The 60,948-nt window shown below is 42.6% G+C and overlaps 3 protein-coding genes across 3 annotated transcripts; 2 read left to right on the forward strand and 1 right to left on the reverse strand.

Moving 5' to 3' along the window:
- The first annotated feature begins 6,487 nt into the window (after positions 1-6,487).
- Positions 6,488-22,873, forward strand: LOC138852577 (uncharacterized). The gene is made up of 3 exons (XM_070084182.1): positions 6,488-7,059; positions 20,326-20,469; positions 21,037-22,873. The coding sequence occupies exons 1-3, from the start codon at positions 7,003-7,005 to the stop codon at positions 21,205-21,207; spliced, it is 372 nt and encodes a 123-aa protein (XP_069940283.1). The 5' UTR covers positions 6,488-7,002; the 3' UTR covers positions 21,208-22,873.
- A 7,971-nt stretch (positions 22,874-30,844) lies between these two features.
- Positions 30,845-39,747, reverse strand: LOC128689983 (uncharacterized). Its single transcript, XM_053778450.2, has 4 exons — positions 39,684-39,747; positions 38,078-38,152; positions 32,613-32,807; positions 30,845-32,226 (listed from the first exon to the last, which is right to left on the reverse strand). The coding sequence occupies exons 2-4, from the start codon at positions 38,138-38,140 to the stop codon at positions 31,990-31,992; spliced, it is 495 nt and encodes a 164-aa protein (XP_053634425.1). The 5' UTR covers positions 38,141-38,152; positions 39,684-39,747; the 3' UTR covers positions 30,845-31,989.
- Positions 39,748-47,356: 7,609 nt separating this feature from the next.
- On the forward strand, positions 47,357-60,630 carry LOC128689949 (pneumococcal serine-rich repeat protein). The gene is made up of 5 exons (XM_070086014.1): positions 47,357-47,410; positions 47,643-47,801; positions 51,319-52,606; positions 52,773-53,341; positions 57,266-60,630. The coding sequence occupies exons 1-5, from the start codon at positions 47,357-47,359 to the stop codon at positions 60,323-60,325; spliced, it is 5,130 nt and encodes a 1,709-aa protein (XP_069942115.1). The 3' UTR covers positions 60,326-60,630.
- Positions 60,631-60,948: the final 318 nt, after the last annotated feature.

Below are 60,948 nucleotides of genomic sequence, written 5' to 3' on the forward strand. Positions count from 1 at the left end.
ACCGTAGAGGGAGAGGCCGGAAGCATAGTCAGAGGAGAGCGAAGGTCTGATAAATCGAAGGAGTCAGTCGAGGCCTCAGTACCTGAAGCGGGTGAGGAAACAGCACCGGCAATAGGTACAGAGGCATGAGGAATGTCTGAAGAGTGGTCCAAAGACGAGGCGGGGTCAGAACGGGGTGCGGTATCAAGAAGGGGCCCGGGGGTACCAGGTTCATGGACTAGGGCTGCCATGGTTAGGTTACTTCTTTCTTTTTGTTTTTAAGAAAAAAAAAGAAAGAAGAAAAGAAAATAAAAATAAAAAAAGAAAAAAAAAGGGGGGACCGGGGAGGGATAGTTCCTAGGAGGAATGAAAGGGCCAGAAATCTCCCTCCGCGCCCAAGAGGACTCGACACCGCTAGTAGCGCAGATGCAGCATGGAACCCGTGCCATACCCTACCCTTCATGCCAGTAAACCAGCAATCTGGGATAGCAACCTCACATCTGCCGAGCTACCTCGGTGGACAAAAGAGAGGGCGGCCGGATATCCGCCACAAAGCATACCTCCTTCAGCCACCACCCCCGGAATCCGAAAGGTGGCTTCCAGAGATACACCCGTCGCCCAAAAGACACCCAAAGCTACTCCGGGATACCGGAGAGGGATCGGGACATCCCTAGGCAATCCAGATTCCACGGCAAACTACGCCACCGCCAAGAAACCTCAACGGAATGGGATGGACCCCGGTGTCCTTTCCCCTACCTAGGAACTAGCGCGCCTGTGGGAGCAATCCCAAAGGACAAAAAGAGGAAGGGCAAAAGGGAGGAGTGGGGAGGAGGAGGAGGAAAGGAAAAAGGGGAGGATGGGGAGGATGGGATAGGGGAGGGGAGATTGGGGGGTAATTAGGTTCGGTCTGAGGAAGAAGACCGATAGGTCTAATTCCTCAGACCAAGAGCCTCTTCACCACGCCAAGGAGCCCCCCTTGAAGAGGTGCTTAATATATAATGCCATTACCCTAGGCCCTAAGGCCAACAATCCTAGTCCCCCCCGTTTCACCTCCGTCATGACCACATCCTTGGACAACCAGGCCCTCCCAAACCCCCACACAAACCTCAACACCCTCCTCTGTATTTCCTGTATATCCTGCACCCTCAAAGGGAACACCTCCGCCACACCCCAGACCTTACTATACACCACCGAGTTAATTACCAACGCCCTCTGCTGTAACGCCACTTCACTGACCCTCAAACCTTTTAACTTGCCTATAACCCTACTCGTGACTGTTTCTGAGTTAATCCTCCTACATTCCTGCAACTGCTTCATATACCATATCCCACACACCCTAATTCTGTCACAAACCATCCATCCCATCTCCTCCCCCAATCTCCCCCCAACCCATGTTCCTACTTCCAATAACCTAGACTTTGCTAAATTAACTACCATTCCTGAAAGCTTCCCAAAACTCCTTATCACCTCTCCCACCCTTCTTAAAGCCTCCCCACTCGTAACTAACACAGTTGTGTCATCTACATAACCTACTATTCCCCCCATTCTTCCCCCCCCTACCCCCTGCAATTCCTCCTCCACAGCCTCAAAGAAAGGATGTTGCACACATGCAAAGAGCAACTGCGACAACGGACAACCCTGCCTTAATCCCTGTTCCATCATCACCGCCCCCCCCAGCTTTCCATTAACCTGCACCCTCATGACAGCCCCCTCATATAGAGTGCGCACCCACCTCACTACCCCCCCTCCAAAACCCAATTTCTCCAAACAGCCCCACAAAAAGTCCCTCTTCACACAGTCATAGGCCTGAGCCCAATCCAAACCAAGGACGCCCCCTCCCTGGCAGTTCTCTATAAAATCCCTTATCACACTGTGCCCATTCTTCATAGTCCGTCCCGGTATCCCATACTGCCCCTCATGTACGCTACTCCCAATTACCTTCTTTAACCTGTTACCCAATACCTTCGCAAAAATTTTATAATCCGTACACATTAACGACAACGGACGATAATCTCCCAAACCCTTCTCCTCTCCCCCCTTCTTTGGCACCAAAACCACAACCCCAGTTCTCTGTGTTTGCGCCATTCTACCACGTTTCATCATATAATTCAGAACCGCCACAAGGCACTCCCTGAGATCCTCCCAATGTGCTCTGTAAAAATCATTAGATAACCCATCTATTCCCGGTGCCTTCCCCTGACTCAACCCATTCACCACCTCCCCCACCTCTGCCCCCGTAATGCCTCCCTCCAACAAATCCCGATCCCCCTGCCCCATACCCTGCTGAACCCCTATAGCTCTAAATGTTTCTAACCCAACCACCCCTCCCCTTCTCTTCCATTTCTCCGTAAACCAATAATCAGCATACCTACTGATAGAATCTGTGTCAGAGAGACCCTGTCCCTGCACATAACCCTCCCCTCCCTCCACGACAATATGTGCCACTGTATTCCTCAACTGTCTGTCCTTGAATTTACGGAGTACATACCCGGTTGGCCTATCACCTTTTAGTACATCCTCCAATCCTGCCCTGACCCTGAGTGCATCAAAACGTTCATTATGCATCTCCACTAAACGACTTCTAAGTTCCCCCATAACTCCTCTCACACCCACACCCTCCCTACCCCCCCCATAACAATCATTCAACTGGCCCTCTAAATAATTCTGCAATCCAAACCTCCAGCGTGCCCGTTCCCTGCCCCTCTTCTTAAAAAATCCTGCAATCTGCACCTTTGCCTGCAACTCCCACCAATCTAGCAAATCCACCTCCTCATCCCTAGCCTCCCAAAACCCTTTCCACCATGTCTGAAAGGACCAACCTTGATCTTCCTCCTGTAAAAGCCTCACATTTAATTTCCAATAACTCTGATATATTCTCGGAATACCATCCACCCGAAGGTCAGCCAACACTGCTCTGTGGTCAGATAAACCCACGTCTACTGTTCTAACCCTCTCCACTCCTATCCCCTGCCTCACATAAATCCTATCCAACCTTGCCTCATAACTCCCCTGTACATAGGTGTGCTCGACCTGATACCCCCCCTGCCGACCACATCTACGACCCCGACATCACGCAATGCATCCCATAAGACACCCAACACGCACCCCGCCCCCTAGGTATGACGTCTGCATGCCTAATCACACAATTCCAATCACCTCCAATTATCGCGATAGCAGGTAAACCCCTGAGATAGTATAACAATACATCCCGAACAAAGTCTGTTTTTATCCTCACGTTACCAATCGCGGGCATATAAACTCCCACAAAACATACCCTGCTCTCCCCCCACCACCCATCCACCCGAACAACCCTCCCCCTCCCCCCTCCTCCCACCCTATGACTCGCAATGGACTGGTCTCCTTTACTAAAACAGCCACTCCTCCCTTTAAAAGCATTGCCATGCTTACAAACAACTTATATCCTCTCAATCGCAACTCACTACCTGACTTATGGTTATGCTCCTGTAGGAAACAAACATCCACGTCATACCTTTTGAGGAACCACTCCAACCATACCCTTTTTACTTCAGTCTTTAGGCCATTAGCATTTAACGTTACACACCTGAATGGTCAAGGAAAGGCGGCTTACCTCTGTGCCGCTGTGGCTTGCTCACACTTCCCTTCAAGCTGCTCACACTTTCCTTATTACTCTTTTTAATAAGACCCCCTACCCCCCCTTGTCTCTCCCCCCCCCGATTTTTCCCGTACTCCCCCCCCTGTAGGGGATTTGCGAACCACCTCTGCCCATGCCTTCTTGCCTGGTCTTTGCCCAGGTGTTAAAACATCATCTAATTCAGTCAACCCCGCTGGCCGCTTCCTCGAGCTGCCTCCCACAGCCATCTCTTCCTCAGGTACATCCTCCCTGTGTACCTCTGCCACTACAAGTGTATCCTTTCTAGTATTCCCTGCTACTTCCGTCTTCTCACTCTGCTCTTGCAATTGCTGCTTTTCACTGGTCCGTCCATCCATGTCCTCTCCTACCAAAGCCTCCTCCAAGAATTCCTGGAGCACTGACTCCAAGGACACCTCCTGTGTCGACTCCACCACTTCCTCCACCACCACAGGCGTTGGAGTAGGATCTCCATCCTCCACCGGGAGAGTGACACACGTCCCCATCTGTTCACCCTCCTTCTCCACCTCCTCACTCCAAAGAGGAGTCCCAGTCTTCGCCGCCTCCACCACACTCGCTTGCTGGACCTCCTCTACCGGGGCTGACACCCCTGGGGCAACTCTACGTGTACATTGCGCCGCTATATGATCATAAGAGCCGCAAAGACGACACGTTCTCCTTTGCCCCACATACGACACATATACCTGATTTCTGGTGCCTGTCAACATGACATACGATGGTATAGGCGTCTTTAAGGTCATCTTGATGTTGTATGACCCTTCCGGGAGGCCCACATATGGTCCATCCCGCCATACCCCTCCTCTAGCTTCATGAATGACTCCATACTTTCTAAAAACTTCCACTATACCAAACTTAGTTGCCTCAAAGGGTACATTCCTCACTCGTACCCACGTGTAGTAAGTAGACACGTCATGCATGCATACATCCATCGTCGAGTTGAGGCACATTCGGCGTTCCTGGTACTCCTCCACCACACTGCTGTAGTAGCTAGTCCTCAGGAACTTCACAAAAACTCGTTTCATCCCATTAAGGGCCACACCATACAGCTCCTCATTAGGGATTCCATATAAATCCCTAATAATCGCAGGAAGAAGGACGTTCGTCGTAGCAGGGCTCAGAGAACCCTTCAACAGCTCAATGCAGACTGTATTAATCCTCCTGCCGGTGTACTCCGCCATGTCTGAACAGTGAAAATGCGCAGAAACCAGGTGTAGTGGGAGCTACTGCGCAGTGCGTCCGCACGGCCCAACAGCGATGCGAACAATGTGACAATGCACAGTTGTTTCGTGGTAGTAAATTAGTGCTTAGGGGGTATAAAAGTTGGTAATTGGTTAACACCAGGAATTCGGTGTCATCTACAGTTTGAGCTGCATTTATCCCAGGTACATTTCATTGCTGTAAAAAAAAAATTAATGTTGATAATATGTTTAACAACATGTGAGTGGCTATGAGGTTAACTTGTTTAATTATTAATATTGATATTGTGTTTAACCACATGAGTGGTTGTGATGTTAACTTGTTTAACTTTTAATATTGATAATGTGTTTAACCACATGAGTGTGGCTATGATGTTAACTTGTTTCATGTTTATCATTGATAATGTGTTTCACCACGTGAGAGTGGCTAAGTTTTTAACTTGTAGAGGGGCGGGTGGGGGTTGTGGGAATGTTGGAAGTTGAATGTTGGAATGTTGTAAGCAGCAGTGTTTTATGCAGATCTCGTGATTATGTAACACTGTGTTTCTAGGTAGATTGTAGGTTGTGTTAGGCTATCTTACGGTAACATTGTATGTATGTTCACTCAGTGGACTGTTGTAGTACTAGTGTTGAATGTTCTGTCATAACGTGTACCATTTCATGGTATCTTTATATTGAATCTTGTAATACAGTTTTAAATAAAATATAAAAAAAAGTAACAAGCAAGACTAGAGAAAACTTCCTGGTCGTAGCTATCTTTAGTTATGGTTTGACTGGCAAATGTTGGTGTCAAGTATAGTGTAGGAAAAACCTTACTTTACACACTGCATTTCTTTACCATTCGATTATAATCAGACAGACCGGGAGAGCTGCAGTCTACATGGAGGAACCGAGACATTCAATATTCTCTCAAAATGAGTCACACATAAAAACTAAGGAATACGAAGTTTTCCTAGTGGAAGTATGCCTGGAGGGTGTTCCGGGGGTCAACGCCCCCGCGGCCTGGATCATGACTAGGCCTATGAGTAAACAATAACATTGTTCTGATGTTTTTCACTGCCTAATGAAAGACGAAGGTAAAGGAAAAGGGAACAGAAGAATATTACACAACAAAGGCGACATCACACCGAATCTATAAAATATGACGCATAGACTGAATAACGTCAGTTACGCACGTAGCACTATTGAGTATTAAACTGTCTTGATAAACCTGAACAATGACTTGTTTAGGAAGGTACATACAATGTATATAAGACCAACGGTTGAGTACTCGCTAGCAGTGACAAACACAAAATATTTCTAAATTTCTGAGATTTGGTCCCAGACTGGTCCTATAATACTGAACGCCATGAGATAAAGACAGACTGGAAGAGATATAACCCAGGGAAGATGTGATTATAACATACAAAATACTCAGAAGGATAGACAAAATAGACAGATAATCATTCTAATATTGGTATACAATACCAAGTTGATCACTAAGACATAGGCAACAGTTTTGTATATTTATTCCCGAAATATTTCGCCTTTCGGCTGAAGAAGCCTCGTATGAAGGCGAGACGTTGCGGGGATAAACGTGCCCAGAGTTGCTCATGTGTTTTATTCATTCAAAGTAGAGAGAGAGAGACTGATCCGTGGTTTGTGTAACACTGTATCGGAAATACTCAAAGAAGAGAACTTGGTCGTTTATCAGCACTGATAAGATTCATGTACATTCTACACTCTTAGTGGAGGCTACCACGTTTTAGTCATCCCCTACCTCAGTCCCACGCCTGACACTCCCATTACGCCCACGCCCCCTACGCCCACTCGTGTCTTTCCACCCTTCACGTCCACACCCACGACCAACTCCACGTCTTCCCATCGTCAGTCCGGACAACCGCGACCACTTCCACGTCCTCAAGACAACGTAGTGTCTTCACGTCCTTGTACACCGCCCATACCTACTCCTTGACGAATACACCCCACGCCCACACTCACACCACGCCGACACACCCATCCTAAGCTCACACACCTACCGCACGCCCACTTAACTCTTTTCACGCCCATATATCTACTTACCCCATATAGACGGCCACTTACCACACACATCCACTCACCCTTCACGCCATCACATCAACAATACCCGCTCCTACCACATCACACCCACATCTAAACGCCTTCACGCGCATACGCAGAGCTCCGCCGCTCATCAAGATGGAACCCATGACGTATGTGATGAGTCCTCGAGGGATCCTCAAGATTGCTCAAGTGGTAAGTGCTCCACCTTGTGCTCCACGTTCCCCCATCGGGCTGCGAGGAGCAACTCCCGCCCCTCCCCGGCTGTCCTGGTGCTCAGCAACACTGTAAGAACATGTAAAGCTCAATCCTGAATGTGGGTATTCTGATGTATGTCACGAAACGCTAAACCCCTGTGGGTTAGTCAGCTCAAGGAGTGGTGGAGGTTCTGTCCTCTGCGTTTAATATCGACCTGTCTTTGATCAGTCAGGCTATTGGTGATCGCCCATCACTATTCACAACAGTATGAATGATGTCTGTTAGGTTTTAAGGTTTATAATTAAGGCCTAGATTGAAGACTTGGCTCTACATTTTAAGCTTAGAATTAAGGTTTCGATTTAAGGCTTAGATTTAAGGATTATGTTAAAATTTTAGGTTTAAGGTTCAGGTTTAAGGTCTGGCGATAATGTTGATCATTAAGGTTACAATTCACTTATAAACAAGAATGCTTTATTCCTTCAAATAAGGATTAAGATACTCTCAATGTATATACGCTGAGTCGTGTATATTCATTGTGGCATCTTGCTGATGGCAACCGGAAGATAGGCGCCGTGTATTGTGATACGTGTCATAATCTCTGGTCACTGAACAGGTAGAGACCTCAAAGACGGGATTTAAATCTCATGATGGGAAGAAACTTGTAAAGTTCGACCTCAAAGTGAGGTCCTCTTCAGCATATGCCAACGGATGGTAGAAAATAGACACAGCACAGGAAGCGAAACTATGTTCAAAGGAGGACTGCTATGCTGTATTGTTATTCATCCATACCTGTGTTCAGCCATACCTGTGTTCATCCATACCTGTGTTCATCCACACCTGTGTTCAGCCATACCTGTGTTCATCCATACCTGTGTTCATCCATACCTGTGTTCATCCATACCTGTGTTCAGCCATACCTGTGTTCATCCATACCTGTGTTCATCCATACCTGTGTTCATCCATACCTGTGTTCATCCACACCTGTGTTCATCCATACCTGTGTTCATCCATACCTGTGTTCATCCATACCTGTGTTCATCCATACCTGTGTTCATCCATACCTGTGTTCATCCATACCTGTGTTCATCCATACCTGTGTTCATCCACACCTGTGTTCATCCATACCTGTGTTCATCCATACCTGTGTTCATCCATACCTGTGTTCATCCATACCTGTGTTCATCCATACCTGTGTTCATCCATACCTGTGTTCATCCACACCTGTGTTCATCCATACCTGTGTTCATCCATACCTGTGTTCATCCATACCTGTGTTCATCCATACCTGTGTTCATCCATACCTGTGTTCATCCATACCTGTGTTCATCCATACCTGTGTTCATCCACACCTGTGTTCATCCATACCTGTGTTCATCCATACCTGTGTTCATCCATACCTGTGTTCATCCATACCTGTGTTCATCCATACCTGTGTTCATCCATACCTGTGTTCATCCACACCTGTGTTCATCCATACCTGTGTTCATCCATACCTGTGTTCATCCATACCTGTGTTCATCCATACCTGTGTTCATCCATACCTGTGTTCATCCATACCTGTGTTCATCCATACCTGTGTTCATCCATACCTGTGTTCATCCATACCTGTGTTCATCCATACCTGTGTTCATCCATACCTGTGTTCATCCATACCTGTGTTCATCCACACCTGTGTTCATCCATACCTGTGTTCATCCACACCTGTGTTCATCCATACCTGTGTTCATCCATACCTGTGTTCATCCATACCTGTGTTCATCCATACCTGTGTTCATCCATACCTGTGTTCATCCACACCTGTGTTCATCCATACCTGTGTTCATCCATACCTGTGTTCATCAACACCCGTGTTCATCCATACCTGTGTTCATCCACACCTGTGTTCATCCATACCTATGCTCATCCATACCTGTGTTCAGCCATACTTGTTTAGCCATACCTGTGTTCATCCATACCTGTGTTCATGCATACCTGTGTTCATCCATACCTGTGTTCATCCACACCTGTATTCATCCATACCTGTGTTCATCCACACCTGTGTTCAGCCATACCTGTGTTCAGCCATACCTGTGTTCAGCCATACTTGTTTAGCCATACCTGTGTTCATCCATACCTGTGTTCATCCATACCTGTGTTCATCCACACCTGTGTTCATCCATACCTGTGTTCAGCCATACCTGTGTTCAGCCATACTTGTTTAGCCATACCTGTGTTCATCCATACCTGTGTTCATCCACACCTGTGTTCATCCATACCTGTGTTCATCCATACCTGTGTTCATCCATACCTGTACTCACCTAGTTGTACTCACCTAGTTGAGGTTGCGGGGGTCGAGTCCGAGCTCCTGGCCCCGCCTCTTCACTGATCGCTACTAGGTCACTCTCCCTGAGCCGTGAGCTTTATCATACCTCTGTTCATCCATACCCGTGTTCATCCACACCTGTGTTCATCCATACCTGTGTTCATCCATACCTGTGTTCATCTATACCTGTGTTCCTCCACACCTGTGTTCAGCCATACCTGTGTTCAGCCATACTTGTGTTTAGCCATACCTGTGTTCAGCCATACCTGTGTTCAGCCATACCTGTGTTCAGCCATACCTGTGTTCAGCCATACTTGTTTAGCCATACCTGTGTTCATCCATACCTGTGTTCATCCATACCTGTGTTCATCCACACCTGTGTTCATCCATACCTGTGTTCATCCATACCTGTGTTCATCCATACCTGTGTTCATCCATACCTGTGTTCATCCATACCTGTGTTCATCCATACCTGTGTTCATCCACACCTGTGTTCATCCATACTTGTGTTCATCCATACCTGTGTTCATCTATACCTGTGTTCATCCACACCTGTGTTCAGCCATACCTGTGTTCAGCCATACCTGTGTTCAGCCATACCTGTGTTCAGCCATACCTGTGTTCATCTATACCTGTGTTCAGCCATACCTGTGTTCATCTATACCTGTGTTCAGCCATACCTGTGTTCAGCCATACCTGTGTTCATCCACACCTGTGTTTAGCCATACCTGTGTTCAGCCATACCTGTGTTCAGCCATACCTGTGTTCAGCCATACCTGTGTTCAGCCATACCTGTGTTCATCTATACCTGTGTTCAGCCATACCTGTGTTCAGCCATACCTGTGTTCATCCACACCTGTGTTCAGCCATACCTGTGTTCAGCCATACCTGTGTTCATCCACACCTGTGTTCAGCCATACCTGTGTTCAGCCATACCTGTGTTCAGCCATACCTGTGTTCAGCCATACCTGTGTTCATCTATACCTGTGTTCAGCCATACCTGTGTTCAGCCATACCTGTGTTCATCTATACCTGTGTTCAGCCATACCTGTGTTCAGCCATACCTGTGTTCATCCACACCTGTGTTCAGCCATACCTGTGTTCAGCCATACCTGTGTTCATCCACACCTGTGTTCAGCCATACCTGTGTTCAGCCATACCTGTGTTCAGCCATACCTGTGTTCAGCCATACCTGTGTTCATCTATACCTGTGTTCAGCCATACCTGTGTTCAGTCATACTTGTGTTTAGCCATACCTGTCGGTATCTTTTTTTTTTTTTTTTTTTTTTTGCCTTTTAGACCAAGCTGCAAGGTATAAGTATGGCTGACGTACAATTATACAAGTAGGAACTTACGCGTACGTATGACTTACAGGCATACAAGCCACTTCGAGTTAAGATAACGAGATAAGCAATAATGCCATTATTTTTCAGAGTATAAAACTTGTAAGATAAGGCTTGTTGTAGCCTCACAGCGCTGTGATACCTGGCTGCCTCATTCCAGTCATCATACTCCGTGGAGCCTGGCATTACACTCCATAGATGTACAGACGTTAGAAAAGTTTAATCAAGGTATAAATGGAGCAACAAATTAGTCAGACCAAAAGTATTGTAATTTTTACGAGACCCTGGATAGTTATTAGATTAGGCTGGAATAATTAAGGCTTCTTGTTAGATTTCGTTTGGCTAGGTAGAACTCTGAATTACGGGGGAGGAGGAGGGTGATCCAGTACTGGGTTACCATACATTACTGCGTCACCACACAATAAGGGTCACCATAGTGCTGCGTCACCACACAGTACTGCGTCACCACACAGTACTGCGTCACCACACAGTACTGCGTCACCACACAGTACTGCGTCACCACACAGTACTGCGTCACCACACAATAAGGGTCACCATATAGTGCTGCGTCACCACACAGTACTGCGTCACCACACAGTACTGCGTCACCACACAATACAGCATCACCACACAGTACTGCGTCACCACACAATACAGCGTTACCACACAGTACTGCGTCACCACACAATACAGCATCACCACACAGTACTGCGTCACCACACAGTACTGCGTCACCACACAATACAGCGTCACCACACAGTACTGCGTCACCACACAATACAGCGTCACCACACAGTACTGCGTCACCACACAATACAGCATCACCACACAGTACTGCGTCACCACACAATACAGCGTCACCACACAGTACTGCGTCACCACACAGTACTGCGTCACCACACAATACAGCGTCACCACACAGTACTGCGTCACCACACAATACAGCATCACCACACAGTACTGCGTCACCACACAATACAGCGTCACCACACAGTACTGCGTCACCACACAATACAGCATCACCACACAGTACTGCGTCACCACACAATACAGCGTCACCACACAATACAGCATCACCACACAGTACTAGGTCACCACACAATACAGCATCACCACACAGTACTGCGTCACCACACAATACAGCATCACCACACAGTACTGCGTCACCACACAATACAGCATCACCACACAGTACTGCGGCACCACACAATACAGCATCACCACACAGTACTGAGTCACCACACAATACAGCGTCACCACACAGTACTGCGTCACCACACAATACAGCATCACCACACAGTACTGCGTCACCACACAATACAGCGTCACCACACAGTACTGCGTCACCACACAGTACTGCGTCACCACACAATACAGCGTCACCACACAGTACTGCGTCACCACACAATACAGCATCACCACACAGTACTGCATCACCACACAATACAGCGTCACCACACAATACAGCGTCACCACACAATACAGCATCACCACACAGTACTAGGTCACCACACAATACAGCATCACCACACAGTACTGCGTCACCACACAATACAGCATCACCACACAGTACTGCATCACCACACAATACAGCATCACCACACAGTACTGCGTCACCACACAATACAGCATCACCACACAGTACTGAGTCACCACACAATACAGCGTCACCACACAGTACTGCGTCACCACACAATACAGCATCACCACACAGTACTGCGTCACCACACAATACAGCGTCACCACACAGTACTGCGTCACCACACAATACAGCATCACCACACAGTACTGCGTCACCACACAATACAGCATCACCACACAGTACTGCGTCACCACACAATACAGCGTCACCACACAGTACTGAGTCACCACACAATACAGCATCACCACACAGTACTGCGTCACCACACAATACAGCGTCACCACACAGTACTGCGTCACCACACAATACAGCGTCACCACACAGTACTGAGTCACCACACAATACAGCATCACCACACAGTACTGCGTCACCACACAATACAGCGTCACCACACAGTACTGCGTCACCACACAATACAGCGTCACCACACAGTACTGAGTCACCACACAATACAGCATCACCACACAGTACTGCGTCAACACACAATACAGCGTCACCACACAGTACTGCGTCACCACACAATACAGCGTCACCACACAGTACTGCGTCACCACACAATACAGCATCACCACACAGTACTGCGTCACCACACAATACAGCGTCACCACACAGTACTGCGTCAACACACAATACAGCATCACCACACAGTACTGCGTCACCACACAATACAGCGTCACCACACAGTACTGCGTCACCACACAATACAGCATCACCACACAGTACTGCGTCACCACACAATACAGCATCACCACACAGTACTGCGTCACCACACAGTACTGCGTCACCACACAATACAGCATCACCACACAGTACTGCGTCACCACACAATACAGCATCACCACACAGTACTGCGTCACCACACAGTACTGCGTCACCACACAATACAGCATCACCACACAGTACTGCGTCACCACACAGTACTGCGTCACCACACAATACAGCATCACCACACAGTACTGCGTCACCACACAATACAGCATCACCACACAGTACTGCGTCACCACACAATACAGCGTCACCACACAGTACTAGGTCACCACACAATACAGCATCACCACACAGTACTGCGTCACCACACAATACAGCGTCACCACACAGTATTAGGTCACCACACATCACAGTAAATTTCGGATTTATTTATAAGTTTTAATAACAATGAATCTCATAAATAAATACAACTTGACTCTTAAATTTATCAAAATTTCTAAATTAGCTTGTCTGTTATATTGCTTAAGGTTCGGCTTCAGACTTAATAATAATATATCTTTATTTCTACAAGTACATGTACAAGGTATACAGACCATAGCTGACATCAATGACATACTACTATATAGAAAGCCCCTTGTGTACGAATGGTATATAATACCGACAAGTTGAGATTAAGACACATGTGCAACATCTGGGTATCTTTATTGTAGACGTTTCGCCATCCAGTGACTTTATCAATACAAATTCTAGGACATAACTTGAAGACAGTAGAACTATGTACAGAAGATGAGGTAATCAGTCCCTCAACCTAGGAGTAGGTGCGAAGAGCACCATAGTCGTGGAGATTCTCACGACTGAGATTCCACGACTATGGTGCTCTTCGCACCTACTCCTAGGTTGAGGGACTGATTACCTCATCTTCTGTACATAGTTCTACTGTCTTCAAGTTATGTTCTAGAATTTGTATTGATAAAGCCACTGGATGGCGAAACGTCTACAATAAAGATACCCAGATGTTGCACATGTGTCTTAATCTCAGAAAGCCCCTTGTTATGCTGAGCATTTCGGGTAAATTGGGTCAATTCTGACCCAGGATGCGACCCACACCAGTTGAACAGGGACAGCAGGTGTCTTATGGTAACACGTCCCTAATGTTTTCCAGCCGTACCGGAGGAGATTCGAACCCCGGATCTCAGTGTGTGAGCTGAGTGCGCTAGTGATCGAGCTACGGGACTGAAGGATAGGAGTGAGAGGTGAGGGTACATCATGTTGCTTCACTGGGTCGTGCAGAAAAAAAATTGAAAAACAGAACTAGGTGATGTTCCAGTTTTAAATTAGGCTAGGCTTTGCTAAGTAATGTGAAATATATTTATGCTGGGCTGACACTGTTGGTCAGAGTAGGCAGGACTAGGCTGTGATTAGATTGTGTTGAACTGACCTAGCAAAGGTTGAAATCATGACATCCTGAGTCTAAATGTTGGGAAACGCAAGTGTGAAGAATTGCTGACCAATTACATGATAAATTAGGTCAGGAGTTCGAATCTTCTCCGGTACGGCTGGAAAACATTAGGGATGTGTTTCCGTAAGACACCTGCTGTCCCCGTCCCTGTTCACCCATCAGTAAAATGGGTACCTGGGTGTTAGTCGACTGTTGTGGGTTGCATCCTGGGACAAAACTGACCTAATTTGCCCGAAATGCTGAGCATAACAAAGGACTTTCTATATAGTATTATGTCACTGACGTCAGCTAGGCCTGTATACCATGTACATTAGGGAGCATTGAAAAAATACAAATTTTAAAGATGTGAACTGCACTTTTCAGGCATTATTTGTATGGTCACAACAAACTTCTGTGCAAAATTTCAGACCATTTCATGCCCATTTACCCTGCAGTATCGCAATCGACTTTTCGTCAAATTATACACCATTGAAAGCAATTAGTTATAATTTATCGGTTGCCAGGATAACGATCAAGTGTACATGGTTTACATAATTTTTGGTTGTGAAGATTGTTTAATCAAATGTATATGGGTTATATCAATCATCAACTATTTAATTTTAAACTATTACAAGTTATAAATGAAGTGTTTCTTGGTGCTGAACTTGGGCCTCACTTTCCTGGAAAATATTCTTTGCCTGATTTATCCATCTCTTGCCTTCTTTCCAGTCACTTCGGTGTAAGCTTCAGTCATCAATTATATCCCTCTCTTAACAGCTTGAGTGTTGTTTGGCCACTTGGGCACCTCCAATGGAGTCTCAATAATTTTCAGAACCTGTTGATCTGATAGAGAAACAATGAAAGGAAGCTCAGTTTTGAGTTCAGTCTTCCAGTCATTCCTGGAATGATAGTTCAGTCTTCCAGTCATTCCTGGAATGACAGTTCTTTGCTTGCCACTTTAGTTTGGGAATCACTACTTTTCTTGAGTTGACAATAGGAACCACATTGTCATTCTCTTCATCTTCACTGTCATCCTCATTATCAGTGTCGATTAACAAGTCCTCGTCAACAGCACCAGCAGAATCTTCTCCATACTCATCGGAGCTCTCAGTACTTTCTTCTGTCTGCTGATTCTCTTCTCTAATTTTTCTTATCATTGAGACAGCTTTGTTTCCCACAGTCATGTCTTCATCAGCGCATATACCAAGAAGCAGCTGATCTGTGTGAGCAAAGTAGGAATTTTTTTGGACAGTCTTCTTTACCTCCTTCTTTTCTTCACTGTTCAGATGTCTCATAAACTGCAGTGACTGGAAGACGTTCTTTGGACCGTGTCTGACATAAGGTTGCAGCTTGATGTGGAACCACATTGGAGCACTGAACTTTAAAATCATAATGACGACTCTTTTCAGCTCCTGACTGGGTTTTGATGTTGCCATATACAGCCTAAGGAACCCACTTCATAAAGTATTCCACCTTGACACACACGGTGGACCTGGTTCAAGAGCAGCCAAGTCGTCATCAACCACACCTGTGATCACTCCTTTGCAAATCCTATAAAAGTATTACTGGTTCCAGGACAGATCCTCTGCCACATTGTCATTCAGAGCAGGGAAATCAGTGAAACTGACTGGCTGGAAAGCAACAACTGGCAGCTCAGACAGAGGATCCTTGATCTGCTTGCCAATGGGACCTCTCCAGTGCTCAGGACCACTTGGTTTACAGTCATAGTGGTAGAAAACAGCTCGGAATGGCAGCTCATTTCCATGAAGCTGACGAACGAAATAATGGACCGGATGACCAAGTAACATTTCAAGATGATGAATGGTTCCATTGTCCACCTTGATGATAATGCCATAGTCCATTAAGGTGGCGGTAGCAATGGCAGCTCCAGCATAATCACTGATCAAGTATCGGTCACAAGTGGCTGCCAGTGTGGGGAGTCTTGTTTTGTTCTGCTGTGAGCTGCTGGCAGTCAGTCCACTCAAGACATAGTCAGCATCAGTGTCGACAGAAGGGCTATCTCTGGCATCATTTGAATTATTGTCAGAATCAGAAACTTCTCCAGCTGCCGGTTCACTTTATCTTTCCTCCAGCTGCTTCCTGGTTCTGGCTGCATCCTGCTTCTCTTTAACCGTCACTCTATCCCACATCCCACAAGAAGGAACTGTACCTCAGGTTTAGGAACTTTCACATCACAATTACAGTCCAGGTGGTATCCGTCACACTCCTTTATTTTGCAGCCTACATCTTGACAGGCGGTATCAGGACAGAAACAACTACATATATCAAACAACTCATTCATTTCTTCCTGAAATGTAGCTTTTCTGGAGACATTTTTGTTCTTATTAAGTTCTATTCCTCTACTGTACAATTTTCTCAATCTTTCCCCAATAGTTTTCTGGCTGAGAACAGAAATAGTCTTTCTGTCTCCAATTGATTTCTGTCATAGTCCAGAACAATTCTTAGCTGTTATCTTGATAATCACTGAAACATCAGTAAACTTTCCTCCATCACATTTATATTACCAGCAGTTCCTTAACACATCGCCTTTGGACGGAAGTTTGTTCATTGGGAGAACACTGGCATGGCCAGACAATGCATGTTCTGTGACTTTCCTCGTTGACATTGTAGCATCTCAGTAGCAAAGTATATAAGTAATCAGAGTATCTGAAAAGAGAGAAAGCTAGTTAATGTTTATAAATACTGCAGAGTACATAGATACACTGCGCTACTCAGTAATAAAGACATATTCCAAAATTTCAGTCGCAGATGCTGTAGGCTAAAACTCAACCAATCAACTTCATATTTGGCACTGAATCTAAGATGTATATAAGGAACAATGCCCGAAGAGTGCAGTTTTGACCAAAATTTCAATGCTCTCTAATGTACATGTGCTTGTAGTAAATAAAGATATTATATTATCATCATTAAAGAAAGGGATTCCAGTCACATGTAGAAGGGGAGTGAGCAGCGAATGGATATCTAGGATAATAAGGGCAAATAGCTTGCAACTAGACAGTAACTACCGCAAGGAACTTGGAATTCCATTCACTGACGAACATGATATGTGGGCAATGGATGGGGTGCATCTCTGGTGCATGAGTATCATCATTGGCCAGTTCAGTCGAAGGAGTCATTGCTAAATTGTCTAAGACTTCAGACTGATAGAAAATAAGAGTTGAATATGTATGGGAAACAGAGGGGTTACAGTATTAGGGACGGGAAGGGCAAAAATTTCCAAGATATGTTTAGCAAATATTCAGAAAACATGACAGCTCATAAAATAGTTGCTGATAAAAACAGGAAAAATTGATTTACAGACAAAATGAGACAAGTGTGGAAATTTTTTTACATAATTTCCTAAATGTGGAACATTTTTTTATTTATATTAACACATCGGCCGTTTCCCACCAAGGCAGGGTGGCCCGAAAAAGAAAAACTTTCATCATCATTTACTCCATCACTGTCTTGCCAGAAGCGTGCTTACACTACAGTCATAAAACTGTAATATTAACACCCTTCCTTCAGAGTGCCGACACTGTACTTCCCATCTCCAGGACTTAAGTCCGGCCTGCCGGTTTCCCTGAATCCTTTCATAAATGTTACCTTGCTCACACTCCAACAGTACGTCAAGTCCTAAAAACCATTTGTCTCCATTCGCTCCTAACACGTTCACGAATGATTGCTGGAAGTCCAAACCCCTCGCACACGAAACCTCCTTTACCCCTCCCTTCAACTTTTCCTAGGCCGACCCCTACCCCGCCTTCCCTCCACTACAGATTTATACACTCTCGATGCCATTCTATTTCCTTCCACCCTCTCTACATGTCCAAACCATCTCAACAATTCTTCCTTAGCCCTCTGGATAATAGTTTTGGTAATCCCACACCTCCTCCTAATCTCCAAACTACGGATTCTCTGCATTATATTCACACCACACATTGTCCTCAGACGTGACTTCTCCACTGCCTCCAGCCTTCTTCATGAATAATACAATAATTGTGTAATAAAATATAATGCTGTTTGGACACTTCAAGAAATTTCGAGGGAGGGGGTGGGGAACTGCAAGTAATGACGCCGGGAGACGCCCTATTGAATTTAATGCGTGTACACTAGTTGTTACAATCGTCCAATAATCCGGCATCATCGAGGCCATAATGGGGTCTTTCGCCTGGATTTGGAATAGGAACTTGTGTTAATGTCTCCTGCTGAAGAATTGGGACAGGAAATTTGTGGGACCTCACAAATTACGTGTAGATGGTGGAAAATAAATGCCGATATCACTCACAGGGAAGTGCACCATAGTCTTTGCATTTAGATTACTAGCTGGCCAGTGTAGAATCTAGGTGTTAGGCAGGTGTTGTGGTGAGATCCATCTACAGTAATTAAATGGTAAGTGTTAATACCAATTATATTTGTTGTTCCCAGCAAGCTTAATCCTATACAGTCCACACAACTTTAATTACCAGAGTAGCTGGTTTTAATATTATAATTATTAATTTAATGTTAGGTCTAGTTTTTTGTGAGAGGGGTGAAGAAGTGGGCAGTCGAAGGAGTAGCAGTTCAGTGACCTACTGTGACTAAGTCCCACTTACCTCACCCAAATTACTTGCAAGTAGTAATTCAGGTAATGCCTTGTATACCTCCTGCAGGTGATTTGCTCACATAATAATAATAATAATAATAAAAAATAATAATAATAATAATAATAATAATAATAATAATAATAATAATAATAATAATAATAATAATAATAATAATAATTTTCACAATAAGAAAACAAGACAAAAACTTTCTTAGTGTCTATAATACAAATTAGGGGAGTGCAAGAAATAAAAATGATTAACTAAGGCTAATATGCCTGATGAATGCCATATACAGGGATATAAAGTAAGAAAGGTAGCGGAGTAGCTATGCATGCTATGGAAAATTTAAACCGATGCATTAGAAACAATATAAAAACAGAAAGGACAGACACAGAATCTGTTTAGCTGCAGTTTCTCGAAAGGCATGAAAAGATAATCATAGGTGTGATCTCCAGTCCATCAAACCTAGATTAGTGACCAGAGTAAACTTTTGGACAAAATTGCAAAGGCAACTAGAAAGGAAAATGCAGTTTTAATGGGAGATTTTAACTTAAGTCAAATCGTTTGGAGCAATTTGATAGGTAATGCAATTTAGTGAGTTCTTGAAAAGGTCCATGACTGATTTTTAAAACAGTTTGTGTCAGAACCAACTGGATTTAGTTCTGGCTAACAAGGATTCTCTAACATAATCTTGAGGTTAATGAAGAACTTGGAAGAAGTGAATACAAATCAATTAATTTTAATAGCTCATGGAATTACCTTAATAACGATAACAAAGATGAGGTCCTCAATTTTCGCTCTGCAGATTACACGGAGGTAAGTTATTACTTGAGAAGTGTTGACAGAGGTAACTTGGGATTATCACGAGGGAGACGGGATAGCTGACATTAATTGTCAACATGACCTTTTCCAAAGCATTGTACAAGCTAGCCAAGCTGCATATATTCCTCATAAAAAAAATATAAAATGTGAATGACGCTAAATGGATAAACAACAGGTAGCTTTATATATAGATTGGACAAGTACATGAATGGGTGTGGGTTGGTGTGAATTGGACTTACCTAGCATGGGCTAGTAAGTCTACAACAGTGTTACATCGTTCTTATGTTCTTGTCGTGTTGGTTCTTTCTACGCAAATGACAGATTTATGTAAATAAAGTCGCTAAAACATATATAGAATCATGTGGTATCCTCCCGGCAGGGACCTGCTGGTGCACCTCTCTCACCTTCCTCTCCTCCGGCAGATTTTCGTCGTGATCTCGTTGGGCATGTGGTTTAGCCTCATCAATTACTGGTCCGACTTCGTTACCGGCACAGTCTTTCTCGGTTTCTTCACCAGCTTAGCACTTTTCGCCCAGAACGCATTAACAGGGCCGAGCAGAGTGCTGGTAGGTTACAAGCCCGGAAGTAGCAGAGTACACTGATGTACAAACACTAAGTACATCATTTCTGTCACTAATAATAATAATAATAATAATAATAATAATAATAATAATAATAATAATAATAATAATAATAATAATAATAATAATAAAACAACCTTGATAGGTGCTAATCCCATTGACAGTAAAAAAAAACATTAGAACTCCATTGTGGTCTATTAAAACAAGGTTTCCATGTCATGGATCAGCATGTCACTACTAAGTAAACTTGAGCAACTTCAGTTTCCTGTTATGGTACCATGATTGCATGCAGATGAAACTTGGCGTTGGAGCTCATGGTGGATAACTTATGTTACTAGCGATAATGGTCTGGGAAGGATCGAAATGTGCGCTTATTTTGTTGTTGCTTTATCTCAAGATATATCTGTAAATATTCACTCAGAAGTTCTTTCTGTTAAGTATAATTATTGGACAAATATGTAAATTGGATTAGTTGGAATGTTAGTTTAATAAGAATGGCCAATTAACCTACTTAGGATAAATTCTCATTGGGTTTCTTGATTTTCATTTTAGGAAATCCTGCTGAGTGGCGTGCTGTGTCTGTTTTTCTTCATAAGCTGCATCCTGGTGCTGGTACATTTCCACACATTGCCCGTAGGTAATGCATGTGGCTCCTTCTGCTTGTTCGCCAGCGTTGTCTACGGACTGGACGTGTTTTTCACCTTCAAGGAAGAGTCTGAGTGAGATGATTGTGGGCAACCCCCACCACCACCACCACCACGGACATGCATGAACGCGGTTTTTCACGTACAGAGTGAAGGAAAGAACTCACACACTCCCTCACTGTGTTGCAACACTTGCAACACCTGAAGACTTAAGACGGAATAATTTCAACATACGGGAGGTGGATAAATTCCAGCTAGTCTGCAACACTTTATTATTATTGCTGTTATTATTATTATTATTATTATTCTAAAAGGTAATAACGAAGCCTAGGCAATGGAACGCAATTAGGATTGAATCAAGGAAGGGGAGGATAGATCCAGTTCCTTGGATTAAGAGCCCCTCACCGGCATGGAGGCACCTTCCCTGAGGGGCTGCCACTGTAACTGTAGCCTTTGGAATGGTCGTTATCTGTAAATTAACGTAATATTGAGCAAAGAAGCCGTGCACACAAAACAATGGTCCCACAAATTTGCTTTAAACCACATTCATACGTAGTCGTTCTTGGAGTATTTCACTTTATTTTCTTTAGAAATGTACTACCTAGCTCATGAAAACAGTTTACATATAACTGCTAACACACATCAAGTGATACAACGGCAAATATAGCAAGAGTAGACTTATTAATAAACCGTCTCGCCCGCATGAGGCTATATTATGTAGGAAAAACGTGTACTACCTTTGTGTACTACGCTTGTGTACTAGCCATGTGTACTACGCTTGTGTACTACCCATGTGTACTACGCTTGTGTACTAGCCATGTGTACTACGCTTGCGTACTACGCTTGTGTACTACCCATGTGTACTACGCTTGCGTACTACGCTTGTGTACTACGCTTGTGTACTACCCATGTGTACTACGCTTGTGTACTACGCTTGGGTAATACGCTTGTGTACTACGCTTGTGTACTACACTTGTGTACTACGCTTTTGTACTACGCTTGTGTAATGCCCTTGTGTACTACGCTTGTGTACTACGCTTGTGTACTACACTTGTGTACAACGCTTGTGTACTACGCTTGGGTACTACGCTTGAGTACTACGCTTGTGTACTACGCTTGGGTACTACGCTTGTGTACTACGCTTGGGTACTACGCTTGTGTACTATGCTTGTGTACTACGCTTGGGTGCTACGCTTGTGTACTACGCTTGTGTACTACGCTTGGGTACAACAATTGTGTACTACGCTTGTGTACTACAGTTGGGTACTATGCTTGTGTACTACGCTTGTGTACTACACTTGGGTACCACGCTTGGGTACTACGCTTGTGTACTATGCTTGTGTACTACGCTTGTGTACTACGCTTGTGTACTACAATTGTGTACTACGCTTGTGTACTACAATTGTGTACTACGCTTGTGTACTACGCTTGGGTACTACGCTTGGGTACTACGCTTGTGTACTACGCTTGGGTGCTACGCTTTTGTACTACCCTTGTGTACTACACTTGTGTACTACCCTTGTGTACTACACTTGTGTACTACGCTTGTGTACTACGCTTGGGTACTACGCTTGTGTACTACGCTTGGGTACTACACTTGGGTACTACGCTTGTGTACTACGTTTGTGTACTACACTTGTGTACTACACTTGGGTAATACGCTTGGGTACTACGCTTGTGTACTACGCTTGGGTACTACGCTTGTGTACTACGCTTGTGTACTAAACTTGTGTACTACATATGTGTACTACGCTTGTGTACTACGCTTGTGTACTACACTTGTGTACTACGCTTGTGTACTACGCTTGTGTACTACACTTGTGTACTACGCTTGTGTACTACGCTTGTGTACTACACTTGTGTACTACGCTTGTGTACTACCCTTGTGTACTACACTTGTGTACTACGCTTGTGTACTACGCTTGTGTACTACCCTTGGGTACTACACTTGTGTACTACACATGTGTACTACACTTGTATACTACACTTGTGTACTACGCTTGTGTACTACCCTTGTGTACTACACTTGTGTACTACGCTTGTGTACTACCCTTGTGTACTACACTTGTGTACTACGCTTGTGTACTACGCTTGGGTACTACGCTTGGGTACTACGCTTGTGTACTACGCTTGGGTACTACGCTTTTGTACTACCCTTGTGTACTACACTTGTGTACTACCCTTGTGTACTACACTTGTGTACTACGCTTGGGTACTACGCTTATGTACTATGCTTGTGTACTACGCTTGTGTACTACACTTGGTCCAACGCTTGTGTACTACGCTTGAGTACTACGCTTGTGTACTACCCTTGTGTACTACGCTTCTGTACTACGCTTGTGTACTACACTTGTGTATTACACTTGTGTACTACGCTTGTGTGCTACGCTTGTGTGCTACACTTGTGTACTGCACTTGTGTACAACGCTTGTGTACTACTCTTGAGTACTACGCTTGTGTACTACACTTGTGTGCTACACTTGTTTACTACGCTTGTACTACACTTGTGTACTACGCTTGTGTACTACACTTGTGCACTATGCATGTGTACTACTCTTGTGTACTACACTTGTGTACTACACTTGTGTACTACACTTGTGTATTACACTTGTGTACTACGCTTGTGTACTACGCTTGTGTACTACACTTGTGTACTACACTTGTGTATTACACTTGTGTACTACGCTTGTGTACTACGCTTGTGTACTACGGTTGTGTACTATGCTTGCGTACTACACTTGTGTACTACGCTTGTGTACTACACTTGTGTACTACACTTGTGTACTACGCTTGTGTACTACGCTTGTGTACTACGCTTGCGTACTACGCTTGTGTACAACGCTTGGGTACTACACTTGTGTACTACGCTTGGGTACTACACTTGGGTACTACGCTTATGTACTACGCTTATGTACTACACTTGTGTACTACGCTTGGGTACTACGCTTGTGTACTACGCTGATGTACTACACTTGTGTACTACGCTTGTGTCCTGCGCCTGGGTACTACGCTTGTGTACTATGCTTGGGTACCACGCTTGTGTACTACGCTTGTGTACTACGCTTAGGTACTACGCTTGTGTACTACGCTTGTGTACTACAATTGTGTACTAAGCTTGTGTACTACAATTGGGTACTACGCTTGGGTACTACGCTTGTGTACTACGCTTGTGTACTACGCTTAGGTACTACGCTTGTGTACTACGCTTGTGTACTACGCTTGTGCACTACGCTTGTGTACTACAATTGGGTACTACGCTTGTGTACTACGCTTGTGTACTACGCTTGTGTACTACGCTTGGGTACTACGCTTATGTACTACGCTTGTGTACTACTCTTGTGTACTACGCTTGTGTACTACGCTTGGGTACTACGCTTGTGTGCTACTCTTGTGTACTACACTTGTGTACTACCCTTGTGTACTACGCTTAGGTACTACGCTTCTGTACTACGCTTGTGTACTACACTTGTTTACTACGCTTGTGTACTACGCTTGGGTACTACGCTTGTGTGCTACGCTTGTGTACTACACTTGTGTACTACCCTTGTGTACTACGCTTAGGTACTACGCTTGTGTACTACGCTTGTGTACTACGCTTGTGTACTACACTTGGTCCAGCGCTTGTGTACTACGCTTGTGTACTACACTTGTGTACTACCCTTGTGTACTACGCTTAGGTACTACGCTTGTGTACTACACTTGTGTATTACACTTGTGTACTACACTTGTGTACTACGCTTGTGTACTACGCTTGTGTACTACGCTTGAGTACTACGCTTGTGTACTACGCTTGTGCACTACGCTTGTGTACTACACTTGTGTACTGCACTTGTGTACAACGCTTGTGTACTACACTTGGGTACTACACTTGGGTACTACACTTGGGTACTACACTTGTGTACTACGCTTGTGTACTACACTTGTGTACTGCACTTGTGTACAACGCTTGTGTACTACACTTGGGTACTACACTTGGGTACTACACTTGTGTACTACACTTGGGTACTACACTTGGGTACTACACTTGTGTACTGCACTTGTGTACTACGCTTGTGTACTACGCTTGTGTACTACGCTTGTGTATTACGCTTGGGTTCTACGTTTGTGTACTACACTTGTGTACTACGTTTGTGTACTACGCTTCTGTACTACACTTGTGTACTGCACTTGTGTACAACGCTTGTGTACTACACTTGGGTACTACACTTGGGTACTACACTTGTGTACTGCACTTGTGTACAACGCTTGTGTACTACACTTGGGTACTACACTTGGGTACTACACTTGTGTACTGCACTTGTGTACTACGCTTGTGTACTACGCTTGTGTACTACGCTTGTGTATTACGCTTGGGTTCTACGTTTGTGTACTACACTTGTGTACTACGTTTGTGTACTACGCTTCTGTACTACACTTGTGTACTGCACTTGTGTACAACGCTTGTGTACTACACTTGGGTACTACACTTGGGTACTACACTTGTGTACTACGCTTGTGTATTACGCTTGTGTACTACGCTTGGGTACTACGCTCGTGTTCTACGCTTGGGTACTACGCTTGTGTACTACGCTTGTGTACTACGCTTGTGTACTACACTTGTGTACTACACTTGTGTACTACATATGTGTACTACACTTGTGTACTACACTTGGGTACTACACTTGTGTACTACATATGTGTACTACACTTGTGTACTACACTTGGGTACTACACTTGTGTACTACACTTGTGTACTACACTTGTGTACTACATATGTGTACTACACTTGTGTACTACGCTTATGCACTAGGCTTGTGTACTACGCTTGTGTACTATTGTGTACTACGCTTGGGTTCTACGTTTGTGTACTACACTTGTGTACTACACTTGTGTACTACACTTGTGTACTACATATGTGTACTACATATGTGTACTACACTTGTGTACTACACTTGTGTACTACACTTGTGTACTACACTTGTGTCCTACACTTGTGTACTACACTTGTGTACTACACTTGTGTACTACATATGTGTACTACACTTGTGTACTACACTTGGGTACTACACTTGTGTACTACGCTTGGGTACTACACTTGGGTACTACGCTTGTGTACTACGTTTGTGTACTACACTTGTGTACTACACTTGTGTACTAAACTTGTGTACTACATATGTGTACTACACTTGTGTACTACACTTGGGTACTACACTTGTGTACTACACTTGGGTACTACACTTGTGTACTACACTTGTGTACTACACTTTGGTAATACACTTGTGTACTACACTTGTGTACTACACTTGTGTACGACACTTGTGTACTACGCTTGTGTACTACACTTGTGTACTACACTTGTGTACTACACTTGTGTACGACACTTGTGTACTACACTTGTGTACGACACTTGTGTACTACACTTGTGTACGACACTTGTGTACTACGCTTGTGTACTACACTTGTGTACTACACTTGTGTACTACACTTGTGTACTACACTTGTGTACTACACTTGTGTACGACACTTGTGTACTACGCTTGTGTACTACACTTGTGTACTACGCTTGTGTACTACACTTGTGTACGACACTTGTGTACTACACTTGTGTACTACACTTGTGTACTACGCTTGTGTACTACACTTGTGTACTACACTTGTGTACTACACTTGTGTACTACGCTTGTGTACTACACTTGTGTACTACACTTGTGTACTACACTTGTGTACTACACTTGCGTACTACACTTGTGTACGACACTTGTGTACTACACTTGTGTACTACACTTGTGTACGACACTTGTGTACTACACTTGTGTACTACACTTGTGTACTACACTTGTGTACTACGCTTGTGTACTACACTTGTGTACTACACTTGTGTACTACACTTGTGTACTACACTTGTGTACTGCACTTGTGTACTACACTTGTGTACTACACTTGTGTACTACACTTGTGTACTACACTTGTATACTGCACTTGTGTACTGCACTTGTGTACTACACTTGTGTACTACACTTGTGTACTGCACTTGTGTACTACACTTGTGTACTACACTTGTGTACTACACTTGTGTACTGCACTTGTGTACTGCACTTGTGTACTACACTTGTGTACTACACTTGTGTACTACACTTGTGTACTACACTTGTGTACTACACTTGTGTACTGCACTTGTGTACTACACTTGTGTACTACACTTGTGTACTGCACTTGTGTACTACACTTGTGTACTACACTTGTGTACTACACTTGTGTACTACACTTGTGTACTGCACTTGTGTACTACACTTGTGTACTGCACTTGTGTACTACACTTGTGTACTACACTTGTGTACTACACTTGTGTACTACACTTGTGTACAACACTTGTGTACTGCACTTGTGTACTACACTTGTGTACTGCACTTGTGTACTACACTTGTGTACTACACTTGTGTACTACACTTGTGTACTACACTTGTGTACTACACTTGTGTATTACACTTGTGTACTACGCTTGTGTACTACGCTTGTGTACTACACTTGTGTACTACGCTTTTGTACTACACTTGTGTACTACACTTGTGTACTACACTTGTGTACTACACTTGTGTACTACACTTGTGTACTACACTTGTGTATTACACTTGTGTACTAAACTTGTGCACTACGCTTGTGTACTACACTTGTGTACTACACTTGTGTACTACACTTGTGTACTACACTTGTGTACTGCACTTGTGTACTACACTTGTGTACTGCACTTGTGTACTACACTTGTGTACTACACTTGTGTACTGCACTTGTGTACTGCACTTGTGTACTACACTTGTGTACTGCACTTGTGTACTACACTTGTGTACTACACTTGTGTACTACACTTGTGTACTACACTTGTGTACTACACTTGTGTACTGCACTTGTGTACTACACTTGTGTACTACACTTGTGTACTACACTTGTGTACTACACTTGTGTACTACACTTGTGTACTACACTTGTGTACTACACTTGTGTACTACACTTATGTACTACACTTGTCTTCAGTTGCAGATATGATCTTTAACAAACATTATTTAGGTCCATCCCATAATGTTGTATTTTTAATTTTGAGTTACTGGCAGTTTTTATTTATTCTTCTTGTTCAATTTCTCTTAACAATTCTGTGCCGAGGGCGTCGACACATTACATTATGTGGGTACATCATCACATGATGTAGGTACATCATCACATGATGTAGATAGATCATCACATGATGTGGGTACATCATCGCATGATGTAGGTACATCATCACATGATGTAGGTACATCATCACATGATGTGGGTACATCATCACATGATGTAGGTACATCATCACATGATGTAGATACATCATCACATGATGTGGGTACATCATCACATGATGTGGGTACATCATCACATGATGTAGGTACATCATCACATGATGTAGGTACATCATCACATGATGTGGGTACATCATCACATGATGTGGATACATCACATGATGTGGGTACATCATCACATGATGTGGATACATCACATGATGTGGGTACATCATCACATGATGTAGGTACATCATCACATGATGTAGGTACATCATCACATGATGTGGGTACATCATCACATGATGTAGGTATATCATCACATGATGTAGGTACATCACCACATGATGTGGGTACATCATCACATGATGTAGGTACATCATCACATGATGTAGGTACATCGTCACATGATGTGGGTACATCACATGATGTGGGCACATCATCACATGGTTTGGGTACATCATCACATGATGTGGGTACATCATCACATGGTGTGGGTACATCATCACATGATGTGGGTACATCACATGATGTTGGTACATCATCACATGATGTAGGTACATCATCACAAGATGTGGGTACGTCATCACATGATGTAGGTACATCATCACATGATGTGGGTATATCATCACATGATGTAGGTACATCATCAAATGGTGTGGGTACATCATTACATGATGTGGGTGCATCATCACATGATTTAGGTACATCATCAAATGGTGTGGGTACATCATTACATGATGTGGGTACATCATCACATGATGTAGGTACATCATAATTGATGTGGGTACATCATCACATGATGTGGGTACATCATCACATGATGTAGGTACATCATCAAATGGTGTGGGTACATCATTACATGATGTGGGTACATCATCACATGATGTAGGTACATCATAATTAATGTGAATACATCATCACATGATGTAGGTACATCAAATGGTGTGGGTATATCATTACATGATGTGCGTACATCATCACATGATGTAGGTACATCATAATTAATGTGAATACATCATCACATGATGTAGGTACACCATCACATGATGTAGGTACATCATCACATGATGTAGGTACATCATCAAATGGTGTGGGTACATCATTGCATGATGTGGGTACATCATCACATGATGTGGGTACATCATTACGTGATGTGGGTACATCATCACATGATGTGGGTACATTATCACATGATGTGGGTACATCACATGATGTATGTACATCATCACATGATGTGGGTACATCATTACATGATGCGAGTAAATCATCACATGATGTGGGTACATCATCACATGATGTAGGTACATCAAAATTAATGTGAATTCATCATCACATGATGTAGGTACATCATCAGTTGATGTAGGTACATCATCACATGATGTAGGTACATCAAATGGTGTGGGTACATCATTACATGATGTGGGTACATCATTACATGATGTGGGTACATCATTACGTGATGTGGGTACATCATCACATGATGTGGGTACATTATCACATTATGTGGGTACATCACATGATGTATGTACATCATCACATGATGTGAGTACATACATGATGCGAGTAAATCATCACATGATGTAGGTACATCATAATTAATGTGAATACATCATCACATGATGTAGGTACATCATCAAATGGTGTGGGTACATCATTACATGATGTGGGTACATCATCACATGATGTGGGTTTATTATCACATGATGTGGGTACATCACATGATGTATGTACATCATCACATGATGTGGGTTTATTATCACATGATGTGGGTACATCATGACATGACATCATCACATGATGTAGGTACATCATAATTACGTTAATGTGAATACATCATCACATGATGTAGGTACATCATCACATGTACATCATCACATGATGTGGGTACATCATCTAATGGTGTGGGTACATCACATGATATGGGTACATCATCACGCGTGATTACATCATCACATGATGTGGGTACATCATCAAATGATGTGGGTACATTATCACATAATGTGGGTACATCAAATGGTGTGGGTACACCATTACATGATGTGGGTACATCATTACATGATGTGGGTTCATCATTACGTGATGTGGGTACATCATCACATGATGTGGGTACATCATCACATGATGTGGGTACATCATCACATGATGTGGGTACATCATCACATGATGTGGGTACATTATCACATGATGTGGGTACATCATTACAAGATGTGGGTACATCATCACATGATGCGGTAGACGATGAAGGAAATACATTTTTTAATACTGAGAAAGGTGAGGCAGTAGAGTTAATGTGGTGTGAGTAATTACTGTGTGAAGGTAGATAACATGAGATAAATAATTATCATAGAGATAGTGACAGTTAACTAGTTGAAGCGATAAACACCTCCATGATTTTATTGCATGGAACTGCAATGTTGTTTTTTATATTCGTCGTTGTTATGATGAATTATAGTAATTAATAAACAGATTCTCTTAATTGAATTGTGAGCGAGTAAATATAGTTAATAAGTTAGTGGATGTTAGTAACTAGGCTTGACTCTGGCCGCACCTACACTCACAAGCTGCTGCTTTTGTAATCTATTATCTGACCTGACTTGTACATGTAATGTCATCGCTTAATAAAGAAATTCACGAGGACGTAATTGACTCATTTCACCAAGTCACTATCCGGACAGCTCTCTGACCAGTGGTTTCTCGCTAAGGGAGAGAAACCACTGGTCGGGAGAGGGGTGGGATTAAATTTTGGGGAATCAAATTCAAAATGGGAATTGATACAGTTACTTTTTGCTGATGATACTGTGCTTATGGGAGATTCTAAAGAAAAATTGCAAAGGTTAGTGGATGAGTTTGGGAATGTGTGTAAAGGTAGAAAGTTGAAAGTGAACATGTTGAACAGAATTAGCCTGATGCTTGGATTTGAGATTACACGACGTGAGACACGGGATATGAGTGTGTTCTCTCCAGCCACAATGTGCAGAGAAGCACCTAAGAACATTCAAGGAAATTCTGACAATCTTAATTAAGTCAGTTGCCCTAACTGAGAGTGCAAATATGTACAAAGGGTTAAGCTATACTAATTGGGATACAACTAATCAGATATTCTCAATATTCTTGGCCGCCTCCTTCATCAGTAAATAATTAAGGAGTAATCAAACTCTAGTTACATAGAAAAAATATTTACAGTATTTTTTTACAAACTATGCTGATAGAAATAAACACATGAACTTCAGAGAGGACCAGATAGTTACATTATACTGTGGGTATTGTATTGTCAGTAAGTATGCCTGAAAACATGATGTAAATAAGCAGAGTTCATTTCTGAACAAAATGTATTATTGAGGATTAAAGCTACATTTAAATATAATCAGTTCAAGCTATTCTTTGGTGATGGTTGTGATGTTTAACTCCAGTGTTAGGATGACTATAGAGCATAGCTGACTATACGGTCTAGGCGATGGGTACTTGAGACATTTCCGGGTTCACAACTGCTTTAGACAGTAGCGCCGTTTTGTGTTTGCTACCAGTTTAAGCGGTAGATAAGCTGGGTCAGGAAGGTTCTTAAGATCGCAACCAGCCTAGGCGGTGGATTCGCTAGGTTCACTGAGCCGGACTTTAGGTCCACAGCAATAGTTCTTAGTGACGAGGACTGTATCAAGTAGGTAGGCAACTGATCCTGCATACAGGAAGACTGACATGGAGATACCCTCGGCCTTGTGCGACGCCCAGTCAGACGGAGGAGAGTGCCAGAAAGCCATACCTACCGAACCAGAGATGAGCAGGAAGCTGAAGAGCAGGAAATTGATCGCTATTTCCTGGGGAGGTGAGAGAAGACAAGTTCTGTTATATCACACACCTAGTAGCGTTGTGCTGCGTCAGGATGTTTATACAGGTTGCAGTACGTCGTGCTGAAGAAGGGTGCTCCTTGAGAGTGCTTCCTAACATTGATAAACTGTAAAATATGTAAAATTGCTTAACAATTCCTAACATATGAGGATAATTGTAAATTTGGAATTATTTAATGTAAATTAAATAGTGATTTCATTGTAAGCAGACTGATTTAAAAGAGTCGTTACAAAAACTAATTATAAACTTGCCTTTAACAAAATAGCTCCTTGCTGAATTAACCAAACATATCCAGCTGCCAAGTGACCTCCCCCCCATCGTGACCTATGATTACCATGAGGAGCGTTTCTCTTACCAGGATGGTGTGTTGGAGACCAGCAACCCCGGCAACATACAGGAGGAACAAGAGAGGTGTGATAAGCAGGGCGGCCACCATGACCCCGCCGCTGAAGAAGTCTGCGTCGGTTCCAACATGTACTGAGGTGTGGCGGCTGTCCCCGAAGGTGAGAGGAACTCCACGGAACAGCCCCAGAGACACACTCACGCTCACCTAGGATGAGGGAGGTTAGTGGTGATGGGGAAGTGTTGGTGATGTATGGAAGACAAATATGTTGAGGGACGGTGAACAACTGATGAAATGGTTAAAAGTGAAGATGACAAGCAGCTTCAGGATTTAGAAAACTGCTTGAAAAATTAAATAAGTAGTTACAAGAATTTAACTCCATTCCCTCCGAATTGCAAAATACTGAAAATTCTAGCTAGGATATGAGAATCAATGACAGTACATTACGTGATAGGGAAACTATTCTGTGTGGACCAAAAAACAAGGACCCCCATGGGAACGTCACACCTTACCTCTCGTTTGAAGCACACAAACCGGATAATGCCAGTGACACATGTAAGAACCTTCATGAACCTAGACAGTCAAGCATTAAAGAAGATTCTCGAGTAAGCAGCACCAGCAGGGAATTCGCAATTAGTTAAGCACATAATATAGTCAATATCTATAAATGTGCGAAATTCTGAGTAACTATAATAATATTTAAACATTTTGTAGCATCTCAAATGTTCATCAAATTTTAGTGTATGAGAAAATACTGTAGTCAGCTGCAACTATGAGGCCAAAACTAAGTGTGCTAGAGAATAGAAAAAATACAGAAGACAAAGGACCCAAGAAAATAAGGAGATTAGCCGAAGAGCCAGAAATGAATATGCATGGATAAGGAGGGAGGCCCAGCGGCAATATGAGAATGTCATAGCATCGAAAACCAAATCTGACCCAAAGCTATTGTACAGCCACATCAGGAGGAAAAGAACAATGACCAGGTAATCAGGATGAGGAGGGAGGGAGGGAGGGAGGGGAGATCACAAGAAACGACAAAGAAGTATGTGGAGAGCTTAAGAGGAGATTAAAGGAAGTATTTTCAGTGGAGACAGAAAGGACTCCAGGAAACCAGAATGTAAGGTTTCAGTAACAAATGCTGGGCACACTACACACAACTAAGGAGGATGTGAAGAGGCTGCTAAGTGAGTTAAATACCTCAAAGTCGGTGGGACCGTACAGTATCTCTCCTTGGGTCCTGAGAGAGGGAGTAGAGACACTGTATGTGCCACTAACAAAAATCTGCAGCACCAGTACAGAACCCACACCTGGTTAAGCACTTCAAGAAATTTAGATAAAATGCAAAGGTTGCAACTAGTCCCGGAGTTAAGGTGTATGTTCTACGAAGAGAGGTTAAGGGAAATCAACCTGACGACACTGGAGAGCAGGAGGGATAGAGGGGACATGATAATGACATATAAAATACTGAGAGGAACGGACAAGGTGAATAGGGACAGAATGTTTCAGAGATGGGACACAGCAACAAGGGGTCACAACTGGAAATTGAAAACTCAGATGAATCAGAGGGATGTTAGGAAGTATTTCTTCAGTCATAGATCTGTCAGGAAGTGAAACAATCTGGAGAGTAATGTAGTGGAGGCAGGATCCATACATAGACATAGCTTTAAGATGAGATACGATACAGCTCATGGAGCAGGGAGAGAGTGGACTTAGTAACGACCAGCGAAGAGGCGGGGTCAGGAGCTGTGAACTGACCTCTGCAACCACAACTAGATGAGTATAGCCGAGAGCACATATTTATCAGCATTAAGTCATGGGACTTCATCACAATGCTGTTATCATACAGTATTACTATTGTTTTAGATACTGTTGTCAACGTATTAATGTCGCAACGAGAAGAGAAACACATTTGTAGAAAAACACTAGTCCTTAAAATCAAATATTTACGTTGTTGAAAATTCTGCTGAGAGATTGAAAAAAAAATGTCTGCATTACTCAATCAGATGCCTATAGGCCAAAAAATTACATGCCCAGTCATAAAAAACGGTGACATTCAGACATCTAAACTTTAGATGCTTACAGTAATAAAAATATGATGCATTGTCACAAAAATCAGATATCTGAAGTTCTAAATATATTAGAATCTTTCTCCGTTGCGATTAATGAACGGAATTTGAGAGTTCGGGAAAACAATTGCAAATTTGGAATTAAACCTGTAAAATCTCATTTCTTTAATCAACATAATGGTAGCAGTGATGACATACAATACCAACAGGTCGATTAATAACATGCATGTACAATACCTGGGTATCTTTATTCTGAAAGCATTTTACCAGCCAAAGACTTCATCAATTCAATACAAAAGCTATTGGAGGTGTTTAAACTGGAGACAGTAGAAGACGAGGTAATCAGTCCCTCAGTCTAGCTGAAGGTGTTCACCGTAGTCTTGATGGAGTGTGAAGTATAGCCAGGAAGATGGTTGCTTATGTAAGAGTCAGATGAGGTGCAGCAGTTGAAGACATCATTACTGTGGGCGGACCCACTAGTGGAAGTAGGTCATGCCCAAGAGTTGGGTCAGGGGTTAGTAAATAGGTATCCTCTCTGACACGGTGACGATGTCTTCAATTGTTGCACCTTATCTGACTCCTGGTTATACTTCAGATTGGTTTAGAAAGACACGCGAGCTAACACTGGGATATAAACCTTGGTAATAGATACCGACAAAATGGTTTAACAAGACACGTGAGCCAACACTGGGGTATATTTATTAAAAAACGTTTCGGTCATGGGACCTTGATGAAGGTCCTGGGACCGAAAAGTTTTCTAATAAATATGTTGTAGTGTTTGCTCACGTGTGTTTCTAAACCAATTTGTGGGTAACTGTTACCAAGGTTTATACCATACCTCATACCATACCATACCTTCATATAGGCTGAGGGATTTATTACCTCATCTTTTACTGTCTCCAGTTTCAACACCTCCCATAACTTTTGTATTGAATTGACGAAGTCATGGGTTGGTGAGGAGTCTTCAGAATAAAGATACCCTGTGTTGCACTTCCGTTTTATTCATCAATGTGCTGTTGACAGGCACCTATGAATAAAGGGCAAAGCTAACTGATAACTAGTACACGTATTTTTTTTAGCTATATTCCTCTGATAATTCTGAATATCCACCTCTTTATGTATACAAGGCATGGTATCATTCACTGTTTTTATGTATACTAGCGATGAAGTCTATAAAGGCGAGCCATAGTTAGCAACCTCCTTCGCTGGTACTGACTTAACACATTGCCTCTCATACAATGCCTTATGTGTGTTTTTTCACATTTTCTTAATAATTAGATACGTCTGAAAGTTTATTAAGACATTTAATAAGAGGGCCTTTCGCCCGCCAGGGGCGTTTCCTGTCTAATACAAGAATAAGAGACAGGTACTATTCATATTGGCAGAGATGTGCTATTGAAAGGAAGGGTGGAGCCAAGTGGCCGTGTCCTGCCTGGACATGATGCAACTATATTTTGAGTTGTGGTGTTGGGAGTAAAGATGAGTGATGATTATAAACATCATTTTCAACGTCGGAAAGCATCTCTGATAACTAGTCTGATGCTACTCGAGTTTATGTAAGTTTATTCAGGTATACACAAATACAGTTACATAGAATTATCATACATAGCAGCATATGTGTAAAGTACCTAGGATAACCCAAAAAGTCAGAGTGACTTATTCTCATTGTTGTGTCTACGAGTATTCCGATGGATAACATAAGCGTTGTTCAGTTTATCCTTATGATATAAGTAACGGTGTTCATTGAAACGTAGTATAAAAATTCCGAAAATTTCCTCAGCATGTATTTTGTCAGATGTCTCACAGGGTATGTTGTATACCCCGGCGCTGGTTTCATAGTGTCGCTTACTTATCCCAGCTACTAGATCCTCAGTAGTGCTGGAAGACAAAGTTTGCTGTTTTGGTTCCTCATCACAATTTTAGAGGTCCAGTCCACGAATCCATTATGTGCCTCTGTAATCTTTTGACTATCACCCTCAGGATGGGTATAGGGTGCTTTATAAAGGTTTTATACCAATTAAATTTTAACAATACAGTTGTGTGTGTTCTCGGAAGTTTCCTTCGCAGTTTCAATGATGAACCTCTTGTTGTTGTCTAGCTGTGTTGATCTTTTATTTTGCTTTTCTCCGTCAACCGGGAATTAAAGGAGTCGGTTAATGAAGCTCGGAGAAAGCACTGTGTATACCTGCATTCCTCCGCTAAATACGACGGACTGGAGATCCCGAGAGCCTTCTAAATAAGAAGGAAATGGTGATGCCTCTGTTAGTGTGTACGTTGTGATATGAGACGTGTAGGTCATACTTGTTAGTTGATTTCCTATGGCTTGAAACTCGAGTGCATTGTCATATTGAAACAGAAACACGTCCAGAAAAAGCAGGCCACCATTATGCTCCTCCTCGGTGAAACTATTTAACAGCCATGTTGTATTGGCACTTCTAGGGGCGATCACCCAATGACACCATGATGAATAAGGCACATATGCAACACTTGGGTATCTTTATTGTCTATATGTCTCGCCTGTACAACCGGCTTCTTCAGTCGAAAACAACGGAGACAGAAAATGTATTTAAAAGCGAGCAATCCGTCGCCTTCGGTAAGATGTGGTCAGTTACTAAAGCCTGAGGGACTGACTCCCTCCTATCGAGGGTGACAGACCAATCACACCAAAACTACTTCCACTGACTCCAGTGCTGTATTCTCCTGCATTCGACTGGAGAAGTTAATTGTGCAAGCGAAACGTTTCGACAATAAAGTGTTGCATATGTTTCATATTCATAAACTTGTCGGTATTGTATGCCATCAATATGAGAAACTGTCAACATATGTTAATTATGTTACACCAGCTGGTTTATGTGGTTTCATTTTCTCCTCTAGGTACTCCATACAAGGGCTGGCAACAACTGTACTAGGTGGTGAGCCCATGGTCATCCCATAAGACTGCTGGTATAAATCTTTCTCAGAAGAGAAATTAAAATTAATACAAAGCTCAATGGCATCTGGAAAATCTTTCATCGGAATCGGGAGGTTTGTCATGAGTGACTTTCTGTCGCAATATGGTAAACGCCTGGGGTGGCCCGGTGTGTGGGGACAATTTAGCCCAGTCTCTTGATCAATTATGTGCCCCTAAAGCATTTTGACTATTACCCACAGAATGGATATGGGATGTATAATAAATGTATCAAATTAATATTAAGTTAGAAAGCATAATCACGATTATATATATAATTAAAATTTACTACTCCATAACCTGTGTCTAGTTTTAAGTAGTGTGTAAGCATTAGATTAGTCTGCCCAGATACTCATGCATCTTACTGACTTTCTTTGTGCTTAACAATATTTTGTTACATGTACACTATACATTGTATACTACGTAAAGAAATACAATTTTGAATTTGAATTCCTGGAACTCACAACTTCAATTATCTTGAGAATGCCTGACGCACTGCGGAGGTAGACTAAACTGCAGCGACCCATTCTGTCGGCGACCTGCGTTAGACGAATAAAAATAATAAATGAACATCTTGGATTTTGAGTAGGGGCTGGGACATTTTTTTTAACATAAATGCATTCGTGGTGTACGTCTACTCATTTCTGCACTATTGTTACACTGCGGGAACAAAACCTGTTTCCATGTCACATTCCATTACATAGGATGAGCTACACTCATGATGTAATGAATGTCAGCTTGACGTGGGCGATTTCCATAGAGATACGAGGATCTCGTCAAGCATTCCAATTATAGGCTCCAACAGAACTGGAGTCACTCGTAAGTGGAAATTACCGTCAGTAAGGTTTGCCAGGAAACAAAAAAAGTGTTTCCTGACGCGGGTCTTAGTCATATGATGATCCGCCACTAGAGCTATTGGTTATCTGACCGAGACCTTATGCTGGCTTACCGGTCCATCCCTTTAAAAATCTGACAGGTATTTACCGTCAGTAATGAAACTCAAAGGCAATGGATCGGCAAGGAAGCTAAGGAACTTTAGCAAACTTAAGGAGTCTTAGTTTACAGCCAAGGGACATCATAACCAAGAACCACAACAAGCTTAAGAAATCGTGGAGTTTACCTGGAGAGGGTTTCACGGTTCAACGCCCCCACGGCCCGGTCTGAGACCAGGCCTCATGGTGGATCAGGGTCTGATCAACCAGACTGTTACTGCTGGCCGCACGTAACCCGACGGACGAACCACAGCCCGGCTGGTCACGTACTGACTTTAGGTAACTGCCCAGTGCCTTCTTGAAGACAACCAGGGGTCTATTGGCAATCCCCCCTTATATATGCTGGGAGGCAATTGAACAGTCTTGGTCCCCGGACAATTATTGTATTGTCAGTGTACTCGTGGCGTCCCTGCTTTTCATCGGGGAAATATTGCATCTCCGGCCGAGTCTTTAGCTTTCACAGGGAGTGATTTTCGTGTGTACCCAAACATCATCATAACCAAAATCTACAGTAAACCAAAATAGTTCCATTATGGTCAAGAAACAGTCACTTGCAATGACGAGTGCATTAAGAAGACACAAAGTATTCTGAAAGCTGATGAAAACTTAATAAACATAAAAAATAAACAAAAAACAAAAATTCAGAAATAATGGAACAAAAACACAAATAACAAAGACAACTGCAAGAAGGGTTAAGGAACAAGAACATGACTAACGATAAACATTTCTCTGCAAGTAACAGGAATTAGGATGGAATCACAGTGTTAATTAACAGACTGACAAAGCAAGGGAACAGAAACAAAATTAAAGATCAGACAATGCAAGGAAATACCCCTTACGAAAAAAAAGTAACGATAAAATTTCAGTAGCAGAGACCAAACTAGAGGAGTCTACCTTAACACCTCAGGAAGTGAACACACGACGTATGAAACAAAAGACAAACCAAAGAACCAAGAACAACGACAGAATCTTAGTAACATAAGATATATGGAATAAGAAGAACACAAAAGGAAGTCATTAACGCAAGATGGTCATTGTCACTGAGACAGGTGGAGACACAGGTGTGAGAGTAACTTACCTGTCAGTTGTTGATGAGGGAATGAGGCGGCACCTGTGGTCACCTCCCTCATAATGATAACGATGAGTGTTCCTTTGTCTCTCTCCCTTCCCCCTTTCTCTCCTTCCCCCTCTTTCTTTCTCCCTCCTCCCCCTCTCTTTTACACCAAATCTCACGTCCTGTTCAAGTATCATGAATGGTTAGGGACACACACCCATCCTTGTACAAACATAATTTCAAGAGTACATAACGTCAGTAAGGACCATGATCGAATACGCAGCACCAGCGTTGAACCCTCTCTAAATAGAAAATAGCGTTCAGAAGTTTGAAAAGGCCCTGACATTTGCAGCCAGACTACTTCAGAGCTGAAAGGTGTGCACTGAGAGAAAAAAGAAGAGGACATGATACTAAATTAATTAACAGGACTCATAGGGACTGACTGTTTGAAATGCGAGGACCAGAAACAAGAGGACATAGATGAAAGGTAAAGCCACATCAAAAAGTTAGGAAATACTTTTTCATTCCCAAGGCTAGGCCTGTATACCATGTACATGTACTTGTAGTATATAATTATTATTATTATTATTATTATTATTATTATTATTATTATTATTATTATTATTAAACTAATCCTTTGTTTTAATTTCTATAACACAAGCAAGTTATACATAGCCCAGCAAAAAATGGCTATTATATTTCTTGAGCAATTTTGTTTTGAAGGGAGATATTAGCAACAAAATTGTTTTTATAGAAAATAAAATGTATCTTGTAAATTATACGCCGGGCCAATCAGTGGTGGTGACTCGCCGACCCAGTGATGTAAAGTTCCAATAATACCAGCACCAGACCAATATCTCCTGAGTGTACATTTTGTTAGCTTGGGTATGTCTGGGCTGGGTATTGCTGATCTGGGTATTGTTGGACTGGGTTAGATTAGATTGGTTGCAGTAGTTAGATAAGGGTGTTTTTAAATATTTCGTCTGAAGAAAAAAATACCGATAATCATTGTTTTTTTCCCAATTTGCACAAAATATAATGATCTCTGTTGGACACACCAATCATATTACGCAATTTTCATTATAATTTTTCACGAAACTCGATGGAGCCCCTAAACTCAATATTTCCCAGGTCCTTCATTACGCCCAATGGAAATAAGTCACTGACTTTTTTTTGGGTTATCCCAGGTTCTCTACACATGCTGATATGTATGATAATCTATGTAACTATATTTGTATATATCTGAATAAACTTACACTAGATTCGTATCAGGACCTGGAGTTGATCCTCTTCCCTAAGTTAAAGAAGATACTTGCTTTGAAACCCCATTAAGTTACCCTCAAATGCTCTTATCCATAAATGGTCTTAGTTCTATGCTTTTATCTCAGCGTCAGTTGTGACATGTTTATGTCAGAACCCAGACACAGGTATTGTAGAATTATAGAGTGGAGTAAGAGTAAACCTTTAGTGTATTCCATCTCACAGTGACCTTTAAATTCGTGACAGAACCTATGAATTGACAAAGAAGTATGCATTCAAGGAGAAAGTAGATTACAACTTTGGGTTATCAACAATCTAAAGGAGCTTCAACTGAACTTCATTAATTTATGACAGAGGGAGAGTGACGCTAATTAGTCCATCAGTCATTCCATCGTGCAGGAGTCACATGTCTATGTTGCATTCATTAAAATTAGCAGAGTCTTGAATGTCATTTCTGCCTGGCCACGGCTGAGTTACTAGTACCTCTGCGAGTTTGCATCTCCATCTGATGTAGACCTAACCACGTAAAAACTTAGCCAGAGGAACCACTGTCACACACTGCTGCTTCATTATGTACTGCAATCCGATAGAAATAATTCAGAGACAACTCACAAAAGTTCAAGAAATGTTAATATATTTTATTTACTGCGGTACATTATCAGCCGTTCTTGAAAATTATATTGACTTTGCCTATGTTAAATAACTCCTGAACTGATGTGAACTCAGTAAACTCGTTATTGTTCTAGAGTCAATAGATTTGCAAATAGTTCGTTATCACTGTAACCTGCTTAGCAAATACTAATTTGGGGGCCCAGTGCCTGGACCATTATGTACCTTTGACACCGCCCTCAGGATGGTTGTGGGGCCCATAATATTAAACTAACAAATGTGTAATTGTAAACATATTAGGACTGTTTAATTTGTTTAAAAACTATTAATCAAAAGTATTCATGGAAACATAAAAACCATCATAATTAAAGACTTAAATTAAAAAAAAAATAGACTGATTTAAAGGAAAGAAGAGCCTTGAAGTGGCCTTCCTATTATGAAGAGGTGATGGAGAAGGAAAAGTAAGTGAAGGATGAAGGGGAGGAGCAGGAAGAAGAAAAAAGAAGGAAGGTAAAACACAACATTATAACCAAGTTATACATCAAAACAACGTAACAGTCAGTGGCAGTAAGAATAACAACCCGCCTAACAGTGACAGAGTGATGCAGAACGAGGGAACCCAGGAGTCAGTGTAGTTATACTTCACACAGGAAGCAGACTACCTCCCTTCTCGTCTTACACCTACACCTCTCTTCTCCATCAACAAGGTTATCTATCTCCCGTGGCCGCAGTTCCAGTGACACTTGTATTTGCAACACCAGCTGCTCCTGTATCTGCAACACCAGTGACACGTGTGGCTGCATCATCAGTAGCACGTGTGAGAGGAATATCAGTAGCACATGTTGGAGGACCACCAGTAGCATTTATAGCCACAGTACCAGAAACTCCTGTGGACGCATCAGTATCTTCTGTGACCGCAACACAGTGACACCCGTGACCGTAACCAGTGGCATATTAGGCTGCAGTACCAGCAGTAGCACCCTGTGGCGGCAGTAATACTAGTCACTTCTGTGGCCAAAATTAATTTCTACTGTCCAAACACTAACGTATATGGCCATTACAGCTATAACTGCCGTAACAGTAGCTGCTGCCCAAGTACTGTCAGCAGCAGCAGCAAAACTCTTGACCATAACAATATTTTATTCTGTGTGAAGCGCTTAACTCGCATGGGTCATTCAGTAGTGGAGGCTCGATTCTCCGTCCTCTAATCACCAGTCACGCTACCTAATTCTATTTGCTTCTCATCGTCAAAATAAATACAAGGTAAATGAGTTTATGCACAAGAGAAACAAAGTCATGCACGTAACTGCATGACACAGTTGAAGGGTATTAGGAGACAGAGATTAAGACAGAAAGAGACAAGAAGTCTCAAGAGATGTGGAGATATTTGGAGACACGGGGACACTAGGAGTAACGGGGACACTAGGAGACACGGATATATGGGGTACTAGGAGATAGGGATACATGAGGTACTAGGAGACACGGGTACATGGGGTACTAGGAGACACGGATATATGGGGTACTAAGGGGACACGGATACATGGGGCACTAGGAGACACGGATACATGGGGTACTAGGAGACACAGATATATGGGTACTAAGGGGACACGGATATATGGGGCACTAGGAGACACGGATACATGGGGTACTAGGAAACACGGATATATGGGTACTAAGGGGACACGGATACATGGGGCACTAAAAGACACGGATACATGGGGTACTAGGAGGCACGGATACATGGGGTACTAGAAGACACGGATACATGGGGTACTAGGAGAAACGGATACATGGGGTACTAGGAGACACGGATACATGGGGTACTAGGAGACACGGATACATGGGGTACTAGGAGACAGATACATGGGGTGCTAGGAGACACGGATACATGGGGTACTAGGAGACACGGATACATGGGGTACTAGGAGACACGGATACATGGGGTACTAGGAGACATGAGGACACTAGGAGACAGAGACATAAGGAAACACGGATATTAGGAGACACTGGGAGATACGGAGACAGTGGACACTAGGAAACAGGAGGACACTAAGAGACAGATATTAGGAGACACAGATATTAGAGACAGACTTTAAGAGACAGAGACATTGAGAAACAGAAACATTAAGAAGCAGAGACATTAAGAGACAGACATTAAGAGACAGAGACATTAAGAGACAGAGACATTAAGAGACAGACATTAAGAGACAGAGACATTGAGAGAGAGACACTAGAGACAGAGACATTAAGAGACAGAGACATTAAGAGACAGAGACATTAAGAGACAGACATTAAGAGACAGAGACATTAAGAGACAGACATTAAGAGACATAGGCATTAAGAGACAGACATTAAGAGACAGACATTAAGAGACAGACATTAAGAGACAGAGATATTAAGAGACATAGACATTAAGAGACAGACATTAAGAGACAGACATTAAGAGACAGAGATATTAAGAGACATAGACATTAAGAGACAGACATTAAGAGACAGACATTAAGAGACAGAGATATTAAGAGACAGAGACATTAAGAGACAGAAACATTAAGAGACAGACATTAAGAGACAGATATTAAGAGACAGAGATATTAAGAGACAGAAACATTAAGAGACAGATATTAAGAGACAGAAACATTAAGAGACAGAAACATTAAGAGACAGAGATATTAAGAGACAGATATTAAGAGACAGAAACATTAAGAGACAGAAACATTAAGAGACAGAGACATTAAGAGACAGAAACATTAAGAGACAGATATTAAGAGACAGAAACATTAAGAGACAGAGATATTAAGAGACAGAGACATTAAGAGACAGAAACATTAAGAGACAGATATTAAGAGACAAACATTAAGAGACAGATATTAAGAGACAGAAAAATTAAGAGACAGAAACATTAGAGACAGAGATATTAAGAGACAGAGACACTAAGAGACAGAGGCATTAAGAGACAGATATTAAGAGACAGAAACATTAAGAGACAGACATTAAGAGACAGAGATATTAAGAGACAGATACTAAGAGACAGAAACATTAAGAGACACATATTAAGAGACAGATATTAATAGACAGAGACATTAGGACACATGGGGACATAAGGACGCATAAAGTGAGTCGACTTATCAATCAGGATTCAGGGTATCACAAGTACATACAAACCGGAAGTTGGTTAGGCAATGCCCTAGTTGTACACATGGACACGTTCATGCACACATGAACACGTTCATGCACACATGAACACGTTCATGCACACATGAATACGTTCATGCACACATGGACGCTTCTATGTACACAGACTCTTCCATGCATACATGGACACATCATGCACACGTGGACTCGTCATCAAATATTCACAAGTATACATCTATGTATACAGTCATGCCTCAACAAACATGCACATTTATATAAACATTATAATAGTAGTTGTTGTTGCTGTATTATCAGGAATCCTGTTGATGACAACAACATTGTGGGTCATATATTCAGTATCTATTTAATGTCAACAAAAACGAAAAAGTCGTGGCAGACGAGACAGCTTGTTGAAAGTATTAAGGGGCACCGCGGCGAGGCGGCCGAGGAAAAAAATGGAAAGGAGTCGGAAATTGAGTTAATGACGCACCATATTTCCCGACCCAGACACCGAGAGACTCACAACTCTCACTGTCTGTATCCATTAAACATTACCGCTAATTTTAAATGTTAATTACATATGTTGATGTTATGGTCGGAGACATGGCAGATGTATTGTAATGCAAACATATATCGGGTTCTAACCTGGAGTTTACCTGTAGACAGCCTGTACTGTCTGCACAGCCTATGCTGTCTGCCAGCTTAATTCATATTTCGCGGCACTAAGGTGCTGCCCTCTCCAGGCCTACCCAGGTCAGTGGGACGCTGGTCCCACTCGCACTCGCTCACTCACTCAGCGGCCTAGAAGCAGTCAACAACTCTACTCCCTCTCTCCCTGGTGGGCATGGCCCTCCCGACCATGGGCACTTAACACACAAGCCTGTGTACCCACCACGACTTTACAAATAAAGTAAAGAAGCCTCCGAAGACGTCTATAATTGAACCCCGCTCCGCTGCAGCATCACCAAATAATTTTGTTTCACGTTGGTGTTTTTTTTATTTTATTGTTTTTTTTTTCGGAGAGCAAAAAAACGTAACGTGTTTTTATTTTGTGTTCTGTGCCCTGTTCCTACGAGAGAGAGACCGAGTTTTTTTTACAGCCAGACATGGTCGGGACGACCATGTGGTAGGTGGCCGAGCGAATGTAGACAGCCTGTACTGTTTGCACAGACAGTCTATGCTGTCTACCAGCTAAGTTCATATTTCGTGCCATGCTGGTGCTGCCACCTATAGGCTTACCACTTCAGTATGCCCACCCCTGCATCTGACTCACTCAGCGGCCTAGAAGCAGACAACAAGCCTATTCCTCTCTCCTCGCGGCCATGGCCCTCCCAGGTCATGGGGACTTGACACACGGCATGGGCACCCCAGATACCGCAATTAAAAGAAGTGTCCTGGAACCACGTAACAACTGAACCCCGCTCCGCTGCAGCATCACCAAAATAAGCACGTTCACATACCTGGCTAATCCTATTAAAGAAAAATAACTATGGTGCTTGTAAACTAAGCAATATATATCACAGTCGAAATTACTACGATAAAGGTTTTGGAGTTTTAGTTAACAAAAATTTAAAGCTACGGTAACAGTGTATAAGTGTTCACAATACTCAAATAATTTTTGGTTTCGTATCTGATCTGCATATTACATGATGAACATTAATGCGCCGGAAAATCTACAGAGAAGGATAAATCAGAAATCAGAAATCTTACCTATAAAGATGTGATGAAGACACAACTTACTCTGGAAAGGCGCACAATTTGGAGAGATATGAGTGAATATTACAATGAAACATCAGGAATAAATAAAGGGGATATAAATAACGTGCTAAAAAAATATCTTACCAAGACATTATTCGCAAATATAGATATAGAAAGGATTTAGGAAATTAATGATTTAGCAATAGTTGCAGATGAGGGGAACAAACTCTCAGAGAGCATCATTGAGGTGAGAATTTTGGCCAGCTGTAACTATGGGTTTGATAAATATATGAGTAAATGTTTGAGCCTGCCTAGCATGGGCCAGTAGGCCTACTGCAGCGCTCATTTGTATTCTTATTTTCGTTTATTCAATAAATATTTGTAATGGTAATAACTAATGCAATATATTTACACTTACGGTCCAACCACTGCAAGCAATAATAATAATAATAATAATAATAATAATAATAATAATAATAATAATAATAATAATAATAATTAGTATTTATTCATTTGTAAATGTATTTATTTCTTTTATATAATTAAAGAGGCACTGAAGAGCCATGACATTGATAATAAAATCAATGAGTGGCGAGTGCCTGGGTGCCACTCTTCCTCTGTGTAACTCCTCACTAGCACACTTTTTACTCTTCTCTTACTTATTATTTTTCTTAGTTATCGTCTCTCATTTATCCTGCTTTTAATTTTTCCGTGTTATTTCTCTCTCTCTCTCCTTTTAGTTTTATTCTTCCCTCATTTATGTCTGTCCTTTTCTCTCAAATCAACCCAGTGCTTTTCCTTATATCGGACACTAATTGCGATATTATAATGTCACAGTTATTATTACGAACACAGGTGTAGTCTTGTAGCCTGCACACCTGGTTATAGCACGATAACCATGATAGAAACGATGAACGAGCAAAAGGCAGCGGAGAGTAAATACTTGTATATTTCTTTCACCAAACAACAAGCAATAATACGTACAATATTTACAGAGGATGGCAATTATGCAAACAAGAGACGGTGAGAACCGTCTTCGACCAGACTTGGAGGTAAATCTGCCAGGGTTAATTCACGAATGTCCAACATCGCTTCACAACTTTGGTGGGCTTCCTTGTGATTGGCTGGTTGAAGCAAGGTGCTAGTATAATGAGGGGGCCCCACTCATTATACCCTTAGCCTCCGGTCCGCTGGTCGGGAGGGCATCCCTATATGAGTGTGTGAGATACGCCGAATAAAATGTAACTTACTCTTAGCATGCCACAGTTATACAATATATTTCAGATGTATGGGTGGGCGTGGGCGTGGGCGTGCTTGATGGTGCTGGGCGCCCACCTGCAGGCTCTTCCTTCACCACTGGAGATGCACCTCGCCTCGTCTTCAGCAGCTCGTTCTCCAGTGTACATTGATCAAGGCGGAGTTCGCTTTCACATCGTTTGGGAGGTTAGATTTATTTATTGTCATTGGGAAGCGCTAAATCTGCAGGGTAAAGCCATCCAGCATCTGGGGAATGGGAGGTAATCAGGTTTGATCCGAAGAGGGAAGGTAGCTCCAATTCCCTGGATTAAAATCTATTCGTCAGCGTCTAGTCACCCACCCCATGAAGGGCTGGCAAACAAGAAATCCACTCAATCCATATTCAACCTCTGAAATATGTCATTTATTGTCAAATTAACCTCTTAAATTATGTTTATTATAGTACGTTTATAAATGTGTTTGACAGATGCACGTCTGATTCTGTACCTTTATTTACATACATTTTTTTTCACTGAGCCACAGTCACTAGTAGCCTAGGAGAGAACAAAGCTCGTAGCTTGTGCTAGGTTTCAGTAGTAGCCTAGGAGGGAACAAACTAGTAGTTTGTGCTAGGTCTCAGTAGTAACCTAGGAGGAAACAAACTAGCAGCTTGTATTCCACAAGGTTCTGTTCCACAAGGCACAGTACTCGCTCCCATTCTATTCCTCATCCTCATTTCTGACATAGACAGAGATGTAAGCCATTGCTCCGTGTCTTCCTTTGCGGATGACACCCGGATCACCATAGCAGTGACCTCCATCGAAGACACCGCGAGACTCCAAGCGGACATCAACCAAATCTTCGAATGGGCCACTCAGACAATATGAAGTTCAACGCGGAGAAATTTCAACTTCTCAGATATGGAAAACTTGAAGAAATTAAAAATGTATCTTGGTATACCACAAATTCTAACCATACAATAGAGCGGAAAAGTAATGTGATGGACCTGGGAGTGATAATGTCAGATCTCGCCTTCAAAGAACACATCAATGTATCTACCTCATCCGCTAGGAAAATGATAGGATGGATAATGAGAACCTTCAAAACTAGGGACGCCAAGCCCCTGATGATTCTCTTCAAATCGCTTGTGCTCTCTAGGATAGAATACTGCTGTACACTAACGGCCCCCTTCAAGGCTGGCGACATTGCAGACCTGGAGAGTGTACAAAGAACTTTCACGGCACACATAAGTGCGATAAGGCACCTAAACTACTGGGAACGGTTGAAGGTCCTTGATCTGTATTCCCTCGAACACAGGCGAGAGAGATACATGATAATATACACTTGGAAGGTCCTGAAGGGATTAGTACCAAACCTGCACACGAAAATCACTCCCTATGAAAGCAAAAGACTCGGCAGGAGATGCAAAACTTCCCCGATGAAAAGCAGGGGCGCCACGAGTACACTGAGACAACACAATAAGTGTCCGGGGCCCAAGACTGTTCAATTGCCTCCCAGCATACATAAGGGGGATTACCATTAGATCCCTGACTGTCTTCAAGAAGGCACTGGACAGGTACCTAAAGTCAGTGCCTGACCAACCGAGCTGTGGTTCGTACGTCAGCTTGCGTACGGCCAGCAGTAACAGCCTGGTTGATCAGACCCTGATCCACCATGAGGCCTGGTCTCAGACCGGGCCGCGGGGGCGTTAACCCCCGAAACCCTCTCCAGGTAAACTCCAGGTCTCTATTTTGTGATTAGAAATGTCTTGTCCATTTTGAAATGCAATGGTTTGAACTTTGACAGCCGTCTAGGACAAACTTTACCTTAGATTGTTGCTACTTCCTTTGAGCATAAGAGTTTCCTGTAGCCTCTTCTTTTAACAGTGGCTTGACTAGCCTCCTCTCTGCATATGTAAATCCTTCTGTAAGATCAGCTACGTCTTGGCTCGTTTGAAAATGCGTCACTTTAATGCAGTATGGAAACTCCGTATAAGACAACATTCGGCTTGATTTACAAAACGTTTGAAGTAATCAGTCCTGCAGCTGTCATCCATAAGGTTTCACCTCTAAACTTGTTTGCTATCCCTTTATCCCATGATCCAGTGTCATTCATTACCATTAACGCTATTGATCGTCTTATCTTTCACTGGTTCCTTATTGATCTCAATGAGGTTTTGAACCTATCAACATTATGCTAGTTTAGGTTCTGATCCCATCAACGTATTGTTATTTTCACGATTATTTTCTCCTAGCGTCTCTTTTTTTTTTTTTAGTTTAACGTCTCCGTGAATAAAAAAAATATTTTTCCCTGATTCATGTCTTCTACGAAATTCACCGCTAACTGAAAATGTGAATAAAATTTAACTGCTATTAATATCGTTCGTTTCTAGTTCCTCCCAGTACTAGGTTCCTACCAGTAGTAGATTCCTCCCAGTACTAGGTTCCTCCCAGTACTAGATTCCTCCCAGTACTATGTTCCTCCCAGTACTAGGTTCCTCCCAGTACTAGGTTCCTCCCAGTACTAGGTGCCTACCAGTACTATGTTCCTCCCAGTACTAGGTTCCTACCAGCATTATGTTCCTTCCAGTACTAGGTTCCTTCCAGTACTAGGTTCCTTCCAGTATTAGGTTCCTTCCAGTACTAGGTTCCTTCCAGTACTAGGTTCCTTCCAGTATTAGGTTCCTTCCAGTACTAGGTTCCTTCCAGTGCTAGGTTCCTTCTAGTACTAGGTTCCTTCCAGTACTAGGTTCCTTCCAGTACTAGGTTCCTTCCAGTACTAGGTTCCTTACAGTACTAGGTTCCTTCTAGTACTAGGTTCCTTCCAGTACTAGGTTCCTACCAGCATTATGTTCCTTCCAGTACTAGGTTCCTACCAGCATTATGTTCCTTCCAGTACTAGGTTCCTTCCAGTACTAGGTTCCTTCTAGTACTAGGTTCCTTCCAGTACTAGGTTCTTTCCAGTACTAGGTTCCTTCCAGTACTAGGTTCCTTCCAGTACTAGGTTCCTTCCAGTACTAGGTTCCTTCTAGTACTAGGTTCCTTCCAGTACTAGGTTCCTTCCAGTACTAGGTTCCTTCCAGTACTAGGTTCCTTCTAGTACTAGGTTCCTTCTAGTACTAGGTTCCTTCCAGTACTAGGTTCCTTCCAGTACTAGGTTCCTTCCAGTACTAGGTTCCTTCCAGTACTAGGTTCCTTCCAGTACTAGGTTCCTTCTAGTACTAGGTTCCTTCTAGTACTAGGTTCCTTCCAGTACTAGGTTCCTTCCAGTACTAGGTTCCTTCCAGTACTAGGTTCCTTCCAGTATTAGGTTCCTTCCAGTACTAGGTTCCTTCCAGTACTAGGTTCCTTCCAGTACTAGGTTCCTTCCAGTACTAGATTCCTTACAGTACTAGGCTTTAACCCTCGCCTTATGTAGTAAACTTATTGATTGATTGAACATTAAAATGGTATAAAATACCGACAGGTTGTTAGGTAAGACACATATGCAACAGTTAGGTATCTTTATTATGAAACGTTTCGCCTACACAGTAGGCTTCTTCAGTCAAGTACAGAAAAGTTGATAGGAGCTTCTATCAACTTTTCTGTACTTGACTGAAGAAGCCTACTGTGTAGGCGAAACGTTTCATAATAAAGATACCTAACTGTTGCATATGTGTCTTATTGATTGATTGTATACATCAGGAGTGCAGGAACAGCTAATATGTGTACCTGTGTGATTTCAGGACAACAACTCCCCAAGTGAGCAGAATGCCGCAAGAGCACAGACGAATGCCGCAAGAGCACAGACGAATGCCGCAAGAGCACAGACGAATGCCGCAAGAGCACAGACGAATGCCGCAAGAGCACAGACGAATGCCGCAAGAGCACAGACAAATGCCGCAAGAACGCAGACGGATGCCGCAAGGGTGCAGCAGAACTTGAGAGAGCGGATCTTGAGGGAACACAACTTAAGAGAGCAGAACTTGAGAGAGCAAATGTTGAGAGAACACAACTTAAGAGAGCAGAACTTGAGAGAGCGGCTCTTGAGGGAGCAGAACTTAAGAGAGCAGAAACTGAAAGAACAAAAGAACCTGAGAGAGCAAATCTTGAGAGAGCAGAACTTGAGAGAACAGAACTTAAGAGAGCAGAACTTGAGACGGCAGAACGTGTTAGAGCCCAACTTTAGACAACAGGACAGAGGAGAGCAGATCTTGAGAGAACATAATTTGAGAGTGCAGAACGTGTTAGCGCACTATGCCGCGGCAGCGCAGAATATCGCCAGGGAGCAGAACGCTGCCAGAGAACGGAACCTGAGAGAGCAGAACGCTGCCAGCGAGCAAAGCGCTGCAAGAGAGCGGAACTTGAGAGAGCAGAACGCTGCAAGAGAGCAGAATTTGAGAGAGCAGAACCTGAGAGAGCAGAACGCTGCCAGAGAGCAAAGCGCTGCAAGAGAGCGGAACTTGAGAGAGCAGAACGCTGCAAGAGAGCAGAATTTAAGAGAGCAGAACGCTGCCAGAGAGCGGAACCTGAGAGAGCAGAACGCTGCCAGAGAGCAAAATGTTGCAAGAGAGTGGAACTTGAGAGAGCAGAACGCTGCAAGAGAGCACAATTTGAGAGAGCAGAACCTGAGAGAGCAAAACGCCATCAGAGAGCAGAACGCTGCAAGAGAGCAGAATGCTGCAAGAGAGCAGAATGTTGCAAGAGAGCGGAACTTGAAAGAGCAGAACGCTGCAAGAGAGCAGAACGCAGCCAGAGAGCAGAACGCTGCAAGAGAGCAGAACTTAAGAGAGCAGAACGCTGCAAGAGAGCGGAACTTAAGAGAGCAGAACGCTGCAAGAGAGCAGAACTTAAGAGAGCAGAACATTGCCAGAGTGCAGAACGCTGCAAGAGAACAGACCTTAAGAGAGCAGAATGCCCCGAGAGATTTGAGAGTGCAGAACGTGTTAGCGCACTATGCCGCGGCAGCGCAGAACATCGCCAGGGAGCAGAACGCTGCCAGAGAACGGAACCTGAGAGAGCAGAACGCTGCCAGCGAGCAAAGCGCTGCAAGAGAGCGGAACTTAAGAGAGCAGAATTTGAGAGAGCAGAACCTGAGAGAGCAGAACGCTGCCAGAGAGCAAAGCGCTGCAAGAGAGCGGAACTTGAGAGAGCAGAACGCTGCAAGAGAGCAGAATTTAAGAGAGCAGAACGCTGCCAGCGCAGAACATCGCCAGGGAGCAGAACGCTGCCAGAGAACGGAACCTGAGAGAGCAGAACGCAGCCAGAGAGCAGAACGCTGCAAGAGAGCAGAACTTAAGAGAGCAGAATGCTGCAAGAGAGCGGAACTTAAGAGAGCAGAACGCTGCAAGAGAACAGACCTTAAGAGAGCAGAATGCCCCGAGAGAGCAAAACGCTGCAAGGGAGCAGAACTTGAGAGAGCAGAACCTAAGAGAGCGAATCATGAGAGAGCATAACTTGAGAGTGCAGAACTTGGGAGAGCAGAACGCTGCCAGAGAGCAGAACGCTGCAAGAGAGCGGAACTTGAGAGAGCAGAATGCCGCGAGAGAGCAAGACGCCACAAGGGAGCTGAACATGAGAGAGCAGAACCTAAGAGAACGAATCATGAGAGAGTATAACTTAAGAGCACAGAACTTGGGAGAGCAGAACGCGAGGAGGCAGGTGCCCAGGGCCACCACCACAAGAGCATCTCCCACCATGGCTGCAGCAACACTCACACCAACCCCCAGGAGGTTAAGACGATGGAGATGGTGGGGTTCTCAGGACAAGGTTAGTTGAATTTGCTTGTTTAAAAGCCTCTCGACTGCACGAGGGGGATTAGGACCCCAGTGGAAATAAGCCACTTTGACTTTTTGGGTTAGTTTAATATCTTTATTATGCACCCCATACCCATCCTTTTTTGGGGTTATCCTAGATAATTTACACCAGGAATGATAATTGTACTTATGTGTACCTGTGCCTAAATAAACTTATTTAACTTGTAGTTGTCATCCAGATTGTTACTAAGAAGCCAGATTACTTCCCTAATATAGCAATACAGTGAATTCTCATGGTATATACACTTGTATATAAATATTTCGATGTACGTATGTACCTTTAAGATTGGTTCATTGGGCTTAAAGCTTATATCTTTATTATGCACCCCCGTGTTCATCCTGTGGGTGGTAGTCAGATTACAGAGGTACATAATGGGTCAAGGGACTGGGCCCAAGGTTTTGATAGCTAAACAAGTTACAGTGAAAATTAATTATTTTTATACTGTATACGTGTACATGCAGTGTTACTCTCATTGCATGTGTTAAGAAAAATATTGTATTGTATTGTCCAGACCAGAGCTTTGGTAAGATGGGTAAGGAAGAAGGATGGGTAAGGATAGAAATATTGGAAAAGGGTGGGAGGGGGGAGAGAGGTAGGATATAAAAGGTAAATGGCCCAACCACTTTGGTGTAATTTAAAAAGTGTATGTGAAATGATAAGATGTTCTTTAAGGGGTATACTACTAACCCATCAGAGTCACATAGATATAACAGATATATATAAGTACATGACTCTGAATTGGTAGTAATTATACAAGTTGCTATTTTTTTTTGTGTGTGTGTGTGTTTGTGTTTTTTTGCGATTGCACAACGGATATTTATGCGACAATGAAGGCAATAATTTTCTGGCCAGTTTATAGAATTACGTGACAATGGCTTCTTACAGGTGGTGTCCAGCCATAGTAAATAGCATAATTTTTACATTAGATTGTTATATAAGATGTCTCCCTAATTGGGGGCGATGATGTTCTCAGTATACATAGAAGGGTTCTGGTGTTACCCAATCTTCTTCATCAGGGAGGTTGCTCAATATCATGGGTCGATGGTAATCATCTTTATGGATAAAACGACGGACCCTCTGTGGGAGAGTCATTCTTTGAGTCCTGTGAGGAGGAGTATTGATGATATAATCCGTGGTATTTACCACTTGTATAGGATGTTCTCTATCTGGCATGTATAGTTCTTGCATTGTATAGAGTTGTTTCTTTTTCAGGGTGTCCAGGCGTACATTTATGGCAGTAATATCTTGTTGTACGTGTATATCTGCCATTTTAACTCTGTCTCTCCTCCTGGTATCCGTAATGAAGCGAAGAGCTCTATTCTGGACCCTTTGTAACCGTAGCATGTTGGTCTTTGTTGTTAATGACATTGGAACACAAGGGTATTCGAGTATAGGTCTTATTAGCATTTTATACAGATGTTTTTTGACATGTTGAGGGGCTTGATTGAATCGAAAGAGACTGCTAAGACCGGCTTTGGCTATGTTGATCTTTTTAGTTACATGAGATGTTGAGTGGAGCAGCCTGTCTATTTCATATCCCAAAATCTTGTTAGGGTTTCTAATGGCTACAGGTGTACCTCTGAAGGAGATACCCCCTTTATCTTCGATTGTTGATGCAAAACATCCTATCGTGCTAACAACGACTTTGTCAGGATTAGTCGTAATTCTGCATTTCTTTTCCCAATTAGATGTTCGACGAAGTTCAATATTCATTTTTTCTATGACTCTCTCATACTTGTATTTTCCTGTTACCGGAGTTGATGAGACGACTTGAATAACATCATCTGCAAACTGTGTCACAATTGTATCATTAAACTCTGGTTGAGGAAGGTCATTCACATAAATGTTGAACAGAATTAGACTAAGACAAGAACCTTGTGGGACACCAGCTGTCGGTATAAAAGGCTCTGTCGACCTGCCATGAAAGGTGGGAATGATTTTTCTTTGAGTTAAGAAATTATATATTAATCTGAGAAAAGTCCAGTTATGGTCTGGTAGGTCAATGAGTTTGTATATAAGACCATCATGCCATAAGCTATCAAAAGCTTTATGAACATCTCTGGTGGCAATTAGGGCAAGATTGCCCTGATGTTTTAGACTTGCTACAGTATCGAAAATAACATTTATTGCATGACTGGTACCTCTATGTGTTCTAAAGCCAAATTGTTTTTCAGTAAAAGTGATTAAACTCCATATAGTAGTTCAATCTGTTGGAAATGATCTTCTCAAGAACTTTTCCAGTGACTTCAAGTAAAGATATAGGTCTATAGTTCCCAGGTTGGTGGATGTCTTTATTGGGCTTACCAAGAAAGATCATCCTAGCAGTCTTAAAAACCACTGGAAAATGTCCTGAGGCCAAGAATATACACTAAGGTTGATTGGCATAGTTACACGCTATGCATAATGATTGTTCATAACCTACTCATCATCGTTCAAGGATGCCTTAATCCCTAAAACAGTGGATGTCTCTCAGTGTATATATACCGAGAGACATCCATGGTTCAGTGGTCAGGAATCAACTCGGTATCTCCTAACACAGGCATTAACTAGGTGATGACCTGTCACAAGTTTAAGCATCTGCTTCAGCACTCCAGCTTGGTTCTACACTGTTTTGGAAACAAAAGATAATACTACTACTAATAATAATCTTTATTTCTTTAAGTACATGTACAAGGTATACAGGCCTATCTGACATCAGTGACATACTTCTATATAGAAAGCCCCTTGTTGTGCAGAGCATTTCGGGCAAATTAATCAGTTTTGTCCCAGGATGCGACCCACACCCGTCGACTAACACCCAGGTACATATTTGATTGATAGGTGAACATGGATAGCAGGTGTCTTAAGAATACACGTCCTAATGTTTCCACCCGTACCGGGAATCGACCACTGGACCTTACATGTGTCCTATATATTTTCTTACATGTATTATATCCTGTGGATCCTAGTGCTTCATAGTTTTAATTCTCCTTTATTTTTTAAAATTATGGGTATTCCTTGTAATTTGCAAGTATGATATCGTACTTTAAGTACGATATCATACTTGCTATGATAGATTCCTTCAAAATAATTTGTATTTCTAAAAGGTCATGAAGACAAGTACATAAAACATAGTAGGGAACCTCTCCGCCCCTTTCTTTATTCTTCCGTAGCGTCCACAAGGTCACTGGACAGAGATATAGATCACATTCAGTATTACAGAAGTTACGTACAAAGAGTTTAGTGAGGCCAGCCTCAGGGTGCAACATGCTCTGGGATTAACACACTGCAAAATCGCCACACAATCCTTCGTAAAATTTATACACATTTATGCAATACTCTATAATGATGCATTCCATGATATTAAACCAAATATGAGCTCCTTGGAAGAGGGCGCTATTATTATTATTATTACTATTATTATTATTATTAAGAATATTAAACTCGCATGGGTTAAACAGGAGTGAGAAGGCACCAGGTTCCTGGTTAACATATGAAGTGATGCTTTTAAACTGACCTGGAATCACAATGTCACATATTTTTATTATAAGTCTAGACGTCATACAATATATAGGAAATTAGAGGTAATCAGGTTTGATCTAAGGAAGTGGAGGATAGTTTCAGCTCCTTGGATCAAGAGTATTTCATCAGCATGAAGGGACTTCCCTTGAAGGGATTATTTAAAAAAATTATCTGTGTCTCGCAGAGTTATTTGATGACATGGCTTGTGGTTGGGTATATTTAAATTATGAAATATTAAAAGTATATTTGCATTGTGTTCAAAATTTAATTTTCATTTATGTCAACAAAGGTATATAGGAAACCTGGAGGTATATAGATATGTTATTCAGCAATGATGCATTTTATGAGACACTAAATGTGTTGTCATTATTTCAGAAGAGCGAGCAGGAGGTGACTGCGAGGTTGGCCACCACCACTACCAGAGCACCACCCTCCATCACCACAGTCATCCCCACCACTATCAAACCCAGTAAATGGAAGTCATGGTTTTCGTCTGTGTCACAGAAGATCTCCCAAGCTGCCAAGAAAATCAAGACCGATGCTTTAGACATAAGAAGATCGTATGATGTAAGCATGGAAGCTGTTGCCAGAGCCTTCATCACTGGAGGAAATGCCACCAAACAAGGAATTTTAAGTGCAAGTCACTCCATTGAAAGGGGAGCAAAAAAAATTCGCCTAGCTTTAAAAAAAGAATTTAGGAAAATACGTTTAAGATTTTCTGGCTCTGGGGAGAAATTTCGGATTGTGACTAACCGTCTGAAGGAGAGACTGGAAGCTGGGGACGAGAGAGCATTGGCCCTCATGAAAAAGCTGGGCATCAAAATCAGGTTCTCTGGGAACAAGATAATAGGCTCTTCCGTAGCTAATAATTCCATTCCGGTAAGCGAGATGCTCCAGAAGGAAGGCCTTTTAGCCAACAAGTCTGCTGCTATCTCCACTGTACCGGAGGAGGCTGAGAGTGGGGTACCGGCCACCCCAGATGAAGACGAAGGCGAGCACACGGTAGTTACAGAAAAGGACAAAGAGGTTACAGAAGAGGACAAAGAGGTTACAGAAGAGGACAAGGTAGTTACAGAAGAGGACAAAGAGGTTACAGAAGAGGACAAGGTGGTTACAGAGAAGGCATTACACTCAGCCGAGGCTACAGAAGAGGACAGGATGTTTACAGAAGACAAGGTAGTTACAGAGGTGTTATATTCATCTAAGACTACAGAAGACAAGGTAATTACAGATGTTTTCCGTCCAGCTGAGAGCTTCGATACAAGCAAATTCTCAACAGTAACCGCCAGACAACCAACTGAGACCACAGAGTACACTACTACTACTGAAAGTACATCATCCGCTACTGAAGCACTACTTACCACCACTGAAGCCTCACCAACCACTGATGAAATTAGATCAACCACTATTGAAACTAAATTAACCACTACTCTGGCTATACCACCCACTACCGAAGCTCAGCCAAAATCTACTGGAGTTCTGTTAACCACTACTGAGCCTACATCAATCACTAATGAAGCTACAGCCACAACTAAAGCTACACCAACCACTAGTGAAGCTACATCAACCACAACTGAAGCAACATCAACCACTGCTGAACCTATATCAACCACAACTGAAGCTATATCAACCACTACTAAAACTACATCAACCACAACTGAAGCAACAGCAACGACTACTGAAGCTCTACCGATCACAACTGAAGCTACATCAACCACAACTGAAGCTACATCAACCACAACTGAAGCTACATCAACCACTACTGAAGCTACATCAACCACAACTGAAGCTACATCAACTACTACTAAAGTTATATCAACCACAACTGAAGCTACATCAGCCACAACTGAAGCAACATCAACCACTACTGAAGCTCTACCGATCACAACTGAAGCAACATCAACCACTACTGAAGCAACATCAACCACTACTGAAGCAACACCAACCACTACTGAAGCAACATCAACCACTACTGAAGCTACATCAACCACTACTGAAGCAACATCAACCACTACTGAAGCTCTACCGATCACAACTGAAGCAACATCAACCACTACTGAAGCAACATCAACCACTACTGAAGCAACATCAACCACTACTGAAGCAACACCAACCACTACTGAAGCTACATCAACCACTACTGAAGTAACATCAACCACTACTGAAGCTCTACCGATCACAACTGAAGCAACATCAACCACTACTGAAGCAACATCAACCACTACTGAAGCAACATCAACCACTACTGAAGCAACATCAACCACTACTGAAGCAACACCAACCACTACAGAAGCAACATCAACCACTACTGAAGCTACATCAACCACTACTGAAGCAACATCAACCACTACTGAAGCTACATCAACCACTACTGAAGCAACATCAACCACTACTGAAACAACATCAACCACTACTGAAGCTACATCAACCACTACTAAAGCAACATCAACCACTACTGAAACATCAACCACTACTGAAGCTACATCAACCACTACTGAAGCAACATCAACCACTACTGAAGCAACATCAACCGCTACTGAAGCAACATCAACCACTACTGAAGCAACATCAACCACTATTGAAGCAACATCAACCACTACTGAAGCAACATCAACCGCTACTGAAGCAACATCAACCACTACTCAACCCACGATAGTGACATCGGCACTGGTTTCAGAACATTTAAGTACAGTCACAACCACCGCGCCCACAACCATCACAACAATTGTACACACTGTCACTACAACTCCCCAAACCATCACCACACCTACAACCACCGCAGCACCCCCAATTACTACCGTAATACCCACAACCATAACACTCACAACCACCACTGCACCTTCAACTACTGCCACAGTACCCACAACCACTACAACACTCACAACTACAATACCCACAACCACAACTCCCGCATCAACCACTACGACACCCACAACCACAACTTCCTCAACAACCACAACACCCCCAACCACAATACCCACAACCACAGCTTCCCCAACAATCATTACAACACCCACAACCACAACATCCCCAACCACAACTCCCCCAACAACCACAATACCCACAACCACAACTCCCCCAACAACCACAATACCCACAACCACAACTCCCCCAACAACCACATTACCCACAACCACAAAACCCCGAATAACCACAACCACCGCACCACCAGTACCAACTTGGAGAACCCATGCACCAGCCATTATAGATGAAGACTCTGGCCTTGACAAGCCCTTCCCTGCAGTGGTGGAAGAACCAGATGCTACCAGAGAGGAACCATACGAACCACCACCTTTCCCAGATGTATTCACCAACAGCAAGGTACAGGAACGCCTGAAGGCATTTTATGATAATGGAGACTTCAGCCATGCTGAACTGGCCGAGATTTTCAATTTTGATCCAGACAACTACGAGTATAGTTACGACATCTACTAACTGAAAAGTCGAATTGTCTATTTCTTATGAGGCAAATAACTCTCATTATCACTAATTCTAACTTTAATTATTATTATATATTCAAGGATAAGTACTAAACCCATAAGGGTAATATAGCACTTGGAAAATGGGAACCAAGCAGGTTTGATCTGAGGAAATTATCCTACTGTTAACCACAAAATAAAATTTAGATAACTTCAAATGGTATTATTACACTAGCCTTTTTTCACCAGGGCAGTGACCCAATGAATAAAACATCTACTGCATGCCCTAGTACTGTAGTTGCCTGTCTTTCCAAAAAAGGCAGAGATGTTATCAATGATAACCCACCGAGCTGCAACAGCTACACACAACTGAAAAAGTATATTTCCCACATCCAAAACTCAAGTCTGGCTAACTGGTTTTCATATCACTCATTGATGTTACTACGCTCGCACTCCAGTGTCGAATTCCAAAAAAAATTTGCTTCCACTTAAACCAATCTAACACAGGAGTTTGGATAACATGAATGCCTGATATCCAAACTCCTATTACAATTATTACATTTAATGGGAAAGTGTTATTATTATAATAAAAAAGAAGCGCTAAGCCACAAGGGCTATACAGCGCTGCAGGGCAGGAAG

This window comes from Cherax quadricarinatus, chromosome 1 (genome assembly GCF_038502225.1).
Source record: "Cherax quadricarinatus isolate ZL_2023a chromosome 1, ASM3850222v1, whole genome shotgun sequence".
NCBI lineage: Eukaryota > Metazoa > Arthropoda > Malacostraca > Decapoda > Parastacidae > Cherax > Cherax quadricarinatus.

Excerpts from the sequence above, each read along its gene's own strand:
- LOC128689983 (XM_053778450.2), bottom strand. The coding sequence starts at position 38,140 with ATGGGTCGCTGCAGTTTAGTCTACCTCCGCAGTGCGTCAGGCATTCTC. Across the intron at positions 32,808-38,077 it reads TTCTCAAGATAATTGAAGTT|GTGAGCGTGAGTGTGTCTCT; the intron begins GTGAGTTCCAGG and ends CCCTCATCCTAG. Across the intron at positions 32,227-32,612 it reads GTCTCCAACACACCATCCTG|GAAATAGCGATCAATTTCCT; the intron begins GTAAGAGAAACG and ends TCACCTCCCCAG.
- LOC138852577 (XM_070084182.1), top strand. The coding sequence starts at position 7,003 with ATGGAACCCATGACGTATGTGATGAGTCCTCGAGGGATCCTCAAGATT. Across the intron at positions 7,060-20,325 it reads TCCTCAAGATTGCTCAAGTG|ATTTTCGTCGTGATCTCGTT; the intron begins GTAAGTGCTCCA and ends CTCCTCCGGCAG. Across the intron at positions 20,470-21,036 it reads CAGGGCCGAGCAGAGTGCTG|GAAATCCTGCTGAGTGGCGT; the intron begins GTAGGTTACAAG and ends TTTTCATTTTAG.
- LOC128689949 (XM_070086014.1), top strand. The coding sequence starts at position 47,357 with ATGGCAATTATGCAAACAAGAGACGGTGAGAACCGTCTTCGACCAGAC. Across the intron at positions 47,802-51,318 it reads GCTTTCACATCGTTTGGGAG|GACAACAACTCCCCAAGTGA; the intron begins GTTAGATTTATT and ends GTGTGATTTCAG. Across the intron at positions 53,342-57,265 it reads GGTGGGGTTCTCAGGACAAG|AAGAGCGAGCAGGAGGTGAC; the intron begins GTTAGTTGAATT and ends TCATTATTTCAG.